Source organism: Vombatus ursinus, unplaced genomic scaffold (genome assembly GCF_900497805.2).
Source record: "Vombatus ursinus unplaced genomic scaffold, bare-nosed wombat genome assembly UNPS02014872.1, whole genome shotgun sequence".
Lineage (NCBI taxonomy): Eukaryota > Metazoa > Chordata > Mammalia > Diprotodontia > Vombatidae > Vombatus > Vombatus ursinus.
In genome coordinates, this window is record NW_020954650.1 from 1,248,161 (window position 1) to 1,320,249 (window position 72,089).

The window sequence follows — 72,089 nt, forward strand, 5'->3', positions numbered from 1 at the left end:
TAGTTTTCTAATTTTTAAAAATTGGTAATCTATGTATAGTATATATCAAATCAGTTCATTCCAATATGCAATTAACTGGAACACCACAATCTGAGTAAAAAGCTATTTCCTGCATTTAGTGTCATACAGATTTCCATCTCCCAAGCATCTTATCAGCCCCCTCCACCACAGAATCTTTCGTTTTTCCACTTGTTGATGCCTTTTGGGCATGGTTTGAGTGAGGAAGAACATAAGCAATTTGGGTTTCTGGAAAGCTCCACTGTTGCATTTTCTAATTTAAATAGCAATCTCTCCATCAAAGGTACAAGGATATTTTATTAAAATGTGTTGATAAGATTTTAAAGTCAGAAATGATTAGAACTCTGACCTAATCATTATCAATCCCATTGATACTGCTGTAATAACATTTTCCTGAATGGGCTCCTTTGGTGCTAATGTGAATACCATAGATACTTCTAGGGAATTTCTGCTGTAGTTTAGTGCTATTAACAGGGCCATTATTTAAATGTGGTTCATGACCTTACACGTGAGATTTTTTAAAAGTGATTTATTATATACTACCAAACAGAAGAGCGTTAAAAAATTTTTTTTAACTCTACATCAGGATAGTCTGTGATTATCCTTCAGTAACATATCTCTAGTATGAATCAATTTTATCCTCAAGATAAAGAAGCCGTGCTGTCACCTTTTGCACCTTCCCAGAAACAAATCTCCAATAATAGCCTTTTATTAGGGCAATCTGATGAACATGGATATAAGGCCATGATCCTATTTTGTTTGGTAAAAAGATAAACTGGGAATTTAAAGGAACACAAAATAAGAGACAAATTCTTCAATATGAAATTCTAAAACAGGGAAGAGAATAGAATTAGTAACTTCACTGTCAGAGAGAAACATTTTGATTACTTAAACACTTCCTCCTTAAATACTCCCTGGCTCATGCGGGCCAAAGAAAAGGTAGGGTTGAAAATTGTCTTGCCACACATTGGGTAGTTAGAAGGCATGGTTCTATTCCCAGTTCTACCATTAACTAGAAATGTCACTTTGGGCATAATTTGCTGCTTCCTTCAATGTTTCAATGGACTGGTGAACATTTCTATGCAAGTACTCTTTCTAATTAACTATTCAGATCACAACCCACCCATACCTTCTCATCATATGAAATTTTTAGGCACATCTTTGCACAATCATCTGAATGTTCTTGGAAGTTCTGTTAGATCTTTTACCATTTCGTGAATGCCCAGGGTAGCACAGTGGCTGTTGAATATTATATGCTTTCTGTATAGTGACCCATTTCCTTTTTTGTTTATACATTTCCTGTGTGGTGTAACTGATGTATTTCTTGTCTGCAAATCATTATTGGTAAAGTGATAATGGTATTGGTAATGTATTTCTACCCAAAACTCCCTTCTCCCTGGCCCTTTTATCATATTTAAAATTTTAATTTCTTTAAGATTTTGATATTCCACAAATTGTAACCATATAATGGTGAGAAAATATAGAATTACAAAGATGAATTTTTGTGTCAGGAAGTATCTAATCTATTCTCTTATTTAATTCTAAGTCCAAATCATTGTCAATTAGTATGGTCTGACCAACATGAATATATATATGTGTGTGTGTGTGTGTGTGTGTATCTGTGTGTATGCAGATACACAATATGTATGTATATATATTTGTACGTGTGTGTGTATAGCAACAACAGATGTATTGATACATTAGTTAGTGGTTTGGCCATCCAAATGAATTTCATAGTCTAGGCAACAATTATTTTTTAATCTGCTAGTCTTGATCAATTTTTTTTTGATTGATTGTAGGTGTCAATGAGGAGGTCTTATTATATTTTGTGTGATGCAATAAGTACATCTACAGAAAATAGAAGCATAAAGAAGACCTTATTATCTGGAGAGGTTAGGTGAGCAGTAGGACAGAGCACTGCATGTAGAATCAGGAAGGTCGCGGTTCAAAATTTGTTTTAGGCACTTTACTAGTTGAGTGACCCTGGACCAAGTCACTTAACTTTTCTCAGCCTCAATTTCCTCATCTGTAAAATGGAGATAATAGTAGTATTTGCCTTTCAGTATTGTTCTGAAGATAAAAGCAGACAAGATTTGCAAAATATTCTATATATTTTATAGCACTATATAAATGCTAACTATTATTATTACCTTAGAAACAAACTCCTTGTTAGTCATTTTTGATCTTCCATTTCCAGTATGAAAGTCATTCTCCTTGGTAAAGGAAATATAAGTAAAGTGAATATTGAGCATCTCTGCCTTCTCCTCATTGTTAATTATCATCATTTCATCCATTCCAAGCAAAGATTCTGTCTTTTCTTTGATTCTTCTTTTTCTTCCAGTATAACCAAAAGCAAACAAAAATATTCCTTTGTCTTTAGCTTCCATCACCATCCTGAGCTCCTTCTGAGCTTTAGCATTCCTGACACTTTGTATAAGACTATTCTACCTTCTTATATCCAGCCTCTGCTATCTGGCCTTACTTCCATCTTTTGTATACTTACTTCTAAAATCTGAGTAATTTAGAGTAAACCATGGATATTGTAATTTCAGGGATCATGGAGAATATGTTGACAATGATGTTTATAATATAGTAGCAAAATAATTTATCAAAGTAATGGAAATGACAAGTGAGGATGAGCTTACATTTCTAAAAACAGGTGGAGGCCTCGATAATATCTTTGTAGAATGGATTAGAGGCCTCACTGGGTTAGGTTTAACTAGCATTTTTTAATATGAAACTGAGTTATTTGTTTGTAAACCAACTTGGCAACTGGATCTTAAACAACAAGTATTGCCCAGTGGTTTAATTCTTAGATTTTATACAATCCATAAGGATTATGCAATTTCGGGAGCTGGATTCAGGTAGACATCACTATGTTTCTGAAACCAAGAGAGATACTCTGTTCAATCTTTAGGTAAACTCTTCTGCAGAATTCCCTGTCAGATAGAGTTGGTGAGTTTCATAATTTTCATATATGAACTATGATCTATAATCATTTGATCAGACAAATCCCCTTTTAATTCCTTATTGGAATAATTTCTTTTGGAATCTTCAGTTTCATTTTAGAGCATCATCCATCCTTATTAAGTTGATTTCTCCCTTAGTATTTTGGTCCCTGGGATCCTACTTATATTTTCTCTGAACTTTTTAGAATCTGCTTTCCCCAAATCTAGGAAACCATTGAGACCATGCCTAGATTTTGTTTTGTTTTGTTTTGTTTTGTTTTTAGGCAATTGGGGTTAAGTGACTTGCCCAGGGTCACACAGCTAGTAAGTGTCAAGTGTTTGGTCTGAGGCCAGATTTGAACTCAGGTCCTCCTGAATTCAGGGCCGGTGCTTCATCCACTGTGCCACCTAGCTGCCCCTATGCCTAGATTTTTTCTCCTTCTAGAGAGGAGTTGTCATATCTCCACAATTTCCATCATTTTTCTTAGCAACTAGTTTCTCCTGCTCTTGAGAATCAGATACAGAATACCATTTCCCCTTGTTGGTTCCTCCAACTTTCAAAAGAAATATTAACATTAAGTCAAGAAGTTGTTATTGGCTGTGCTTTCGATAGAGATTAAGCTCCAGCAGATGTCTTTAATTTGAAGATCTCCTTCTTCCACCTCTGGCCCTGCCATTACCATTATATATATCAAGTCTCTCTGTCAGGATTGTGATGCTCCCCACAATTCTCATTTATTTTTTTCCTGTCCAAATGGTCTATAATTTAATGACAAAGTCATTTTTGCTTGTCCCTTTGTTAGCCTTCAATCAAATATGCTTTGTTATGCCTCCTCTCTTAATAGTTTCTCAATTTTCTTACATGACTATATTTTCTCAGTATACAGTGCTATCTCCTTCCTGTTCTTACCTGTCTTGTTTCTTTTGAATAATGTATATCAATTTAGAACTATGTTCTATTAATGGGTTTCATTCCACTATGTATTGATGATATTTTGAACTCAAATTTGCCTCCTTGCATTAGAATGCCTAACTCTTTTCTATTGTCTAAAATTTGAACATTTGCATATAGATATTTGAGGCTATAAGTTTCACTACTGGTTTCTTTCTTGGATTTCATTGCTTTAGAACTTCTGTGTCTCAAATGTCATCCTTCCTCTTTTGTAGCTACTGTCAATGGCATCTAATTTGGTTTACATTCATAGACAATATTCTCCCTTTGTCATTTTTTTAGTTCAAAGTCTTTTTAAAAATTAGATTTGGTATGCCATGACACACCAAGAAAATACATCTTAATCAGACTTTGTTAAGTAGACTTCATCTTTGGCCAGGAAGCTGTCATCCTTCTATACTAAGTCAATATCTAGAAATCCAAATTTTGTCCTCAGATACTGACTTTCTAGGTAGCTATTCATTTTCCAGATTAATTATTTTTCTTCTGTATCCCTTGCCTTTAATGGACAACAGGGAGAAGAAAAGTACAAAATGTGACCTTTGGTCTCCAGTTTCTTGCCCCAAAACTTCAGATTTATTAGAAATAAATATGATAGTGGCATTTGTTTCCATGTGAATCAGCAAAAACAGGTAATTATTGTCCATTTTGATAGGGCTTATGAAATTTTCTGTTATGTCAATTTGTGCATTAAGGAATACAAGACACCTCTCTATTATAGGTTAATATATCAATAGATTGATAAATCAGTACCTCTGAGAAGAGAAATACCAATCCCTATCACTCTTTTCTTTTCTTCTTACTCTTCCTGCATGATAATCTCTTAAAAGATGACTTTTATGACTCCAAGTTTATATTTTTGTGAGGCTAAGCTGCTTCTTCCTGGGAAGCAACTGGTGGAACAGTGGCTGGATAGAGCTATGGGCCTGGAATTAGGAAGCTCAAATCTGAGTTCAAATCTGGCCTCAAACACTTACTAGCTTTGTGACCCATGGCAAGTCACTTCAACTGTTTGCTCAGTTTCTTCAATGTAAAATGAGAACAATAATAGTACCTACCTCTCCATGATTTAAAAAGCACTTAGCACAATGTCTGGCACATGGTAGAAACTATATAAATGCTTATTACTTTTCCTCTCTCCTTCCTCCTTAGATCATCCAATTCCTTCTTCAGAAAAAAACTCAAATATTTTTTGCAAAGACTTTATTGTATAGCTGTTTTTCTTTTCTCCTCTGTACAATACTTGCCAACATAATGACAAAAGTAGTTTCCCCTCTGCCACCTCAGACAACATTTTTGCTCAAGATTGGAACTTCACTTCTACTAGGAATATTTCCTTTTTCCTAACAACCTGGAGTGTGGAGAATCATTCTTTAAGTCCTTTTACTTTCTTCTACCACAGAAACACAGATAAAAATCACTTGGCTAAGGCAGAAATATAAACACTGCCTACTGCAGTACAAATCACTGTATAATTCCCCTTATTCTCCATAATGGTTGAGATTTTTAACCTTTTTAAAAAATTACTTGTGGGTATTTTAACACTAATGGCAAACACTCAATTGAAACTTTTATGGCCAAGTATCACATTTTAATAATTTGACAACCACACTCAATTTGCTTTCCTTAGTGTTAAGAACTCAAGATGTCTCTCCTTAGCCTTGTACCAACCACCAGTTTAACCAGATTACCCTACCCACCCATCTAATCTCACTTTGCTTTACCCTCTAATTATTACATTTACTTATTTTTACTTTACCTTGTTTTGCTAATTGCCTTATCTTCCTAGATTCTTAACCTTCAGTTTCTTCTCTTTCATCTGGTTTAAACCTCTCAATTCTCTTTAATCCTTTAATATTCTCATTAATTGTCCTTGATCCACTTCTTGTTTCAACCAGAAAACAGAATACAGAATACAGACCAATATCTGGTCCTAGAGATTGTTCTTTAAATTGTTCTTAATTTCTTCTAAATTTCAACAAATTCTTCTTCCTCAAATTCAATATCCAGTGAAACTCACCTGTCCAAACCCATCTAGGGCACCTATACAGTCTTCCTTTTCCTCATTCTGCTCAACTTTAACAAAATCTTGGTATCTTCCTAGATTAACATATGAATGAGAGACATTTTGCTTGAAAAGAAACTTAAAATCCCTGTTTTAACACTCTAGAAATGTTTTTTTTAATAACTTTTCATAATTTTTCACAATTAACCAACAGAAAACCTGATGGAATCTTGTGTCCTCTATACTTTCACATCAATTATGTGACTGTGAAGATGTCATAAGTTATAGAAAGTAATCTTGCCTGATCCCATCATGTATTTTTATCAAGGATACCTTCTAGTTACGTGTAGGTTGTTTTCATCAAAAAAACTTCAAAGAAATTAAATAAAAAGAAACTACATATGTCAGTAGTTAATGATCCGTGTGTGTGTGTGTGTGTGTGTGTGTGTGTGTGTGTGTGTGTTGTGCTAGACTTGGAGTCAAGAAGACCTGGGATCTAAATCCTTTGTCAGACATTTACTAGCTATCTGACTAGGTAAACTACTCCTCTGGGCCTTAAAGGATTGGTCTTGAGGACCACTAAGGTCTCTCTCAAGCTCTCTAGTTCTATAGTCCAATTACTTCACGATTTTATTTCCTAATCAGTTTTCCTCTTTGAGTTATCTTGATATCCCTTAATACTTTCAGTGTCACCTTGAGCATACATTCCTTTTTACTATTTACAGATGGTATGAAAACTGGAAAATTCTTTGTATATTTCATGTCCTTTCCCAAGACTATACCTTAGTCATTGCTGTAGTAAAAGTTGACTGCTCAGGACTGAAAGCCATTTTGTCTTTCTTTTTTATGGTTTGTATTCATGACTTAGAAGCCGCTGTAGTGGTTGATGAACCTCTCTTTCTCTATACTTAGGCTCTTTTTCAGTGAGTGGACTGTTTTTCTCTAGTACTGTTTTCAAAAGGTTTTTAGGTTATTAGAACCTTCAGAAGCATACGATTCACTAATATTGCCTTCAACAATTTAGAGTCATTTCCCTTTATGGTGTGGTGACAGAGGGGGCCTTTTTCTGAAATATAAAAGACATATTGGCATGAAGTTTCTGAGTAGTCTACAAGCCTCTGGCTCCTTTCCTTTCTTAACTTTGAGAATATAAGTTATGACATTCTTGCTCTCAAAAAACTAATAATTTATTAGGAGAGATAAAAAGCACACAACTATAAACAATTTGCTACCAATTAGAGATTTCACACATGATAATACATATCATTGTCATTATGCTGTTGTCCTCATCCCAGGCTTTTCTGTGTTCTTTAAAAAAATTAGCCTTAAATGGAATACAGCAAGATTTCATAGCAAACAATTGTTCTGAACTCAATCAATATCTAGGGCTTAATAAGGATTGAAATGTGAGCGATGAAAGTGGTCATACTTCTACAGTCTATGTGCACCTTATTAATGGAGAGCAGGCACTTCCAGAGCAATGCATTATAATAAGCATTAAGAAACAATGAGATAGATGTTGTACTCCAACACCTGGTGTGTCAATATGGTTCAGTTAGATAATTAACTCTGCTCTTCTAAATACAATCCAGGAAGAAAAATAATATGCAAATAGTTGTTCTCACTGCTCTCACAAAATGATAATTTTCTTCCTGACTGGCTTCTAGAGGCACTTAAGTGTGTGTAAGATGATGTCCCAACCCAGGTGTTTCCACTTTTTATCCTTCTCTTCCCATTTCCCCTTCATGCTATTCATGACCTTCAGTTAGCCAATTAAAATGAAAACCTATAATAACCAATCAGCAAAAATAATAATAAACTTTAAAATGCCTGGCAATTATTATGGGAATATTACTCTCTAATGTCTCATTCTTGATGCAATAAAGAAAGTTCTCTAGCATTAGCAAAGTTGCAGAGAATGCAAGAAGAAGACAAGAAATATAAAGGAAAATGACCTAGAGCAAGATGATTGCATTAGTCCACATAACAGAATAATAGACACTTAAAACTAGATGGGATCTTAGAGATCATGTAAAGGGGCAACATTGTGTAATCAAAGAAGACTGGGTTTAAGTCATGTTAACTTTATTCACATCTGGCATGATTTTTGCCGAGTTATGAGGGAAAAATCACATGCTTACAAAACTCAATTTCCCCATCTCTAGAATGAATATAATAATAGTTGCATTATCTATGTGACAGAGTTATGTCAAAATCATTTTTCTAAGATTAAAGTGTTAAATTATATGTAAGATTAAAAAAAATTATTGTCTAATTCCATCATATGGTAGACAAAGAAACAATCACAGAGAGGCTAAAATAATTTGCCTATGTTCAAATAATGCTTCAGGGGATAAGTTAAGAATGGAATTAAGGTGCTGTCACTAGCTCCCTTTGTGTGACATTCATATACAAATATCCAGGAAAGCTGATAATCAGGAAATATCATTTACTAAGCGCTGAAAGTGTATAAAAGCCTCCATAATGTCCTATGGCAGTCCTTTGTCTTGGCACAGAGGTGACTGTGGATTCACAAATAGTTTGCCAAAAGAGTTTAGGTTCTTGAAATTTTAACTGTTGTGGAAAGGTTTCAATTGTGCACTATTTTCTGAGGAGCAGGCTAATTAAGTAGAGGAGGATCATCACCAATAACTGGCCACTTGGAATTAATTCTTTGACTATGGAAATTAATGAAACAAAAGGTTTTCAGTCCTTGGTAGACTCCTTCTAGCCACACTGTGATAATGTCAGGGTGGATTAAAAAGGGGAAGAAGATACTAAAAAAATGACCCCAGTTTTATGCCATCTATAAACATTAAATTGACTATTGATACTTTCATTGTCATATTCTGGTCCATTGATTAAGTGGACATACTACTGGAAGGATAGAATTGTATTAATCTTGACCTTAGTGCAGATGAAATTAGGCAATGGAAGGCTGGCTCAAAAGCATTCTTTGGAGAGGCATTGGTAGACTTGATTTTATCCTTCATCCAAAGGAAACAAGGAACTTAATTTCATAGGATACTTGGCCATCTCATTCCACAATGCTAATAATAAACATTTGCAACAACAACAAAAAAAGTCTACCAAGAAAAGAATCACTTTTGAACTTATGTGCTAGCATATTTTGCAGAGGATGAGGGGGTAGGAAAAAAACAACTCAATAAGATTGTCCAAATTAAATTAATGGATTTGTACAAAGGTAAGAATAGTGGAGTATGAGGAGAATATGCTGGAAAACATAACTCAAAAGTAAGAAATGAGAAAGTTTAAAAGATTATACAGAATCATCATGCCTACATTTAATGAATGCATGCCTTGAAAAGATTGTCAGAAGGCACTGGACAAAGTGCCAAATATGGCCATAAAAAAGAAGAAAAACACACTAAATGCTAATGGATGGGAAATGACACATTACCTCCTTTGCCTGCATGCAGACAAATTTCTTAGAGAAAACACCAAATCAATACTAAAATAGAAGAAGGAATTAAAATGTGAAGATATGACATGATATTAAGGCAGCTTCAAGTTAGTCTATACATATTTGTAATGGGTTTTCTTTTTCTTATCCTCTCAATGAATGGGAGAAGAAGAGAATTTGGAACAAAAACCAAAATAAAATTAAAAAAATAAATTAGCTATTGATAAATGAAAATGGGGATATAGATTTAAAAGCAGGAAGGAAAAACAATTTTATAGGAAGCTTGTGAAGAAACCTAACTGAACCAAAAAGATTATTCTGAATATTTAAAAATGAAGATATAGGATAACAGAGAGAAAAATAATTCATGAATATTTCTATAGATAACTTTTTTCCCCATTAATGATAATATAGTGACTTGAACATCATACACTGTGGTGCTTTGTGAGAAAGAAGTGAATAGCAGTTAGACCAGAAAAACTGCACATGATGTAGGTTTGTGCTGTGAGTAACATGATTTTGAAGGCACTGAGTGATGGATTTTAAAGACAACAGAAACAGAAAAAGCTAACAACTGTTTGCTATTATTACTGAATAAATATGTATGGTCTTTGGACTGGATAAAAATGGCTAATAGGGAACTGATACTCATGAAAACTAAAATGATAATCAGAGATTATAAAGTTGTACTTGATAGTTCTGTAAGAACTAATAAACAATATTGCTGATCCAATGACAGTGATCTTAAGAGCCAAGACAAAAACAATGAAAATGTCCCAGTTTGAAAAAGTGACAAATAAACATGGAAGAGGATGGAGCCTAAAAATTCTAGGCCAATGAGCTTGTCTTTGAATCTCTGAAAAATATTAAAGCAATGGCTAATGAACAACAAGAAATAGAAATGATGACCATAAAGAGCCAGAATGATGTTATCAAGAGTAGAACATCCCAGCACTGGTATATTGGAATATGTTTAATAAGTGACTCTTCATATGCTTTTAAATTTAATCTACATTATTAAAATTTTCTCCATCACTTTTAAGTCTAGACAATTAGCAAAACAATAAATCATCCCCCAATTTGTAGAATTTGCTGATTTCTGAGTTATAAATTTTCACACTGAAAATTTAACAATTGATTCCAGTAAAAGCTAGCTCCTATATACCTTTGTGCCAAAATAGCCTTATTTTCTTTTGTGACCAGACTACTTAACTAGTAGATGAGGAGAATGCTATAGATACTGTTTAACTAGATTTTATGAAAGCATTTGATAGTATCTCAAGGAATCCTTGTGAGAAAAATGGAGTTGTGGGATAGATAATATTGTAGTTCAGTGACATTGAAACTGGTGGAATGCCAGACAGAAAAAGAAATTGTTAATAAATCTATGTCACCTTGGAAGGAGTCTGTTTGATATTGTTTTTCAAGATTTGGATAAAGTCATAGATGGTGTGCTTATCAGATTTGAAGATGATACTGCTAGGGTTAGCTAATAAACTAGATGACAGATTTGGTTTTCAAAACAAACCAGAGTACTTGTCCAAGTTGAATAAGATAAAATTCAACACTGATACATATAAAATCTTACACTTGGAATAAGAAAAAAAGACTTCAGAAGTGCAATATAAAGAATTTGTGACTAATCAGCAGTTCATATGAAAGAGACATGATTTTTTTTTGACTGTGAAGTCAATAGTGTCTATACTCATAAGTGTCAAATGGAAATCAAAAAGATAATGTAATCCTAGGCTTGATTTAGAGAAGTATGAATTCTAGGAATAAGAAGCTGATGGCCTCTTTATACCTTGACCAGTTTAGTACATATATGAAGTGATACGTTCTGTGCTGGGTGCAAAGCTTTAGCAAGGAAAAGGGGAGGCTAGAGAGAATCCAGGGAAAGACAATCAGACTAGTTAGTGATCCTCGGTTGAAGAAACTAGAGATATGTAGTCTGGAGAAGGAGAAGACTTAGAGGGAGCATGAGAACTCTATTTCCGCATTTGAATGATTATCACGAGAAAGAGTGACTGATTGCAAAGAGCAGAATGAAGAGCAAAAAGAGGCAAATTTAGGCTTGATAGAGAAGTTCATGAACTAAGATGGAATATCCTGCCTCAGTAGGTTGGGAGGTGATCCCCCTCTTTGGAGGTCTTGAAGGAAAGCTTGCATTATCCTTTTGGTGTTATGTTGTAGAAGGGATTCTTTTTAAGCTATGAATTAGATTAGCTAGACAAGAAGGAGGATTAGCTACTCCCAGAATTGAATAGGAGGAGGTGAACAAGCTGGATGACCTTTGGAAAATTGTGTGTTGTTAGTAAACTCAAGATTTTCCCTGAAATAAAGGTCCATCTAAAAATTTTTTTTTAAATCAACAATTTATGACTTTAAGTCTTAGAATACTATGATCTCTAATGATTTAATGTTTTAGGACACCCAAAGGGCAATGAAGAGAGAGTTGGTAGACTTACAACATATTGCCAACAAATAATTGCTCACTAGAAGCAGCATTAAAGAAATTAGTCAGAGCCCCCCTCCCCCAAAGATGGGCATACATAAGTAACATATAAGCTTTTGGAGAGTAAAGACTGTTTCATTGTTGTCATATAGCCAACACACAGCAGTGCATAAACATAATTAATATTCGTTGATTGATTTATCAATTGATTATAGTTCACTAAAATCCCCAGGTCTTTTTATATAAAAGGTTTTTCATGCCTATCCAGTCTAATATTTTTAAAGTTAATTTCTGAAAATCAGTTACAGGGCTTTTGTATTTTTCTCTGTTAAATTTCATATACTAATACTTTCCCAATCAGTCTCTAGGCTATGTAGTTGTTTGTTTGTTTTTTTTGGCCCTGTCATCTAGCTTAAGAGCTTTTCTTCCCAGATTTCTGTCATCTACAAATGTGATAAATATCACATATATATCCAAACCCAAATCCAAATATTTTACAAACATGACATATATTTGATCTGACATATATTACATAGCATATATCTTACTCTAACTCCAAAATAAACCGAAATGCAGTTGTTGACCAGAACAGGGCCAAGACATTCCACTAGAGACCTCTTTTCAAATTGACAGTGACTGAATGATCTTTGGGTTGTCATTCAACCAATTGCAATTTCACTTAACTGTACTATCATTTAATCCACATCTGTCCAAATTGTCCACAAGGACAGTATGAAATATTCTAACAATTGCTTTGCTAAAATTGAGAGGAACTTTGGTAATAACATTCTGCAATCTATCATTTCAGTCAAGACATAGGATTTCATTGAGTTGCTTGAGATATGGAGGATTTCTATGATTTGTCCATGTTCACATAACTAATAAATATCAGAGTCTGGCTTTGAATCTAACATCTTCCTAGCATCAAGGTTAGCACCAATGAACTATTATCCCATTGCCCTTCATCAATGTAGTAATGTCAGGCAACTTGCAAAAAAATTAAGGTAAAATAAGGTGAGTCTGGCATGATCTGTTCTTGATGAAGCAATACTAACTCTTACTGATCACTGCTTCCCTTTGTAAGAAGTTCACAAACCATTGCTTTAATACTACATTCTAAACTTTTTCCAGAAACTAAACTCAAAGTCACAGGCTTATAATTTTCAAATTTAGTTCTCTTACATTTTTTGAAAATCAGAATATTTTCCTTTTTACAATTCTTTCTTATGCTTCATAGTATTAATTCACATTTGCAAAGTACTTTGCTCTCCTTAAACATGTACAATAGGGCTTTCACACACACACACACACACACACACACATACATCAACTAAGATGAAGACTCCCATGTAGGTGATGTCAGTGATCTACTTTTGGGAGAAGACATTCTGCATTTTTCTGCCATGTGAGTGGGAGGATCCTACTGCCCAGTCAGAAGTGGCTGAATCTTTACATCTACCTGAACAAGACATACTCACTCTCTCTTTCTGGTAGCAGTCCAGGGGTGAAGGTCTTATTCATTCTTCGAGTGTTACCATGCAGCAATTAGAGAAGGGTTAGCTAATAAACTAGATGACAGATTTGGTTTTCAAAACAAACCAGAGTACTTGTCCAAGTTGAATAAGATAAAATTCAACACTGATACATATAAAATCTTACACTTGGAATAAGAAAAAAAGACTTCAGAAGTGCAATATAAAGAATTTGTGACTAATCAGCAGTTCATATGAAAGAGACATGATTTTTTTTTGACTGTGAAGTCAATAGTGTCTATACTCATAAGTGTCAAATGGAAATCAAAAAGATAATGTAATCCTAGGCTTGATTTAGAGAAGTATGAATTGTTAGTGAGACCAGGTGGCCCCAAGAAATAGACTTGGGATTTTGGTCTCTTTGTTTGTTTGTTTGGTTTTTTTTTCAGCCTTAAGTACAGGGGTAAACCGTATAGCCATAAACTCTAGAACTAGATCCATGGGTTCAATGGAGCCCAGTATTCTAGGCCAGAGTTTGAAACCAGCTCAGCAGGGAATCACTAAGGGGGCTGAACCCTGGAATGAAAGCCCAAGATGAGTTTTGTACTTAGAATTTGGTGGAACTAATGTTATATTGGAACTGAGCTAAATTGTGAACCTAACCTCATCTCATCCCCTGAGACTGAGGAATTCTGGCCCCCAAATGTGCGGAGGAAACAATTGTATGCCTATTCATGCTATACATTTGAAGTAAATATATCTTTGTAAAATATAATTTATTAAAGCGTTAAATATGTGGAAACCCTAGAATTGTGGGAACAAAACTTGAGGCTTGGGCCAATGTAAGAGATAAGAGACGATTCCAAATTTTTAAGGGTACAGGAAAGCTCTGAAGACATTGAGAAATATAACACATCTGTCCATACAGCAGTGGGAGACAGAATAATCACTGTTATACATGTAAGGTTTCTTGTGAAATTATTATTGTCATTATTTTGCAGATGAGGAAACTGAGGTTCTGAAGCACTAAGTGATTTATCTATAATAACACAGGTTGGTTGTTGTTCTTTGTTCTTGAAAAGGACCAAAATAACATTAGTATATTGGAGTCAAGGTACAAGGTACACACCTATAGCTGATCAGACCAATACAAGCTTGGAAGGCACTACAAAAGGTTGGGCACAAATAGTCCATATGAACACATGGAAGGGAAATGTCTCTAAATCTGCATTTCTCACATTTCTTTTAAGCTTCTGCAGTTCTGCTTCACTCACAGAGCACAGCACCTTCTTTGATGTGGGCACACCATGCTGGGCTGTCCTTTACGGTATCTCTTATGTTATGCAATCAATTACAAAATTCTTCAGAGAGACCTTGAGAATTTTCTTGTATTATTTCTTCTGACCACAGTGTGAGCATTGTGTCAGTTCTCTATAAAATAGTCTTTTAGGCAAACATACATTTGGTATTCAAACTGTGTGGCCAGCCCATCAGAGTTGTGCTCTCTGCAATAGAGTTTGAATGCTTGGCAGTTTAACTTAAGAAAGGACATCAGTGTCCAGTACCTTATCTTGCCAGGTGATTTTCAGAATCTTCCTAAGATGATTCAAATGACAGCAATTCAGTTTCATGGCATGGGTCTGATAATACTGTCCAGGTTTCTCAGACATGCAGCAATGAGGTCAGCACAACAGCTCTGTAGACCTTCAGTTTGGTAGGCAGTCTAATACCTCTTTTCTCTCCTTTGGAGCCTCCCAAACAATAAACTAGATCTGCCAATGTGTGTGTCAACCTCATCATCTATGTGGATATCCCTGGAAAGAATACTGTGAAGTAAGTGAACTTATTCACAGTATTCAAAATTTCTCCACTTGTTATAACCAATGATTTCATGTATGGGTGATGTTGTGCTAGCTGGTGAAGAACCTGGGCTTTCTTGAGTGTTGTTAGGGCAAAATTAGCACAAGCAGAGGAGAATTGATCCACACTTTGTTGCATTGCAGTCTCAGAGGCTGCATTGAGTGCACAATCATTTGTGAACAACTCTCCCTCCACTTTAGTCTTAGTTGGTAGCCTTTTCAAGTTAGATAATTTACCATCACTGCAGTAGCTGACCTTGATTCCATTTTCATCTTCATTAAATGTGCCTGACAACATTGATGAAAACATCATGCTAAAAAGCATAGGAGCAAACACACAGCCTTGCTTTGTTCCATTGGTGACTGGGAAAGTGCAAGAGCATCATCCATTATCCAGAACCCAGGCAAGCACATTGTCATGAAATTGACATTTAATACTAATGAGGGCAGCTAGATGGTGCAGTGGAAAGAGCGCCAGCCCTGGAGTCAGGGGGACCTGAGTTCAAATCCGACCTCAGACACATGATACTCACTAGCTGTGTGACCCTGGGCAAGCCACTTAACCCCAGTTGCCTGGTCAAAAATAAATAAATAAAAACAAACAAACAAACAAACAAAACAAAAAGAACCAAAAGACATTTAATATTAATGAACTCTTCTGGAGAAATTAATTTTGACATAATTTTCCAAGGTCAGATCAACTAATATTGTGTACAGATCTCTGTTCTGCTCCTGCCATTTCTTCTGGGGTTGTTGGGCAGCATACACCATATTGACCATTTCTCGGCCCTTTCTGAAGCCACCCTGGTTCTCAGGTAGATGACCATCTTCCAGGGGAAAGATCAGCCTATTAACAATGATTCTGGGAAGAATCTTGCCAGCTATGACTAAGAGAGAGCCGCCCCCTACTTCGACCCTGTGGTTGTGACAGCACAATCCATTTCCTTTTCCTTTATAGAGGACAATGGAGACATTCTTTAACTCCTGAAGAATAACCTCCTCTTGCCATATAAACCAGAAAAGTTCAGTCAGCTTTTGGATGAACAGTGGACTCCCTGCTTTGTAAACCTCAGCTGGAATAGAATCAGTACCAAGTGTTTTGCCGCATGAGAAGAGCCTAATGATATTCAAAACCTCTTCTTCAGTTGGAATTTTGGCTAGAGAAGGATGGACTTCAACCTGAGGCATATGGTCAGTGATTTTAGCATCAGTTGATGATGGTCTGTTGAGAACACTATGGAGGTGTTTAGCCTATTTCTCCAGGATCATGATCTCTAATCAATATGGCTCCATCAACAATGAGTAATTGAGAAGAACCATAGGTCTTTGGCCCATAAACAGCCTCCAGGCCATCTTAAAGCACTTTGATTTGTGGCTATCAGAATAAAACTGGATTTCATCTGCCTTCTTACTGAATCAAGAATCCTGCATCTCTCTAAGCTTCACCTGTACTGTACTTTTGTTGGAGTCAAATGCTGCTTTCTTAGAGATGGACAAACTATCCTTCAGTTAAACCCTATGGAGATATCATTTCTTGTTTAGCAGCTTCTGAATTTCCCCATTATTTTCATCAAACTAGTCTTGAGTTTGTAAATGTTCTGGCCCAGATGAGCAAATGCAGTATTGCACACTAAATCTTTGAAAGCTTCCCCCTACTTTTCTGTTCCACTGTTGCCAGCCACATATTGACTTATCTTTCCTTCCAAGTTAACAATGAACTGTTCCCTCTTGAAGTACTCTAATCTGTTGACTTTAAGTCTTCTGGTAGTCATTTTCCCTCGGGGCCATGACTTTGTTTTTTTCATTTCACTTTTATTTGCATTCTAATGTCTAGGCAAGTGCCTAGGTCAAGAAGGATGGAAGAGAGGTGGTCTAGGATTGTGGTTCTAGCCCTCCAGCTTAGAACATGGCCTTAGTTCTGTCTCTTTGACCCACTAGATCCAAGACTCACTACATTAGCAAAGACCAGGGCCCCAGAGTTATTTCTCTAATCTATGAGAGATGATCATGGATTCAGCCCCATTGAAAGAACTGTACCTTATTTTCTTCCCCATTGGAATTGTTCTTCATAGAATTTCATTCATGAGAACTTTTCATCTCCCTTGATGTTACTTCCCTTCTAGAATTTAAAGTCATGATATCATACCTATCATTTTAAAGATTCACTGGGGTCACCTACCTCCAAGAGTTTTTTTTTTTTTTTTAATATTCATAGGACCTGCCAGAGTTTGTGATATAATGGCAAGACTTTTCATAGTCATAATCAAGGATCACCTTCAAATCATGATGAACCATCATAATTGGACTTTTAAAAGTTCCTAAAATAAATAGGTTACAGGGATATTTAGAAGTTATATAAGCGGAAAATAAAGAGATTATTGTACATGTGTTTGCTGAGATTAAGAGCAATTTAAAAAGGACCAAATAGAAAAATTTTAGAAATGAGTCAGTGTAGACTACACTAGACTGGTAGCTGATTGTAACAGGCAGAGAGTATCTTTATCTTGGTCAAATTAATGTAACCTTAGTTTGGTTGACAAGAAATATAACTGACACTCTGAAAGTTGACATGATCCTGTCAGTAGGTGACAAAAAATGGAGCAAATGACTGAGTGACATGAAAAAAACAGATTGATGATTTTAGAAGAAACATATCTTTCAGAAATTTGTTCAATATAGTCAAGAATGTATTAATCATATCATAGTTTTTATGTTACATATAGAATTTGCTGTTAGATATTGCAAATTCATTTCATTTCTTAATATTTTAATTGATTTAGTAATAAGTATCTTAGATTAAAAAATAAAGCATAATAATAATTTATTTATCTTTTTTTTGTATCTGTTTTATATCAATCCTCAAATAACTACGGGGGAGCCCTGGTCAAGAGCATGGTGGAGCTGGCCCTATCACTGCAAATCAGGGTTTGATTTATTATTTTGCTGATAGTCTAAGCTTAAGAAAGTGCTAATAATGCACATTATTATATCCATATTTTTTTTCTTCTTTAGAGGCTAGTTGTTAAACATTTACCAACAGACCCCTATATTGCTTTGTAAACATTCCTTGATATCAGCAGAAGTGTAGTAGAAAACTTAGGAAATAAAGTTATTATGAGACTATAGGCCTAGTGACTATAGGCTACTGCTGTTGATAATGGCCTTTAAATAGTACTTCAAGGCTTAAAAATGTTTTACATCCGTTACCTAATTTTGATCCTTACAACACTCTTGCTCCTGATAGCAGGGACACCCAGGGGATTGAGGCAATAGTTTTCAATATGTTCATACAAGATGATAAGAATGACTATCATTTGGGGTTAGACTTTTGCCAGGGAGGATTCCTTGCAACAATCCCCAGTTTTTTTACCCCTCCTTCAAAGTTTCTCATATTTGCTTAAAGTTAACTTGGGGTTATTTGCTTTGTTTGGCCCTAGCCAATATGGGAGTTAGTTGCAAAGGTGAATGACATGGGTTGTGTTCTCCACAGCCTCAGTAGAAGGTATTGACCATACCAGGGGAACACTGTTGGGTCACACACAATGAGATGGGGAAGAGATAAGTTGAATTCAGTCACCTTAACTCAGCTGGTGGAGAAGAGCAAGTTGCATGGATTTCACATCTATCTGAGCTTTTATCTTCCAATAATATGGGACGATATGCCTCACAAAGAACCCTGCTGGAATACATTGACTAGACTAGAAGCATATTAGGATGAGACCCAGGAGGTCACATTCTAAAAGAATTACAACATTTGCCATAGAGATTGTGGTGGCAATAGTGGGAAGTAAATGATAGCTACAGATGACCTAGTTGCTATGGAGGACATGATATATGCTGGAAGAAGTTTTCTCTAGACAAGAAGTAGGGACTTCTAAGCCAGGGCTGAACAATGATTTGAACTCATAGTAGCAAACTGAAGGACCAAATCTAAGAACAATGGGATTCAGAGCAAAAATGAAAAAAAAAGCAAACCTTGATGATTATGTGGACTATGAAGGTCCAGGAAAAGGATGGGTTGATTTTCTAGTAATTTGAAGTTCTTCCCCCTCTTGGAGGTAGGACTAGCCCAATGGAAATGTTATACATAAATTGGCTATATAGGTCATTGAGCAAATCAGCTTTCACCATAACCATGCATTATTTGACTCTTTAGCTTCTACAATGTCATTTTACCTACATAGGTAAGCCTCAGTCCTAGGGTTGTGATATTTTTGGAATGATCCTCCAGGATGGTGGGGCTTAGCAAGGGGATAAGTATTCTTGACTATCTATGGGACTTGACTAATGAGTTCTTAATTATTTGAAATATAATAATATAATAAACAGCAAAATTAATAAACAAAATAATTGGTAAAAATAACATGCACCACATTTTTGTTGTATAATCAACTGGTTTTATTGTCCATGTCTTGTTATTTTGGTGCATGTGAGGGAATTGAGGACAACTGTACAGGAGTTAGACATCCAAATTCAAATATTCCTAGGTTTTGCTGGGGTGGGAGAAAGAATCATGAAGCTATTGAGAAGTCTTCCAATTGATCTTAAGTCCATGTAAATACAGCCTTTTGGTATTAGTTTAATGGATGAATATTTACAAAATTAACAATATTTATAAAAACATAAACTGTCTAGATAAACAGAAGGAGAAATAAAACACTTACATAGCATTATTTTAGAAAAATAAATTTAAAAGGCCATCCATGAGCTTCTTAAGAAAAAATCTCCAGGACTAGATGTATTTATAAGTAAACTCTACCAAACATTTCATGAATAATTAATCCCAGTACTATATAAACTATTTGAAAAAAATAAGTCAAGGAGTCCTACCAAATTCCTTTTATGAAGCAAATATGATTTTGATATCTAAACTACAAAGAACAAAAACAGAGAAAGAAAACTATAGACCAATTTCCTTAATGAATATTGATGAAAAAAATTAAATAAAATACCATCAAGGAGATTACAGCAATATATCACAAAGATCTACATTGTGACCAAATCAATAACAAAACAACAAAAAATCACACGCTTATATGAATAGAGGTAGAAAAAACTTCTGACAAAACACAACACCCATTCCTGTTAAAAACACTAGAAATCATACGAATAAATGGACCTTTTCTTAAGGTAATAAATAGTGTCTATCTAAAACCAAGAGTAAGCATTATTTGTAATGGGGATAAGCTTGAACCCTTTCCAATAAAGTCAGAGGTAAAGCATTGGTGTCAATTATTAACACTATTATGCAATGTTGTACTAGAAATGCTAGCTATAGAAATAAGATAAGAAAATGAAATTGAAAGAACAAAAACTGGCAGCAACAACAACAAGAAAATGCAGATTATATGATGGTATACTTAGAGAACCCTAGAGAATAAACTAAAAGTCTAGTTGAAACAATTAACTTTATCATGGGTGCGTGATTAAAATAAATGCACAAAATCATTAGTATTTCCATATACAACCAGCAAAACCAATTAACAATAGATAGAAGGAGAAATTTCATTTAAAGTGATTGTAGACAATATAAAATACTTGGGAGTCTACTCACCAAAACAAACCCAGAGATTATATGGACATAATCACAAAACATTTTTTTTCACACAAATAAACAGATTTAAACAATTGGAGAAATATTAATTATTCATGGTAGGCTGAATCAATGTGAAAAATGACAATTTTGCCTAAGTTAATTTACTTATTTAGTGCCACACCAATCAAATTACCAAAAAATCATTTTATAGAAATAGAAAAGTAATATCAAAATTCATCTGGAAGAGCTAAATCTCAAGAATATCAAGGTAATTGATGAAAAAATATGAACAAAATTGACTTAGATTCACATTTCAAACTATATTACACAGTGGTAATAAAATAATCCAGTACTGGTTAATAGAGTGGTGGATCAGTGGAATAGATTAGGTATGCAAGACACGATAGTAAATGATGGTAAATATGTAGTTTGATAAACCTAAACATCCATACTTTCAATTTAAGAACTCAACATTTGACAAAAATTGCTAGGCAAACTAGAAAGCAGTTTGGCACAAACTATGTATAGAACAACATCTCACACCATATACCAAGATAATATCAAAATGGATAAATGATTTAGGCATAAAGGGTGATATCATAAATAAAGTAGGGGAGCATAGAAAAATGTGTCTGTCACATCTGTGGATAAGGGAAGAGTTTATGTTCAAATAAGAGATAGAGAGGATCATGGGAAGTAAAATAGATAATTTTGATTACATGAAATTAAAGAAAAAAACTTTTGCACAAACAAAATTAATGCAGCCAAAAATTACAAGGAAAACAGGAAATTAAGGGGAGAATTTTGCAGGTCTAACTTCCCAAATATATAAGGAACACAGACAAATTTATAAGAAGAGCTGTTCCCCAGTTGATAAGTGGTCAGAGGATATGAACAATTTTTAGAAGAAAATATCAAAGCTATCAAGGGTTTCAAGAAAAAATACTCTAAATCAGTATTGATTAGAGAAATGCAAATTATAAAATCTCTGAGGTACTACCTCATATGTATCAGATTGGCTAACATGACAGAAAAGGAAAATGAAAAATTCTAGAAGGGATGTGGAAAAATTGGCATGCTGATACACTGTTGGTAGAATTGTGAACTAATTCAACTATTCTAGTGAACAATTTGGAACTACACTGATAAGGCATTCAATGTCTGAACAAGTTGTCACATTTAATTGTGATGGAATACTATTTTGCCATAATGATGAAAACGATGGTTTCAGAAAAGCCTGGTAAGACTTATATGAACTACACAAAGTGAAGGGAGGAAGAGAATTTGGAACACAAAATTTAAAAAAAAATGTTAAAATGTTAAAAAAATTATGCCATTAGGAAATATTTAATGTAATAAATTAAAATATATTAAAATGTATATCATTAAATACAAAGAACAGATAAAAAATTCTGGAGACATATTATGTGAATCAGTATAGAGTAAAGTAAAAAGCAGCATGAGGACATTTTATACAATTACTACAACATTGTTAAGGAAAAGATTTGAGAACTCAGATCAATGCAATTAGCAATAAAAACTACAAAAAACTGTTGATGAATACTTCTCACCTTATAGCAGAGAAACAATAGACTAGAGGTATAAAATGAGACATTTTCAGAGACAACCAATGTACGAATTTTTTTGTTTCACTATACTTATTTATAGAAGGGAGGACTTTGCAGGGTAGTCATCAATAATGTGAAAAAAAAAAGAAGAAAAGAGTGTCAGTGAAATAAAAGTAAGCAAATCAAAAGTCAGAAGCACAGGCCTAAGAGGTCATTGTTGGTAGTATCATTATACACATTATATGCTAAAGGAAATCAAGCTGAATATAATTGATATCCATGTAGAATTCTCTTCATATTTTTTAATATGAAAACATTCACATTTGCTGATATTTTCAAGTTCATAATAAAAAAAGAAAATTAAGTTAAAGACAGTAATAAAAAATGACCTGGAGTGTATAACTTTTGGGATTCAAAGCATTTCCACTTCATTAGCACCTCAGCCTTATCACAATTCCTCATCATTTCATTCTTGGACACTTTCAAACTCAAATCCTTATTTCCTATTGGAGACTTCCATCTAAAAGTCCCATCAGCACGTCAACTGCAACATGTCTAAAACCGAATTCATTGTTTCCCCTCCATACATATTTGCTTAACTTCTCCATTTCTGTTAAAGCCTTCATCAACTTACTGTATTTTAGGTTCATAATCTTGTAATCTTCAACTTGTTCTATTCCCTTACCTCATCCAGTCAATTTCCAAGTCCTGTTTCCATTTCTATAATAACTCTGTCTTCTGTTTACTCCTCTTTACTTCTACTGCAACAACTCTGATTCAGGCTTTAATTTCATCCAAACTTTGTAATTGATTTCAAAAACTTCTTTCTATCTCCATTCTATCCCTTGTCCTTCCTACTGCTATCTGAACAATCACCATAATCTACTTTTATATTTCTATGCTATTCAACAACCCTTTATTAAGTCTCATAGCTCACGGATAAATGCCTGAATCTAACATTCAAAAGTCTTTCACAATTTTGTCCCCACCTACATACTTCATCTTGTCTTATTTGATTCCCCTTTGTGTGCCATATATTCTGTCAAACTGGACCACTCTCTGTCCCTCAATCTTGTACTGCTCCTTCCTATAGTGTTGTCTTAGCTCACTCCTAATTCTTAGAATGGACAGCGTGTGTTCTTCAAGGATCAGCTGTGTTAAGATCAAAGATGCTCATTATCAGGAGAATGGCTACCAGATGGTGAATGTTTTTGGAGACATAAATTCATAAAGATCATTTAATAAGACAAAGAGGAGTTACAGCCTGATAAAACTGTAGCCCTTTTTATAAGTCCGTTCCAGAAGTCTATGCATTCTTGCCTCCTCTGGGGGAGATGTTTAACCAGAAATTGCATTATAAATGTTTCCATGTGCTTTTCTTTTAAAATATCAGGAGAAAATCTGGGAAATACAAAGGAAATGAAAAGCTCTTAGTGTAACTTTGAAAACAGAATAAATTAATAAGTTTTATGCAACATTAGTTTACTCATTTGAGAGGATGCATAATGAGACAGTTGTATTATTCCTTGACCTTTAGAGAATTGCATTTGTCAACTTCTCCCTCTAAGATATTGTGACTCAGGAAATGCCTTTTTTCCCATGAATGTTATAAAGATGCTTTTTTAGTTTCCACTACTGAATGTAACTTCTGACACAACTACTCATTACATCATATAAGATGTGAACTTGCCTTTTATTTAGTTGTTCTTGCCATTGTGATAAAGTATAGATTTAGAGGAATTTTAAAAATGTAAAATAGAATAAAATAATCAACAAATAAAAATTAAGCATACAATCCCAACTGAAAGTTTTTTTTTTTAAATCAAGCTTGAGATGGTAAAACCAAGATCAAAAGGAAAGAACTGGATTTTTTTTTGTTTATTTTTTGTTTGTTTACTTTTTTTTTTGTTCTTGTTTTTAAATTTAGCTCTGCCAGAGACAAATTGTGCCCTCTTGGATTAATTATAATTTTTTAACCCTTAATTCTTACAACTGTAGGATGATAATCATGCTTACTAACTCCTAACAGATAAAGTCATCTATCTGCTCTAAAAATTAACATATGAGCACAAGGTTAGGGCCAATGGAATTTAATCTGGGTCCAAAGGAAATTTGGAAAAGTGACACTTTTAGAAGACCCTTGCTTTTGGATGCAACCACCATGTGTTTGCACACCCTCTTGCTCATAAAGAAAAGGGAGAATCAGGCTCATCTATTTTAAGATGTCTGAATAAAAATCTAAACATTGTGTTTGTTATCAAAGTTTCCATGGGGCTTTCATTCAGTTTGTTACATTGGTACTCTGTGTGCTGCTGCTTCCCATGTATACATATTTTTAAATTGGTCCTTTGTATCAACCACTTGCTTGAACTCACTTTTAATAAACAAGAGAATAAACAATTCACATAGAAATAAAAGCAGCAGACACATTGTCACCTGGAGATCATGATTTGCCATTTGGAATAAAATGTTTAACAGTGAATAATTTCATTGGTTTATGTATAATCTCATACCACGAAATGGATGTTCATGTTTTCTGAAATAGGTCTCCTAAGGCAGCCACTGAGAGAACTAAAAAAAATTTTATTAGTCAAGCTACACAAAGTTAAAGTGACGATTCAGTGGCAAAACCTCACAAAAACACTTTGAGGCTTAAATCATCCATATTGGTTGTTTTTATCTTAGACTCATTCAAGTCCCCTTTTTTTGGTTTGGCCATATGTAAATATTCTAGCCAGTGATGTAACAATTTGATTTCTTTGGCATCTCAGCCAATATTTTTTATTGCTTTCTCCAGAATTGGAATCTGACCGTTCTTGCATACAATACTGACAGTGGAAATAACTTATTTTTCTTGTATTATAATTTCTAAAGATATAGGTTGTAGTAATGGGCAGCTAAATGGCACAGTGGTTAGAGTGTTGGGACTGAAGTCAGGAAGATGAGCCTTCCTGAGTTCAAATCTGGCCTCAGACACTTACTAACTGTTTGACCCTGGGCAGGTCACTTAACCCTGTTTGCCTCAGTTCTTTATCTATAAAGTAACCTGGAGAAGGAAAAGAAAATGTAGGCTGTAGTAATGACCAATTGGGTGGCACAGTGGATAGAATGTTGGGCCTGAAATCAGGAAGATCAGTCTTCTTGATTTCACATCTGGCCTCAGACACTTAATAGCTGTGTGACTCTTACTACCTGTGTGACACTCACTGACGAGCAATGATTGCTTGCAGCTATGATTATCCATGCCAAAAAGATGTATATTATGATTAAAATGGCTTAATCTTGATCTCTCCTGGGTATTCAAAGGTATAACAGCCTGTCATTATTGTGTAAAGGTAGCTTCTGTTAGAAAAATCTTAATTACACCTGTCTTGGCACTTAAGGGCAGTTGGGTAGCACAGTTCATAGAGCATCCAGCTTAGAATCTGGAAGACTCATCTTCATGAGTTCAAATCTGGCCTCAAACCCTACTACCTATGTGACCCTCGACAAGTCATTTAACCGTATTTACCCCAGTTCCTCATCTATATAATGATCCGGAGAAGGAAATGGCAAACCACTCCAGTATCTTTGCAAAGAAAGCCCCAAATGGGGCCTCCAAGAGTCAGACATGACTGAAAAACAAAAAATTCCTGGCCACCTAGAACTATTTGAAATAGCCTAAATCCTCCTGTGTTCTGAATAACGTTTTATACAAAGTAATCTCAATTTTATTGCCTAGTTTTAATTCCGAATGAAAAATTTTCTAAAAATTTATACTAAAATTTACCTTAGTTTTTTTTTTTAATTCTACCCCAGCTTTTTCTCCGTAAGCAGTAAGATGTTGTTATTTTGTTGAGTCAGGGTAATATTTTATTGATGGGTCAAATCACAAGAGAACTTAAGTGAATAAATGGAAAAATTCAGATCTGCATTGGTCACAAGCATTAATCTCATTGTTTAATATACAGGCTAATCAGATGATATAAGAATGAGAGTGACTGTTCTAACCAAATGCACACAGTGGGGTCAGTATTTTCAGGAGCCTTGGGTAACAAATATGAACTTCACTGAATCATAACACTTGCATATTTTTGTCCTGTCCTATGTGGGCAGTGCATTGATTTACAAACGAAATCTGTCTTAGATTAGCCCAATATGTGACATTGCAAGAAGGCAAGTTCAATAATGGTCATTTGTACATTTGATCAGTAAACCACACATCTGGCCCCACATATGATTTTTCTATTGAATCAGGTTTTTTTTTTCCTTTTGGTTGTTTAATACTTTGGAAAGGATTTAAAACAATGTGACCTATCACGTGCCATGCATGGAAACATGAGGATACAATTCATTATACCAATAAGAGGAAAACTCAACCTCTGAGATGTATGCCATCAGCTTTGCTGTTCAGAGAAATAATCAAATATTTAAAAAACAGACAAACCCAATTTATGGACTTGCACTATATAATCAAAGGTTATCAATATTGGAATGATCGAAAGGTTGATTTTATGTTTTCCAAATATGGCCATAACAAACTTCCACATTATTTGAGATGGAACATCTGACACCAACCTCATTGAACAGATGGTGTTAATAGTTCATTTTGCTGCACTTAATAATAACAACTCTGCTGAAGTGTAGCTCCATGAACACTTTACACCAACCTATTCCACTGGGTTTCAACTAACAGAAACAGGCTGCCTATTTAAGACAGACGAGGCCAGAGCTGTAACAATGATGTACTAAAAGAAGAATGAACATGACATCTTACCTTGAACTTTCATTTTTTAATGGGTAGAGGAATTCACAGTTCAGCTGATTTCTTATTCAAGTTGCAATACAGTTGTGAGAAGTTCTTTAATTTATTGATGTAATTCAGTGTATCCTTTATTGCAGATTTTTTATGTGCTTCCAGGTGGCATCAGGCTAATCTGAAATTCTTCCATGATTTAGGTGACCATTATCTCTAAGGCCATTACAGCAGGAAGGCTGGGTAGATTTTGTAGCATTTCCATGCCAGTATCTCGTACATTATTTTCCAGGCAAGCCAGAGTGGACCCACTATATTTTTGAAAATTTCCAACTTATTATTACATGGTGGTTTTGATAAAATAGGCCATACCAGTGAACCCACTTAGCTGGGTAAATCCTTGGTTTACCTTGTCAGTTGCTCAAAAGATTTTGGAAATCTTGTTGTTCCTTCCCTAGTGAAGTCTCAAAGTTACTATGTGATTCACCAGAGGTTAAATGCCATGATCAATGCAGACCAAGTTTAGAAACAATGAATTCAGGTAGAGGGGAGTGAGAAAGAACTGGCACCATTATTGAACATAGGTCTGAGATAGTATCTGGAAGTAACAGAGCTCTCTAGGTCTTACAGTCCTAGTGGTCAGAAGGAAGAAGGAAAACTATATTTTGATATTTTCTAGATAATTAATGATTCATTTCAAACTTTAATAAATCAAGCATATCTACTTAACTCTACCTCTACCTCCATAATTAGCCTCTCTGTGAATTGTTGTTCATCCCTCATTTTCAAAGAGGACCAGTGACATCACAGCGGGATGTCTTGACTTGGGGTATGAATTGGATTTTAGTGAGGGAGAGTTGCACAAAATTGTCAGTCTCACTCTTTCTTCCAGAGTCATTGAAGTCCAATGGCAAGACAAAAGTCAGGATGACTGGAGTTGGCCCGGGATGCAGTGGCTTCTTGAATATCTGAGCACTCCACAGTGCCTGCTTCAGTTGCCTACATGGCTGTTGGAACAAATTGTACTCATCCATCTATTCTGCTGGGGGAAGTCTTCATATGCTTGGGGTAGACACTACTCTAATTTACCAGCTACGTTTAAGGCCCATTGGTTACCCTCAATCTGGTTTAGCTAATTTGCTGGGATGGTTTTACCAGGGTGTGTTCACTGCAAATCCTACAGCTTCTGAAGCCACAGGTGAGAGCTGGGGAACAGGTGGACACAAAAGGTGAATGAGTAGCCTTGAAAACGGCTTGGCAAACCCTCATACCAGAGGTGCAGTATCTCCCTGAACACCTTATCTGCTCCTCAGTCTGTGTATAAAGACATCAAATCCAGTCTTATCATTGTCCATATCATCTGTCAGTGCCACTGCCTTGAACCTTAGCCCCCAATCCTATTTCTGTTGCTTTTGCCTTCTAAAGATTAGATAAAGATAGTGCACATTAAGGCATTGACAAATGCCTCCAGGGGTGTGCTAGGAAACACTTAACCACAAGTTTTCAGGGTGGGGTAGGGGGGGTGGTTGTACATGCCATATACTTTTAAAGTTTGATTTGCATTATCTCTCTTTTGAGGCAATGGGAGTTAAGTGATTTGCCCATGGTAATACAGCTAGTAAGTATTTGAGATTGTGTCATATTTGAAGTCAGGTCTTCTCACTCCAGGGCCAGTGCTCTAGCCACTGTATCACCTAGCTGCCCCTTTAATCTGCATTAGTTACATTTTCTCCATTGTTTTCCTAAGTATAGATAATTGATAAAACAGTAAATCAAGCCCTGATTCATAGTGTTTGCTAATTCCTAAGGTATAGTGTTTATACTGAAAATTTAGCCTCCAGTTCTCATAAGCCAATACAAAACAACTCCAAAATACCATTGGGTAGATCTCTTTTAACTGATCATTAAAAAAAATAAACTAATATTGGTTATAAAACTGAGAAGTTTTTTTCCAAAGATCTTTTGAAAACACAATCCAGAACCAAGGAGTAAAATGTTATTTTCTATTTTGTTGTTCAGCAGTCTACTTTGCACTCACAATCACATTTTTAGCTTAATATCATAATACAGTCCTTGTATTTATACAGTAAATTTTCCAGAAGTACCGAAGAACTCTACAGATGTAATCTCATTAATCTTCATAACACTTTTAGGAGGTAGATGACAGCTGTGATACACAGTTTATAGTTTAGGAAAATGAAGGGAATATTCTGAGGAATGTCCCTTGGGCTACAATGGATATTTCTATGCTGTTAAGGTTAAATTATCTTTTTGGAGTATACCTATGTTGGGTGTGGTCTCTACATCTCTGACACAGTTTCCCCTAATTGTCAATATAGAACACTGGAATTTTCAGTAGTGTTTTCTTTAAACTAGTTAAGGAAAAACTAGCACTGATTTCAGGCACAGAGAAGAGTCAAACTTTGGCAATCCACAAATGCCCACTTATATGTCATAATTAGAACTTTAAATATTCCAGAATTCAAAATATTTTGGGAGCTAAAAAAATCAAACTTTTGAATCAACTATATCATTTCAAAGGGAAGCTTATTAAGATTTTTAAAAGAATAAATGTATTTCATTTAACTGATTATCCATAAAACATTTACATATAAACAAAAATACTTAAAAATAATTATATTTAAAAATACATACCTGTTATTTTCAGTTTGTGTATGACACACTTTGATAGATCTAGGCTCTTATTGAAAAAGTTATTCCCTTCAGTGATGCAGATTGCCAAAACACACGTTTATTTTATTTGTACCACTCATAGGTTGCAGCCTGTTAGGACTAGTAATGGTTTACATGTTAAAGGTGGCATAAAAGTCATCATGAAGGATATACATTTATGAACAAAAAAAGTTATGCTAGTCATATAGCATGAGTAGGGCATGGACACTTTGAGGACTGTACTTGTATCCCAAAATTGTAAAAAAAAATCTGATGGAACTCTCTAATACATTGAGTGAATCCTCCTCAGAAGATTTATAGAAAAGCATTTTCCCAGGATACTTTTCATCCTGGAAAAATATGGATAAGTGGCAATCTGCACTGTGAAGTGAGGACTGACATTAATGAGGTTATAGTTTCACTGAACAAAGTATTATTTATTTATGGCAACTTAGAAAAAAAATTACTGTGTGTCATTCTTGGGATTCAGCATATCACCAAAGTCTTTGACTATACTAGTTATATATTAGAACATTGTTACTGAACCATTGGTACATGCTCCCCTTGCAATGTTTTGGAAAAATTCTGAAGCTGCATTCTAACTCTGTCTGACAGAACATAAGCATACCAAATAATAAGTTGATTCCTTAAAGTACAAATTGTGTTTTTGCCAATAATTTATATGCTGAAAATGTAGTACCTTGGAAATAGAGTGTATTTCATGATTCCTAAATTGGAGTTTTCCTTCTTTATTTTTCAGTGGCAGAAAAGAGAGTTGAATTCAAATGAATAAATTAAAAGCCTAAGGTTCATCCATCTTTGCCTTCAGAATTCCATTACTCAGTTACTGAACACATTTCTGGTATGTAAGATAATCAAGTTTGCCTACAACTGGTGCAAGTATGACGATGACACATTTCTTTACATGTGCAACTGACTTGCTTCTGTAATGATTTGAAAGGCTTAGAGGAAGACTGTGCTAACCTTCATATTTCCATTTGTCAATAATTTGCCAATAACTCAGCATGCATCGGCTTAATGAGTTTCCTTTTCAAAGAAGTTTGATGGAGAACTAAATCACCAGATGGCTGGTTAAGTAATAGCTGTCTGTGTGATTAAAGTCCAAAATAAGGAACAAAACAAAGGGGAGGATTGTATGCTCTGAGCAGGCAAGCAGATGTGGGACAATCAAGAATCCTTTTTCCATTGTGAATGTTCAGGTCAGATTCCGGAAGCTACGGTGGAGGCAAATTACATTTAAAAAATCAGTACAACCATATAATAGAACCATTTATAACATTGTTAGAAATTATCAAAATGGTGGTTTCTACCTCTTGACCTACACAAGTTTCCTGCTAATGAAGAATATTTTCTACCATTTTAGCTTCTTACAAATTCATTTAGGATGGTGAGGTTTAAAGTTACATTTATCAATTAATAAGAACAATGCTGACTTATTTATAATATTCAGTCACCTGTTATTTTATATCTGATACAAATATAAGGGAAGCATTCTTATGATTTGGCAATAAATATATATTTAAGGAGCACAAATGTACTGCAGGAGACACAAGAAATGATGGAGTGCTTACTGAACACTGTAGGAACATTGCCTGTTTTTGAAGTCTGACAAAGAAAAAAAACTAAACAAATACAGAAAAGATAGTAGAATTGGCATAACCACAGTAAACTTAAAACTTTAGTGGTAAGGAAGCATGGTATGTCTGAAAATTGATAATCTATAAAATATTTATAATATGATTTCATTACATGACTTTTCCCCTAGCACATTTAAAGAGCAGAATAAAATCTTGGAGATAGAGTAGACTTCAGACATATAAAGTCCAAACTCTAAGTCCAATTCCTTTGTCCCAATCTTCACATCACATAGTCATCTAGCCTATCCTTAAAGAATACCTTCTGTGACAGAAAAGCTCAGTACCCTATGAAGTAGCATGTTAAATTTCTGAATAGCTCTAATTATTAGAATGGTTTTCTTTATTTTGATCTAAAACCTATTTCTTATGACTTCCATTCTAGTCCTACTTGTGCTTTCTGAGGTTTAGGAGACCCAAATATTCTTATAGATGAAAACTTGAAACACTTGGCAAAGGTTATCACAGCTATTCTTTCTCCAAACATTCATTGCCAATGAATTCAATCAAAGTGGTTCTAGATAGTGGACATCATTGAATGCCAAGGAAAGGAATTTGAATATACTCTGTAGGCAAAAGGGAGTCACTTAAGTTTTTAAACAGAGAAGTGAGATGATATGTTTATGTGTTCTGGCATCATCATAAAGAAGAGATTAGAAGAAAAAGACCAGAGGCAAGAAGGCCTGTTAGGAGACTTTGGCTATTGTTTAGGTGGGTGGTGAGAAATGTATGAATGAAGGTGACAGCAGTAGAGATGGAGGATGGAATAGATGTGAAAGACTCTTTGGAATGGAATGACAGAACAGGGTAAGTGATCATATATGAAAGATGTTGCTGCTTAGTTGTTTTAAGTTGTATCTGACTCTTTGTGACCCGATTTGGGGTTTTCTTGCCAAAGACACTAGAGTTTGCCATTTCCTTCTCCAACTCATTTTACAGATGAGGAAACTGAGGCAAACAGGGTTCAATGACTTGCTGAGGGTCACACAGCTAATAAGTGTCTGAGGCCAGGTTTAAACTCAATGAAGATGAGTCTTCTTGACTCCATGCCTGGCACTCTATTCATGTACCACCTAGCTGCCCTAGCATATGCTATGCCTAGCATATCTGTATGCAAGATAGATCAATTAATTAACCAATGAGTAAATATTAAATGCCTACATATACTTACTTGGTGTTAGAGATACAAATACAAAAAAAGAAAGCAGTTGCTACATGCATTCTACTGGGATTGACAATAAGCATATAATAGTGCACTTTATAAAGTGAATAAATAAAAATGCAGACCAAATAGTTAAATTGTAAGCAGTTTGCAAAGTTTGCATAGTTGAGGAAACCTGAAAGTTTTCATGTAGGAGACTATGCTTAAAGTACAAAAGATGAAAAAGAAAAAAAGAGAGATAATAGAGAAAGAAGTGTCAAAGACCACTGCAAGGTTACAAAAAAGAGAGACTATGTGAATAATGTTGCCACAAACAGAACCACTGAGGCCCAAATAGAAACAGATTTAATGCAAAAATATAAACTTAGTTTTGAATATGCTGATTTAGACCTATGGGGTATAGGTATCCAGAGAACAATCAGAAATGTGGATGTGTAGTTCAGAGACTAAGTCAGGGCTAGAAATATAGATTTACAAAACATAATCATGGTGGTGGTAGTTGAAGTCATAGTAATGAATGAGATTACTGAGGGAGAATGTTAAGAAAGAAGAGAAAAGTGACAAGAATGAATCCTTGGAAAATATATAGATTAAGGCATGGAATGAGGAAAATGGGTAAGTGAAGGATCAGTTAGAGAGAAGAGGACCAAGAAAATGTGGTCACATTGAGGTCAGGGGAGGTAAATTTAGAAGAGAGGAGAGTTTTTGCTAAAAGATAATGAATTCTGTTTTGGCTATACTGAATCTGAGATACCTACATAAGATCCAATTCAAGATCAATTCAAAAGGCAATGTGGGACTGGATCTCAAAAGAGCTCCTGAATAGAATTTATAGATCTGTGAATCACTTGAAAATTGAATGCATGGGACCTGATGGACTTGATTACCAGGTATGTATGTATGTATGTATGTATGCACGCACATATGTATGTTCTGTGTGCATATACACATGTCATTGTGTGTGTGTGTGTGTGTGTGTGCATGTGTATGTCTGGAACAGAGCATGGGGTGGGGGGAGTCACCCAAGGTTAATGGCCATGATCTAATAAAAATCTAGCAAGAGAAATTGAGGAGTGGTCAGAGAGGTAGGAGGAGAACAAGGAAATAGCTTCCCAAAATTTAAAAAGGAGGTAGTATTCAAGAGAAGATTGATCAACACCATCAAACACTGCATTGAGGCTATATGAAAGGCTATTGCATTTGACAATTAAGCAATCATTAGTAACTTTGGCTAGGAAAGAAGATGTAGTGTGAGATGGGACAACCAATGAAGTCCCTAGGGCTGAGAATGGAAAGTAGGAATGGTACATGGGCATGAAGACTGCCCCAAAAGCTTTGGAATAGGTCTGTGGCAAAGTTAGAAACCTGGAGGTTAGTGGATGTGTCTGGAAGGGAAGTAAACATATGGTACAGTAAATAGGTGGGGTAAAGAAATATAGGAAAAGAGAAAAGAACATTTTTGTTCATAGGTAGAGTAGACAACAGAGCTAAATGGAGAAAGGGGGAAAGAGAGAAATAAATGGAGGAGTGGAGAAAGAGAAAGACAAAGAGAGGAGAAAGAGTAGGGAGAGTTAAAAAAACTTTAGTTAAATTTTAGTTTCTTTAGTTTGATGTCTAAAATAGTATGCTTTATGATTAAGTATTCAATAAAAGTTTACCTTAAAAAATGTAAAATTCAGGGCAGCTAGATGGTGCAGTAGGTAGAGCCCCAGCACTGGAGTCAGGAGGATCTAAGTTCAAATCTGGCCTCAGACCAGACACTTGACACTTACTAGCTGTGTGACCCTGGTCAAGTCACCTAACCCCAATTGCCTCACCAAAAAAAAAAAAGTAAAATTCCCTGATTGCAAAAGGAATTTGCATGCCTATGTTAAGAAATTGATCTTTCATCTTAAAAGAGAATTCAAAAAAGATTCCTTTCAAGTAGAAATCTCCTCCCCCTTCCATCTATTTAAAATAGTATTTGATTGGGAGATGGAGCCAAGATGTCAGAGTAAAAGCAGTGATTTGTTTAAGCTCTCCCCCAAACCCCTACAAACACCTGCAAAAATGACTCTAAATAAATTCTAGAGCAGCAGAACCCACAAAAAGACAGAGTGAAACAAATCTCCAGCCCAAGACAACCTGAAAGGTCTACAATAAAATTCTGTTGCACCAGGCTGGGAGAAGAGCGCAGTTCAGTAAGGGCTGTGCAGACAAAGACAGGCCCCAGCAAACCTGGAGCAGTTCAAGGGACTGAATCATGGGGCAGCTGTGGTGTTTTCCAGACTTCTCAACCTACAAACACAACTTAGAAGGTCAGTGAGAAAGGTCTGTTGGACCTGGGTGAGAGAGGAATGTGGTCGGGTCTCAGCCTTGGCCCAGCCCTGAGGTGGTGGCTGCTTTTGGGGTTCTCAGCCCACAGATGGCAGGGATATAAAGCAGCTGATCAGAGAGGGATTTCAGGGATCTCTTTTTTTGTGCTGAGGCAGGATTCTCTTGCTTTACCCCTGCTTGGTTCTAGGTCACAGTCCTGGGTGGTGGTCCTAGGGTGAGGAGGAGTGCTGGTGTGGTGGAGTTTGAGGCAGTAGTGGAGAGGAAATTCTCCTCACAGTTCCAAGGCAGAAAAAAGTGCTTGTGGTCACTCATAGACCAGAGCACAGGCCAGGAAAGTAGTAACCACCTCTCCTTTGATGATACCAACTTAGAAGAACTGAAAATTTACAGGTCCCTAGAAGTACCTCTGAAAACAGCTGCACAAATCCCCAAAGCTTTGGATAGTACACCCTCCACATTGGAAGCAAAGAGTTTAAAAGTCAAATAATTGACTGGGAACATGAGCGAACAGAGGCAAAAAACTCAGACTACAGAATTTTTGGTGACAAAGAAAATCAAAACATACAGCCAGAAAAAAACAAAGTCAAAGCTCCTGCAACCAAAGACTCCAAGAGAAATATGAATTGGTGTCAGGCCATGGAAGAGCTCAAAAAGGATTTTGAAAAACAAGGAAGAGAAATGAGAGTGATGCAACAAAATCATGAAAAAATGAGTCAACAGCTTGCTAAAGGAGACCCAACAAAGAAAATACTGAAGAAAGTAACACCTTAAAAAATAGACTAACCCAAATGGCAGAAGAGGTCCAAAAAGCAAATGAGGAGCAGAATGCCTTAAAAAGCGGAATTGGCCAAACGGAAAAGGAAGTTGAAAAGCTCACTGAAGAAAATACTTCCTTAAAAATTAGAATGGAGCAAATGGAAGCTAATGACTCTTTGAGAAATCAAGAAATTATAAAACAAAACCAAAAGAATGAAAAAAATAGAAGACAATGCAAAATATCTCAGTGGAAAAACAACTGACCTGGAAAATAGATCCAGGAGAGATCATTTAAAAATTATTGGACTACCTGACAGCCATGGTAAAAAAAAAAAAAAAAAGAGCCTAGACACCATCTTTCAAGAAATTATCAAGGAAAACTGCCGTGATATTTTAGAACCAAAGGGTAAAATAGAAATGGAAAGAACCCAGTGATCACCTCCTGAAAGAGAGTACAAAAGGAAAACTGCTAGGAATATTATAGCCAAATTCCAGAGTTCCCAGGCCAAGGAGAAAATATTGCAAGTAGCCAGAAAAAACAAAAAACAAACCAAAAACAATCCAAGTATTGTGGAAACACAATCAGGATAGCACAAGATTTAGCAGCTTCTACATTAAGGGATCAGAGGGCTTGGAATATGATATTCTGGAGGTCAAAGGGATTAAAACCAAGAATCACCTACCCAGCAAACTGAGTATAATCTTTCAGGCAAAAAAATAGAAATTCAATGAAATAGAGGATTTTCAAGCATTCTTGATGAAAAGACCAGAGCTGAATAGAAAATATGACTTTCAAATACAAGACTCAAGAGAAGTATGAAAAGTTAATCAGGAAAGAGAAATCATAAAGGACTTACTAAAGTTAACCATTTACATTTCTCCATGGAAAGATGATATTTGTAATTCATGAGACCTTTCTCAGTATTAGGGTAGTTGGAGGGTATATATGTATTTATATGTAGACAGAAGGCACAGGGTGAGTTGAGTATGAAGGGATGATATGTAAAAAATAAAATTAAGGGGTGAGAGAAAATTGTACTGGGAGGAAAAGAAAGGGAGCAGTAGAATGGGGGTAAATTATCTCACATAAAAGAGACAAGAAAAAGTTTTTACACTGGAGGGGAAGAGCGAGGAGGTGAAAGGGAATGGATAAATCTTACTCTCATCAGATTTGGATTAAGGAGGGAATAACATACACACTCAATTGGGTGTGGAAATCTGTCTTACCCTATAGGAAAATAGGGGGAAAGGGGATAAGAGAGGGGGGATGGTAGAAGGGAGGGCAGATTGGGAGGAGTAATCAGAAGCAAACATTTTTGAGGTGGCATAAGGTCAAAGCAGAGAATAGAATAAATGGGAGAGCAGGATAGGATGGAGGGAATTATAGTTAGTCTTTCACAACATGACTCTTATGGAAGTGTTTTGCATGACTGCACATACATAACCTACATGACATTGCTTTCCTTCTCAATGAGGGTGAGTTGGGAGGGTGGAAGGGAGGGAATTTGGAACTCAAAGTTTTAAAAATGAACTTTAAAAAGTGTTTTTACACACAATTGGGAAATAAGACATATAGGAAATAGGGCATAGAAATCTATCTTGCCCTACAGCAAAACAGAAGGGGAAGGGGATAAAAGAAGGGAGGGATGATAGAAAGGTGAGCAGATTGGAGGAAAGGATATTCAAAGTCCATGACTGGGGTGGGGGGAGGTGAGAGATGGGGAGTAAAATGAAACTCAAAATCTTGTGGAAGAGAATGTTGAAAACTAAAAATAAATAAATTATTTTTTAAAATAGTATTTGATTTACAAAATATTGATTTCCACATATTTTCTCAGGACAATAGTGACTTTAAACACATCTCTTAATATCTATATTTTTAGTGAGAGGTGTCAGATTATGAAAAGAATGAGAGTGTATTTAGTTTGCATGTTTCATATAATGCACTTAATTTAAAAAAGTTTTTATGTAGAAAATAGATTTGAAGGAGGGAAAATAATTATTTGCCTCATGGGGAGATAGCTGATTCAATATGATGAAAGAAATTTTAGGAAGAAATCAGGCATTTCAGAAAATCAACATGGCAAGAATCATATAAGACGGATTAATAATAGCCATAATTATAGTGCTCTATAATTGCTTTATAATGCTTTGTAAGAGCTTAAAGTACTTCCTTTAATCTCATTTATCCTCAAAATTTCCCTTTGAGGTAGGTTGTATTCAGTTTTGCAGTTGAGAAAAAAGGGAGGAAAGGAAAGCTAAGTAACTTAACTAATATAATCATTAGTCCACAGAAGAGCTGACTTGGGACTAAAATTAGTTCTTTAGACTTCTGATGTTAGAAGACAGACTGAAAGGGGCTGCCTGGGAGTAAGGAAGTGAAAGCAGTGTCTAGACCACTTCTCTGTACTGTGGGAGATGTAAAGATCTCTCTGGCAAGGTCTTTACTGTCAAAAAATTTATAATCTTGTGGGAGATACCTCTACAGGCTTGTGATCTCATCAATCAACTCTCTCTCTCTCTCTCTCTCTCTCTCTCTCTCTCTCTCTCTCTCTTGCTCTCTCTCCCTCTCTGCCTCTCTCCAAGGCTCCAGATTTCAAGATATCTACACCTTATTATGCTGTGCCTTTTGTCCATGTCCCTCATATGTCCTCTAAAAGGAGTTCGGACAACATACTGAATCCCTTCCTCTATGACATCTCATAGATGTCAGTAAGGTTCCAAGTTATCCATCAATTATCCCAAAGAGATAGGAGGGCATCATATTTGAATATTTGGATCTGGATTTCTGGAGACAATGAAGCACATAAATAAAGCTTCTACATGAATGTAGTATGCATTGGAATACAAGGTAGAAATAGAGTGTAACAGATCAAAAGTCACAGTGTGAGGTATACTGAAAGGTAAATTATTCAGAGCTAATAAGAATTGGAATTGTCAGTGAACTTAAACCAAGAGGAAATATAAAATTGCCAAAGACATATATTATATATACTTATGCGCGCATACACACACACACACGCAAACACACATTCACAAACACAGTGACACTTCATTGTGATTATTAATTTTGTGGAATTTATTACATGTTTATAAAAGGAGGTGGGAAAGTCTGTGGTAAGTAAATTCAGGAGAGTTTAAATCTATCCAATTCAAAAGACTTAACTAGTTTGAAAAGTTAAAAAAGAAAGTAATTTTAGTTTTATATATTTTGATAAATTTCAGTAACTATTTTAACATTTACTTCATGTGATACTTTTCTTCATTTGTTCATAGGGCAGATATAAAGATAAATGGAATTTCAGTATTCATATGTCAATAACCTATGATTTCAATGCTGTGGGATCTCCTTTCACCAGTCAAATCTTAAGGGTCTGAGTGAATTACTCATCTATGGTTTTATAGTCAGTAAGTGTCAGAGACTAGGTTTTAACTTCAGTTTTCCTGATACTTAGTGTCACGCAGGCACTCTATCCACTTTGACATTGCCTCTCAGTAGGCAATTTTGGGGCTAAAGGGATGACAGAATTTTCAAGTCATGCACTTCCAATAGTAAAATGAAGTCTAAAGGGAACTTTTGAATCTTTTTTTGTTTAGGTTTTTTGTTTGTTTGTTTTTGAGTGTCTCTCTTGGAATCTTTTCATATCTCCAACTTCATGTGAGTTCCCTTCCCAGTTCACTGTGTTCTGTCTTGTTTGCTCAAATTCAATAACTCTAAAATGAAAGTCAGTATCTCCATTCCACCTCCCTACCCCCATTCTTCATACTTTCTCTTCCTCCATAGTTCCTTAATTCTATTGAGAGCACTATTGTTGTCCCAGCTTCCCAGGTCTATAACCTTGGAGCTCTTAATTTTTCTCCTTCAAATTACTGTCCCTTCAATTTCTATTCGGTTGCTAAATTCCATAAAGTCTTTTTTCAATCTCTTATATTTGTCTTCTTACTCCATTTCCATAGCCATAGTCTGGGTCAGCCCCACATCCTCTCTTCCCTCACCAATTGTAATTGCCTCTTAATTGATATTCCCATTGTCATTCTCTCTCCTTTCCAGAGATGTAATGTGGTACAATAGATTGAGAACTAAATTTGAAGTCAGGGGCTATGTGTTTAAATTCTATTTCATCATTTACTACTTATGTAAGCCTGAGAAGTTATCTAATACCTCTGGGCTCCAGATATCTCATCTGGAAAATGAAGAGGGGCTGGACTAAATAACTCTAATGGCCCTTTGAGCTCTAAATCTACTGTACAATAATCTCTCTTCAATCAACTCTGTAAGCAGCTACCAAAATACTCTATGGCACAGGTCTGGTCAGATCACTTGTTCAAAAATCTTCAGTGGGATTCTATAGGCTCTAAGACAAAATACAAATTCCTCAATCTGACATTTAATGTCCTCTGCAATCTGGCTCTAGCCTACTTTTTAAAAAAAATGTTTTTTTTCAATTAGCAAAATTCTATTTTGTATCCTCCCACCCTTTTACTTCAATTGGAAAAAAAAGTCTTTGTAACAAATATTCCTTGTTAATGATAAGCAGATTTACACATTGACCATGGGCAATACATATGTGTCTATATTTATATATACATATGTGCGTGTGTGTCTTCTTCACTTTGAATCTATATAATCTTTTGTAAAAGTTGGGTAGCATGCTTCATCATTTGTTCTATGGAATTGTGATTGGTTATTGTATTGATCATAATTCCTAAGTCATTCAAAATTGTTTATCTTATTGATATTGTTGATAATGTGAAAATTGTTATCCTGATTTTACTCACTTCACTCTGGAGAAATTCAAACAAGTCTTTCCAGGTTTCTCTGAAACCACCCTTTTCATAATTTCTTACAGGATAATAGTATTTCTTTACATTAATATACCATATTTTCCTCAATCATTTCCTTATTTATTGCTCCCCTTAGTTTCCAGTTAGTTATTAAAAAAAGAATTGTTATCAATATTTTTGTACATATGACTCAATTTCCTCTTTCTTTGGTTTCTTTAGGTATAAGCTTCCTCATGGTATTATCTAGCTTACCTTTCCATCCTTATTTTGTGTAACTACTTATTTTATTAATTACTACTCTTCCTGTAGTCTATATTCCAGCCAAACTAGACTAATAGCTGTCTACTGAATTCATTATTTCATCCTCAACCTCTAGGCATTCCTCAATAAACCCTCAATGTATAGAATATACTCCCTTCCTCAATAAAATTCAGAATACTTACCTTCCTTCAAATCTCAGCTTGTGTCACCTCCTCCAGAAAGCCTTCCTTGATCATCCCAGTTGTTAAGTGGTGTTTCCCTTCTCAAAAAATACTTGCATGTGATATAAACTATTGCCCCTTCCTAGACTATAAGCTCCATAGTTGCTTAATAAATATTTGCTTAATTGAACCAGATTTTGCTGACATGTCTTTAAATTTGATACTTTTCTTCCTTCTGAAGTTCAAGATAGTTGTGCCTTTTGATCCAAAAGGAAAAAAAATACTCAGTAGTGCTAAGAAGTAAAACAGATTTATGCATAAAGGAATTTGTACTTTTTTTGTCAGTTGTCTAATACAGTGCCTGGTGACATGGGAGATATGACAGCTTTGCATTTTATTTCTGCAAGATAACTTATCTGTGAAGGGTGATTATGATGTTTCTTTTGTGGTGCTTATGAGTTGCTAACATCTTTTGAAAGATGGAAAAAATAATAATCACCCTTCACTGGAAATAGTATACTCGTTCTATGAGAAACTTTTCCCATAAAAGCCCACATTCTTGAGTTTGAATTAATGAGTACATCAGATTCAGCAGCAATCAATCAACTTGATTTCAAGTCTAATAGGTATCAAGATGAATGCCAAACCTGACCTATCAGGGCATAAATGATCATTTGACACTGTAGAAATGCAGGAAAAAAGTCACAATACTAAAAGTTAGGAGGCCTATTTTGTTGTCCTGTCTCTCCTATTAACTTGCAGGGTGACCATAAGCAATTTATTTAAACTTGTGTATAAAATGAGAGGTCAGATCAACTCAGATATAGAGAAAGCTTTGAGGTTTGCAAAATGTTTTATATGCATTATTTCATTTGTTTCACCTAATAATCTGGCTAGCTAAGTGTTATTTTTATGTTCCATTTCACAGATTGGAAATTTGAGGCTCATAGAAGTTAAATGACTTTTTTTTCAGGTTAATGATGTGGAATTCAAACACATTTCTTTTGGACTACAAATCCAGTGTTCTGTTACCAGAAAAATAAAAAAAATATGGAAAGAAAAATATCAGATGAATTCACTATCATATCTGCATAACTATTGTAGTTTATGCTAACTTGTGAAATGTCTGTGTTTAAACTATAATGACAAAACATATTATTTTCTTTAAGATTAATAATGGGAGGTAGAGCCAAGATGGCAGAATAAAGGCAGGGACTCGCCAGAGCTCTCCCCAAACCCTTCCAAATACTTATAAATAACAACTCTAAACAAATTCTGGAGTGGCAGAACACACAAAAAGATTGAGTGAAACAGTTTTCCAGCCCATGACAACTTAGCCCAGGACAGGCCTTGAGGCAACTGAATCAGTGGCAACAGTGGTGGTTTGAAGACCTCTTAGCTTAGAGATGCCAAAGACAACTTACAAGATCAGCAGGAAAGGTCTGTCAAATGTAGGTAAGAGTAGAGGAGAATCCAGAGCAGAAAACGCTAGAGGAGATGCCACAAATCATGAGCAGATTCTGGGAGCTACTAAATCTGCAGGGGGAGCAGCTGCTTCCAGAGTTCTCAGCTATCACAGGGTAAGGGGGTCAAACAACTGGTTAGAAGGAAATTACAGGGTTCTCTCTGCTAGCACTGGGGACAGTTGTCTGATCTAGATTGCAGTCCTGGGTGGCAGTCTCAGGGTGAGGAGGAGCACTAGCACACCAGAGCTTGCAGGCTCAGTGGAGTGGGGACCCTCCTCACAGTTCCAGGGCAGAAAATAATGCTTATGGTTAGTTACAGATCAGAGCACAGGCCAGGAGAGTAGCAAACACCTCTCCTTTGATCATATCAACTTAGAAGAACTGAAAACTTACAGGTCCCTAGACATGTCTCTGACAACAGCTGCACAAAACCCCGAAGCTAGGGACAGTATGCCCTCCACCCTGAAAGCAGAATTCTACTTTAACAAAGAGTTAAAAGTCAAGTAATAAGCTGGGAAAATGAGCAAAAAACAGAAAAAAATATTGACCATAGAAAGTTACTGTGGTGACAAGGAAGATCAAAACACACACTCAGAAGAAGAAAATGAAGTCAAAGCTCCTGCATTCAAAGCTTCCAAGTAAAAAAAGAGGAATTGTACCAAGATAAAGTCAAAATGTGTACAGAATTTAGATATAAAGACAGATACTATAAGCAAACTAGAAGAGCAAGGAATAGTTTACCTTTTAGAACTATGGAGAAGGGAAGAATTTATGACCAAACAAGAGATAGAGAATATTATGAAATGCAAAATGGATAATTTTGATTACATTAAATTGAAAAGTTTTTGTACAAAAAAAGCCAAGATTAGGAGGGAAGCAGAAAACTTGGAAATAATTTTTATAACCAGTGTCTATGATAAGTGCCTCATTTCTAAAATATATAAAAATCATTCCCCAATTGATAAATGGCCAAAGGATATGAACAGGCAGTTTTCAGAGGAAGAAACTAAAGGTATCTATAGTCATATGAAAAAATGCTCTAAATCACTATTGATTAAAGAAATTCAAATCATCACACCTATCAGATTGGCTAACAGGGCAAAACAGGACAATGATAAATGTTGGAGAAGATACAGGAAAATTGGACCACTAATGCATTGTTGGTTTAGTTGTGAAATGATCCAACCATTTTGGAGAGCAATTTGGAACTATATCCAAAGGTCTGTAAAATTGTGCATACCCTTTGACCCAGCAATACCACTTCTAGGTCTGTATCCCAAAGTGATCATAAAAATGGGAAAAGGACCCACATGTACAAAAATATTTATAGTAGTTCTTTTTGTGGTGGCAAAGAATTGGAAATTGAGGGGATGTCCATCAACTGGGAAATGGCTGAATGTAATGGAATGAATGTAATGGAATACTATTGTGCTATAAGAAAAGATGAGCAGGCATGCTTCAGAAAAACCTGGAAAGACTTACATGAACTGATGCAGAGTGAAATGAACAGAACCAGGAGAACATTATACACAGCAACTGCCACATTGTGTGGTGATTAACTTTGATAGACTTGGTAGAGAAACATCCTGCAACATCTATCTGAAATAAGCTGAAGAAAGAAAAAGGGAGGAAAGGCCCGGGTGAGCAGGCAACCTCCAGTGGCCAGACTACCCAATCCTACCCCTAGAGTTACAGTGTTGCTGATTCCAGCCCAACACCAAGTAAGTTGCCATAACCCTACAGCCTCCAACTGCCAGCATCGGAGGCCCCAGCATTCAAAGCCAATGACCAGGCCCCAGGCTCCCAACACAATAAGCTTGGGTCAGTGTGCCCTGCTCCTCAGCAGGAGAGCTCAATCTCTTTAAAGTTCAGGAAATAAGCAAATGCCATGAGCAAAAAAAAAATGTACGATAGAAAAAGTAGAATTGGCCAAATGCAAAAAGAGGTACAAAAGCTCACTGAAGAAAATAATTTCTTAAAAAATAGAACTGAGCAAATTTAAGTTAATGACTTTATGAAAAATCAAGAAACAATAAAACAAAACTGAAAGAATAAAAAAAATAGAAAACTATGAAATATCTCATAGGAAAACCAACTAACCTGGAAAAATAGATCCAAGAAAGCTATGATTAAAAAAAAGAGTCTAGAAATCATCTTTCAAGAAATTATCAAGGAAAACTGCCTTAATATTCTAGAATCAGAAGGTAAAATAGAAGTTGAAACAATCCACTAATCACCTCCTGAAATAGAGCCCCACATAAAAACTTCAAGGAGTATTATAGCCAAATTCTAGAGCTCCCAGGTCAAGGTGAAAATATTGCAAGTAACCAGAAAGAAAGAATTCAAGTTTCATGGAACCACAGTCAGGATAACACAAGAACTAACAGCTTCTATATTAAAGGATTAGAGGGCTTGTTATATGATAACCTAGAAGGCAAAGGAGCTAGGATTACAACCAAGAATCACGTACCCAGCAAAACTGAGTATAATAATTCAGGAGGAAAATGGACATTCAATAAAAGAGAGGACTTTCAAGTATTGTTGATGAAAAGATGAGAGTTGAATAGAAAATTTGACTTTCAAATACAAAACTCAAGAGAAGCATAAAAAGGTAAACAGTAAAGGGAAATCATAAGGGATATAATAAGGTTAAACTCTTTATATTCCTAGATGGGAAGATGTTTCTTGTAACTCATAAGAACTTTCTCATTATTAGGAGAGTTAGAAGGAGTATATACCTAGACAGAGGGCACAGGTGTGTGTTGAATAAGAAGGGATGATATCTAAAAAATAAAATTAATGGTGAGAAAGGAATGTTTTGGGAGGAAGTGAAAGGGAGAGGTAGAATAGGGTAAGTTATCTCGCTTAAAAGAGACAATAAAAAGTTTTTACAGTGTGTGGGAAGAGCGAACAAGTGAGAGGTAGTGAGTGAACCTTACTCTCATCAGAACTGGCTGAAAGAGGGAATAACATACACACTTAATTGGGTGTAGAAATCTATCTTACACTAACAGAAAGTAGGAAGGAAGGGATTAGAAAAGGGGGGTGTAGAAGGAAGGGTAGATTTGGGGAGGGGTAGTCAGAAGCAAAACATTTTTGAGGAAGGACAGGATGAAAGAAGAGAGAATAGAATAAGTGGTGGTGGTGGGAAATAGGATACAAGGAAATACAGTTAGCAATATTAACTATGAAAAAAATTGTGCAGAAAGTTTCTTTGATAAAAGCCTCATTTCTCAGACATATGGAGAACTGAGTCAAATTTATAGAAGAGCCTTTCCCCAATTGATAAATGATCAAATATATGAACAGTTTTCAGATGAAGTAATCATAGTTATCTATAGCCATATGAAAAAACACTCTAATTCACTGATGATTGGAGCAATGCAAATTAAAACAATTCTGAGGTACTACCTGGTACCTACTAGATTGGACAGAAAAAGAAAATGACAAATGGTGGAGGGGGTGTGGGAAAAATGAGACATTAATGCATTGTTGAGTTCACAACACTGTTGTGAACTGATTCAACCATTGTATAGAGCAATTTGGAACAATGTCCAAAGGGCTATAAAACATGCATTTGATTTGACCTAGCAGTGCCACCATCTGTATTATATCCCAAAAGAGATAAAAAACAAAACAGAAAAGGACTGAGATGTATAAAAATATGTATAGCAGCTCTTTTCTGGCAGCAAAGAACTGGAAATTGAGGGGATGACCATCAATTGGGGAATGGCTGAACAAATTGTGCTATGTGATTATGATGGAATGTTATTGTGCTAAAAGAAATGATGAGCAAGATATACTTAGCTATTCTCAGCAATAAAATGATCCAAGACAACTCTGAAGGACTTAGGATGGAAAATGATATCCATCCCCAGACAAAGAATTGATGGTGTTTGAACACTGATTGAAGCATACTTTTTTAAACTTTGTTTTCTTGAATTTTTTTGTCTGTGTTTTCTTTAAAAACATGACTATTACGGAAGTGTTTTGCATAACTACACATGTATAACCTATATTGAATTGCTTGCCTTCTAAATGTGGGATGGAGGTAAGGTAGGAAGGGAGAGAATTTAGAACTCAAAGTTTTAAAAATGAATGTTAAAAATTGTTTTTACTTGTAATTAGGGAAAATAAAATACTAAATAAAACAATAAAGAAAAAAAAGAATTAATAATGATTTTTTGGCACACGTCATTTTTATTCCTCATCTTTATAGATATTTTTAACAATACAACCCATGAATATTTTGTTTAATGCAAATATAATTTGTTTATATTTGGAAGGATCAACAGGATTTATATCTTTCAATAATAATTATCAAGTCTGACATTTGGTAACATAAAAATTATTTCAATTTCATCATCTATAAAATGGAAATATTTACCCTACTTATCTCAGTGTTGTTGAGAGGGTCAAAAGAAATGACGTATGTGAGGCGCCTTAAATATGTAAACATTTGTACTTACATCAGTAACTATTATAGTAAGTTCATTTTTGTCATTCTTTTTGATGAGGTTCAGGCAGAAATGCCTCTAGAAGAATTCAATATCCTAGAATACCTTTTATAGTTAATATTCTGAGGATTCTTGTACAGTTTGATAAAATGTCTGCTTTTTATAATTAAATGAGAATATTGTGAGGTATGGTTATCTTTTTGTTTATTTACTGAAAACACCTTTGAGACGGCTTCAATAGCAAACAGTAGGGAAAGGATGACATATATTATTCTGTTATTTTCTGGTTTTAATTTCTTCTGCTACAAATCTATACCTTGAAAGGTTTCATTTCATGGAGATTAGATATTAATGAATAAGTTCAGAAATATATATTTAATACATTGTTTTTTAAGTGTTTATATATCAATGTTATATCTAAGTGCTTATGGAAAACAGTACTTCTGTCTTTAATGATGTTGAATTTCTTATTATACTTGAGGTTTTATATGTATTATAGGAATTTAGGTAAAAAGTTTCATACATAATTCTAATCACCTGATTGTGTCTCTAAATAGCATCTGACTGATATTAAATATATTGTGAACTGTTGCAATATGTTGCTATTTGTACTACTTCATTACAGAATTTATATTGATTGGTAAGGTGACAATGATTTGAACCCAAATCATTATCATAAACCTTTTCATATCTGTAAGAAATGTTCACAATTCAGCAATTTGTCCAGTTCTTTTTTGTCAACATATTGTTGGTTGAGTTTAGGTGGATGTCTCCGACAGGGTGCTTTTTGATTCAGCTCTTGAATCTTAGCTGTATTATAGCCTCCATCCAAAGATAAACCACTTCTGTTTATAATTGACAAATTCAGTACCATATACCTAATGCCACCCTTTACTATTATTTTGTGAATTAAGGTTCATTTGTTCAAAAAAAATCTTTCTATAAGTGTTAATCTATTGATTTTCTGCTCTAAGTATATCTACTAATGTTGTTTTTCTTTTTTCATAAGGCAGTGTTAATTTTTCTTTAATTTCCAATTAGCCTTATGTTTTTGTAGAATTGTATAAATTTTGTGCTCATCTTCTAGATCTGTTGTCACCTATTTTACCATGCGAAATGCATAAGAATGGTATTACATCAGTGTTAATTACTATAAAGGCATTCTATAGAAAATCTATCCATCCTATATGCAAGCTCTAAATGGAAAAGTTTTCCATGTGGAAATCAAATACGCTGGCATTATGCTAGTTCTTCATACAACCTTATTTCAACCACTGATATGCATTTTATCCAGTCCTGAGCTTTCCAATTTTTCACACAGTTGATCATTATTACAATATTGCTGTTATTGTATACAATGTTCTCCTGGCTCTCCTCACTTAACTTTGCATCAGTTCATATAAGTTTTTTTCAAGGTTTTCTGAAACCGTCCATTATGTCACTTACAGTACTATAGTATTACATCTCAATCATATGCCACATGTTATTTGGCCATTTCCCAATTGGTGAGCATCTGCTCTATGTCCAATACTTTGCCACCACAAAAAGAGCTGCTAAAATATTGTTGAACATATAGATCTCTTTCCCCTTTCCTTGATCTCTTTGGTATATGGGTATGTACAATTTTTATAGCCTTTTTGGAATAGTTCCAAATTATTTTCCAGAATAGTTGGACTAGATCACAACTTCATCAACAACTCATTAGTGTACCTGTTTTCCCTCATTCCTTCCAGCATTTGTTATTTCTGATAGGTGTGAGCAGATACCTCAGAGTTGTTTTAATTTTATTTCTTTAATGATTAATGATTTAGAGCATTTATCATCTGACTAGAGATAGCTTTAATTTCTTCTTCTTAAAACTGGCTTTTCATATCCCTTCACCATTTATCATTTGGGGAATGGCTGTTATTTTAATAAATTTTACTTGGATCTCTATATATTTTAGAAATAAAGCCTTTATCAGAAAAAAAACTTGTAAATCCCTGTACCCAAGTTTCTTGATTTATTTAATTTTTTTAATAGTTGCAATCAATTTATAAAAGAGATGATTGATTAGGCACACGCAATGGTTACTTCAACTTCTACACCTGGTTCAATGCTGATAGAAGTGATCTGTTTAACGATTTCAGAAACACTGTGCAAATCAATAAAGAGTTTGTGGATTATCATCTGGAACCGATCTCAATTCTTTGAACCTTCACCACAAGGAGTTTTTCTAGTTGTGATTCGAAGTGTCTTGGCGGGCATTCGAACAGCTGCTTCCACTTTCAAGTTATTTTCTTTGGCTCCTCTAATTAGGTCAGCACATACTTTTTCGAGGGATTTCACATTGCAGCTGGTGAGGGTGATCCGGGTCCGGAGAATGGCCACTTCGGGTTCTGCAAGGGTCTTGCCGGTGTCTTTGAATGGCCATGGCAGTGGAGCAGCTTCCTAACCGACTTATTCCTCTGCGAAAGCTAACAGCAGCAATGAGTCAGGAGGAGGAGTATCGGGGACTGCCGACTCCATGAGGCTGCAGAAGCAATACCTTCACCAAAGAGAGCTGTTCTTTTTCTAATTTTGGATGAATTGGTATTATGCGGGTAAAAACTTTTTAATATCATATAACCAAAATTATCCATTATACTTTCTGTCATCGTCTTAAACTCTTATTTGGTCATAAACTTTTTTTTTTATCAACGCATGTGACAGGTAATTTTTTTCTATGTTCCCTTCCTCTATTTATGATATCACCCTTTATGTCTAAATTGTTTACTCATTTTGACTTTATTTTGATATATGGTGTGAGATGTTGGTCTATGTCTAGTTTATGCCAAACTGCTTTCCGGTTTTCACAGCAACTTTCGTCAAATATTGACTTCTTATCTTGGATCTTTGGGTTTATTAAAAATTTGATTACTGTACTCATTTATTACTCTGTATTATGCACCTAATGTATTTCACTGATCCACCATTGTATCTCTTAGGCAGTATCAGATTGCTTTTATGATTATATTATCATATAATATAGTTTAAAATGTGGTACTACAAAGCCTCCTTCCTTCATATTTTTTCACATCAATTCCCTTGATATTTAAGACCTTTTGGTCTCTCAGATGAATTTTTTAAAAAAAATTCCTAGCTCTAGAAAATATTATTTGGTAGTTTGATTAATTTGGCACTGAATAAGTAAATTAACAAGAAGAATTGTAATTTTTATTATATTGACTTGGCTGACCCACAAGTAATTAATATTTCTCCAGTTGTTTAGATCTGTCCTTATTTGTGTGAAAAGTATTTTGTAATTGTGTTTATATAGTTGCTGGATCTGTGTTGGCTGGTAGACTCCAAAGTATTTTATACTGTCTATAGTTATTTTAAATGAAATTTATCTTGCTATCTCTTACTGCTCTGTTTTGTTGGTAATACATAAAAATAGTAATGATTTATGTGGATTTATTTTATATCCTGCAACTTGGCTATAGTTGTGAATTGTTTCAACTTGTTTTTCATTTGATTCTCCAGAGTTCATAAAGTATACAATAATGTTGCCTGCAAAGAGTGAGAATTTTGTTTCCTTATTGCCTATTATTTTTCTTTTAATTTCATTTTCTTGTCATTGCTATAGCTAGCATTTCTAATCTAATATTGAGTGATAGTGATGATAATCAACATCTTCATCACACCCTTGATCTTATTTGGAAACTTTCTAGTTTGTCCCCATTACAAATAATGCCTGCTCTTGTTTTAGATAGACTATTTTTGTTTGTTTCCAATCATGTCTAATTCTTCGTGACCTCTTCTGGGTTTTCTTGGCAAAGACACTGGAGTGGTGTGCCATTTCCTTCTCTAGATCATTTTACAGATGAGAAAACTGAGGCAACAAGGTTAAATGACTTGCCTGCAGTGGGTCACACAGTTAATGAATATTTGAGGCCATATTTGAACTTTAAGTCTTCTAGATTCCAGGCATGGCACTCTACTCACTGCACCACATAGCTAGTCCTTTAGTAGGTAGATACTATCATTTTAAGAAAACTCCACTTATTCCTATGCTCTCTAATGTTAATAATAGGAATGGGTGTATAGTTTTTTTTTCTAATTCTGTATTTCTTCAGATAATCATATGATTTTTGTTGATTTTGTTATTGATATGGCCAATATGCTTATAAATTTCACAATATGAACCACCCTTGCATTTCTCTGTAAAACCCATCTGGTCATAGTGTATGATATTTCTGATATATTGTTATAATCTCTTTTTTAGTATTTTATTTTAAAATTTTGCTTCAATATTAATAAGGGAAAGTGGTCTGTTTTTGCTCACCCTAGTGAGCAAACCATATTTGTGTGGTAGAAGGAATTTGGAAGACTTCTTTACATATGTTTTCAAATAGTTTATATAGTATTGGAATTAATTGTTCTTTAAATGGTTGGTAGAATTAATTTGTAAATACATCTAGTCTTGGGAATTTTTTCTTAGGGAGTTCATTTGTGGCTTGTTCAATTTCCTTTTCTATGGTAAGGTTATTTAACTAATCTCTTTCCTCTTCTGTTAAGCTGCTTAGATTGTCAGATTTACCAGCTTGTAATTGGGCAAAATAATTCCTAATAAGTGCTTTAATTTCATTTTCATTGGTGGTGCAGTTATCCTTTTCATTTTTGATACTAGTTATTTGGTTTTCCTGTTTCTTTTTTTAATTAACCAATGGTTTATTCATTTTTTTCATAAAACCAGCTTATAGATTTATTTCTTATTTTAATTTTTAAAAATTGAATTTTATTAATTTCTCCTTTGATTTTCAGGATTTCCATTTTGCTGTTTAACTGTTTTATATTTGTTCTTTTGTTAGTTTTTGTTCTTTTATTTTTTTATATTTTATATTTTTTATGTTGTTCTTTTATATTTGTTTTTTTTCTAGTTTTTGCAATTTCATGCCCAAATCATTAATCTACTCTTCATCTCTTTTATTAATGTACACATTTACAGATATGTTTTCCCCTAAGTACTGGTTTGACTGCATCCCCTTGAAAATTGTCTCATTGTTCTCATTCTCTTTAATGAAATTATTGATTGCTTCTATGATTCATTCTTTGACTCACTCACTTCATGATTAAATTATTTTGTTTCTGATTAATTTTAATCTATTCCTCCAAGACCCTTTATTAAATGTAATTTTTATTGTGTTATAGTCCCAACAGTGTGCATTCAGTATTTCTGATTTTTTGCATTTTTGTGAGTTTTTTATGCCCTAAAACTTGGTCAATTTTTGTGAAGTTTCCATGTACTACTGAGAAAAATTGTACTCCTTTCTATTCCCATTCAGTTTTCTCTAAAGGTCTATTGGGTCAAACTTTTCTAAAATTCTATTAATCTCTTTTATTACTTTCTTATTTAATGGTTAGATATAACTAGTTCTGAAAGGGGAATGTTGAGGTCTCTCACTAGTATAATTTTACTATCTTTTTTTCTGTAATTAATTTTAAATTTCCTTTAATAATTTGGATTCTATGCCATGGGTGTATGTATGTTTAGTATTCATATTACTTTCTTTTCTATGGTACCACATTTTAGCAAAATGTAGTTTTCCTGAATATCTCTTTTAATTAGATTTCTTTTGGTTTTTGCTTTCTCTGAAGTCATATTTTTTACTCCTCCCCTCTCCCCTTTTTTACCTCAGCTGAAGCATAAAAGAATCTGCTCCAGTCCTTTATTTTTTTTTTACTTTGTGTGTGTATGTGTGTTTCTGTTTCAAGTGAGTTCCTTATAAGCAAAATATTGCTGTATTTTTTTTAACCATTCTGCTATCTACTTCCTTTCTGTGGGTGATTTCCTCCCATTCATATTCACAGTTGTTATTACGAAGTTTGTATTTCCCTCCCTCCTATGTTCTTATGTTTAACCTTTCTCTATTTTTATCCTGTTTCTTTTTAAAAGTCTGTTTTGCTTCTGATAACTGCATTCATTAATCTACTCTGCCTTTTATCCCCCCTACCTTGCTCTCAGCCCCTTCCCCTCTCACTTCTCTGTTGGGTATGATAGATTTCATGAGTGTATGTATGTCTGTGTGCTTTGTGTGTGTGTGTGTGTGTGTGTGTGTGTGTGTGTGTGTATGCATATTCTTTACTCTGTGAACCAATTCCAATGAGATTGAGCTTCAGGTTTTGCCTGCCACTCCACTCCTATACTTTCTCTTGTTCTACCCTCCCTCCAATTCCACTTTATTCCTTCTCTTCTTTCCTTCCTGTTTCCTTGTTGAGAGAAATGTAGTTCTCTCCCCAAATGTGTGTAAAAATATTTATATCTATATCTCATTTATATCTAATTATCTATTGACTTATCTATCTATTCTTCCTTCTTTTGATTAGTTCAAATGAGAGCATAAAGTTCGTGTGTCAGCTGCTCCTCTTATTTCTTGCTCTTTTTTTAATAGACTTCAACTTTTGTAGCTTGATTATGTGAAATATTTTTTCCTAACCTTCATTTTCCTTTTGTACCAAGTGTATTCTTCTTCTCTTCCCTTTCCATTTTCTTTTAAGAACACCAAGACATACTCCCAGGTGTTCTATCTAGACAGATTCCCTCTAATGACTCTGATGATGATGGAATTCAGAAGGATCACACATATCATGTCTCAGTATTAGAATGTAAGTAATTTTCCCTTATTTAACCCTTAATAATTTTTCATTTGTATTTTCCTTTATATGTTTTTCTTAACTACTGTGCTTATACTTTGAAATTTCTGTCCAAGTGTGGTCTTTTTTTCTTGAATATGTGGAAGTTATTTATTTAATTTCATTTATTTCATATCCTACCCATCAGGTCATAATCAGCCTTTCTAGGCAAGTTAATCTTGACTGTAAGCCTCTATCTTTTACCATCTAGAATGTCATATTCTGGGTTCTCCACTCCTTTATAGTGGGAGCTGTTAAAATGTGTGTAATACTGATTGAGGCTCAACAGTACTTGAATGCCTTATTTTTGGCTGCTTGCAGTATTTTTTTCTTTAACCCTGGATTTTAGCCACGCTATTCCTTGGAGTTTTTATTTAGGGGTTTCTTTTAGGAGGTGACTGGCAGCTTCTATTTCCACTTTGCCCTCTGGTTATAAGATTTCTGGACAGAGTCCTTTAAGATTTCTTGAAATATTATGTGTAGGCTCCTGTTTTAGGTCTCAGCTTTTGAGTAGTCCAATGTCTCTTTTTTTTTCCTCCTTGATATGTTTTTCAGGTCATTAGTTTTTGCTTTAATTCATCTAACATTTTCTTCAATTATTTTCAGTCTTTTAACTTTGTTTTTAAAATATCTTGTTGTTTCATGAAATCATTAGTTTCTATTTGATTCATTCTAATTTTCAGGGAGCTTGTTGCTTGAGCAAAGTGGTGTAATTTTTATGCCAAGATCTTAATTCCTTTTCCAATTCTCTCTTCCATTGTTCTCATTTATTGTATAGTTTTTTTCTTCAAGTGCTCTCATTTCATTTATATATTTTTGTGGGGTTTTTTCTGCCCTTTGAATAGTACTTTATTTCCCAGTTACATATTGAGAAAATTTTTAGCATTCATTTTACAAGATTTTGAGTTCCAAATTTTTCTCCCTTCCTTTCCTCCCTTCCCTCCCTTCCCTTCTTCTGAGAATGGTAGGCAGTTTGATATAGTTTATACATGTGCTAGCATGTAAAAATATTTCCATGTTAGCCATAGTTATGAAAGAAGTGACAAATTTAAAAAATGAGGAAGAATAAAGTAATGTAAATATATATGTAAATAGAGTAAATATGTTTTCATTTACATTCAGAATCCATCAGTTCTTTATCTGGATATGGATAGCATTTTCCATCATGAGTCCTTTGTACTTGTCTTGGATCATTTTGTTGCTGAGAAGAGCTGAGTCATTCATAGTTGATCATCACACAGTGTTGCTGATATTGTATACAATGTTTCCCTGGTTCTGCTCTTTTCACTTTGCATAAGTTCGTACAAGTCTTTCCAGGTTTTCCTGAAATCTACCTGTTCGTCATTTCCTGTTGCACAATACTATTCCATTACATTCATATGCCACAGCTTGTTCAGTCATTCCACAATTGATGGGCATCCCATCGATTTCCAATATTTTGCCACTATGAATAGGGCTGCTATAAATATTTTTGCGCATGTAGATGCTTTACTCTTTTTTATGATCTCTTTGGGATATAAACCTAGTAGTGGTACTGCTGGATCAAAGGGTATGTACAGTTTGGGTGCCCTTTGTGCATGGTTCCAAATTGTTCTTCAGAATGGTTGGATCAGTTCTTAACTCCACCAACAGTGCATTAGTGTTCCAATTTTCTCACATCCTCTCCAACATTTTTCATTTTCCTTTTTTGTCATATTAGCCAATCTGATTGGTGTGAGGTAGTACCTCAAAGTTCTTTTAATTTGTGTTTCTCTAATCAAAAGTGATTTAGAGCACTTCTTCATATGACTATAGATAGCTTTGATTTATTCATCTGAAAACTTCCTGTTCATATCCTTTGACCATTTATCAATTACAGAATGTCTTATATTCTTATAAATTTGACTAAGTTTTCTATTTAGTTGAGCAATGAGGCCTTTATCAGAGACATTTGCTGAAAGATTGTTTCCCAGCTTTCTGCTTTCCTTCTTATCTTGGTTTCCTTGTTTTCGTTTGTATAAAAGCCTTTTAATTTAATATAATCAAAATTATCTATTTTATATTTTGTAATGCTGGCTATCTCTTGTTTATCATGAATTCTTCCCCTCCCCATATATCTGACAGGTAGACTACTCTTTGCTCTTCCAATTTGATTTTGTCTTCATGTCTAAATCATGCCAACAGTCTGTCATATCCTAATAATTTATTTGCCTCCTTAGTTTCTTTCTTGTTTATTTTTTGGTTGGATTTATCAAGTTCTGAGAGGGGACAGTTGAAGTCCACCGCTAGTATAGTTTTGCTAACTAATTCTTCCTGTAACTCACTTAACTTCTCATTTAAGAATTTGGATGCTATACTACTTGGTGCACATAATTTAGTATTGATATTGCTTCGTTGTCTATGGTACCTTTTGGTGAGATGTAGTTTAATTCTTTATCTCTTTTAATTAAGTGTATTTTTGTTTTTACTTTGACTTAAATCAGGGTTGCTACCCCTGCTTTTTTTTTTTTACTTCAGCTGAAACATATTAGATTCTGCTCTAGCCCCTTAATTTTTCTCTGTGTGTCTCTCTACTTCAAGTATGTTTCTTGTAAACAATATATTGTAGGAGTTTGGTTTTGATCCACTCTGCTATCTGCTTCCATTTTATGGGAGAGCCCATCCCATTTACATTGCATTACAATTTATTACTATCTATATATTTCCCTTCATCCTATTCTTCCTCCTTCTTGTCCTCTCTCTCCTTTCACCCTTTCCCTCCTCATTAATGTTTTGCTTTTGTCTACCACTTCCCATGATCGGTACTCCTTTCTGTCAGTACTAACCCTACCCCCCACCTTGACTTGATCTGCTCCCCTCCTACTTCCCTGTTGGGTATTATAGATTTCTATATTCAACTAAATTTGTATATTATTTCCTCTTTGAGCCAATACTGATGAGATTAAGATTTAAATGATGCTCATCATCCACCCTCTCATCTTTCCCTCCACTGTAATAGGTCTTTTGCATCTCTTCATTTAAAAAATATTTATTTAGTTTTACTTTTCAACACTCACTTTTAAAAGATTTTAAGTTATATGTTTTCCCTCTCCCTCCCTTCACTCTTTCCCCAAGACAGCATGCAATCTGATATAGACCATGCATGTACAATAATATTTAACATATTTCCACATGTAAAGAGGAATCAGAAACAAAGGGAAAAACCAAGAGAAAGAAAACAACAACAACAAAATCCAAGAGAGAAAATAGTATCCATTAATCTGCATTCAGACTCCATAGTTCTTTCTCTGGATGTCGATAGCATTTTCCATCTTTAGTCTTTTGGAATTGTCTTAGATCATCTCATTGCTGAGAAGAGCTAAGTCTATCAGAGTTGATCATCACACAATGTTACTGTTACTATGTCCAATGTTCTCCTGGTTCTGCTCACTTCACTCAGTATCAGTTTGTGTAAGTCTTTCCAGATTTTTCTGAAGTCCACCTGCTCCTCATTTCTTATAGAACAATAGTATTCCATTACATTCATATATCATGACTTGTTCAGCCATTCCCCAACTGATAGGCATTCCCTCAATTTCTAATTCTTTGCTACCACAAAAAGAGTTATACATGTGAGTCCTTTTCCTATTTTTATGCTCTCTTTGGGATACAGACCTAGAAGTGGTATTGCTGAATCAAAGGGTATACACAGTTCTATAGCCCTTTGGGCATAGTCCAAATTGTTCTTTGAAATGATTGGATCACTTCACAACTCCAATAATTTTGCACCTCTCCATGTGAAATAATTTACACCATTCTGCTTCCCCCTTCCTTCTACACCCATTGTATTCCTCTTTCTCATCCCCTAATTTTTTATATCATTCCCTCAAATTCAACTTATATCCATATAATCTATGTATATTCCTTGTAGCTGTACAATTAGTGATGCAGTATTTAAGAATCACAAGTATCATCTTCTCAAGAGGGATGTAAATAGTTTAGCTCTATTGAATCCCTTATGCTTTCTTTTCCCTTTGTGCCTGTTCGTATTTCTCTTGGGTCGTGATACTGCGGGCCAAATTTTTGGTTTAGTTCTTGTCTTCTCCTTATGGAATCTTGAAGTCCTTCTATTTCATTGAATGACTATTTTTTACCTTGATGTATTATGCTTAATTTCGTCAGGTAAGCAATTCTTGGTTGTCGTCTTAACTCCTTTGTCTTCCAAAATATCATGTTCCATGAACTCTGATCCTTAACGTTGCAGCTGCCAAGTCCTGGGTGATCCTGATTGTGACTCCTCAATGTTTGAATTGTTTCTTTCTGGTCACTTGTAGTATTTTTTTCCTTGACCTGATAGCTCTGAAATTTGTCTACGATGTTCCTTGGAGTTTTTATTTTGGGATCTCTTTCCTGAGGTGATTGGTGGATTCTTTCAATGCCTATTCTGCCCTCTGCTTCCAGGACATAAGGGCAGTTTTCCTTGATAATTTCTTTTTTTTTTTCCAGTCAAAGACAAGGTTTCTTAAAGATCCACCATATTGGCCAGACTCTTATGGAATCTGAACACCTGTGAGTTAGTGGCCAGGTTGTGAAAATCTCAGCAGTGGCTAGATTATAAAAATCAGAGCCTCCTTGATAATTTCTTGAAAGATGCTGTCCAGGTCCTCCTTTTGATTATATGGCTTTCAGGTAGTCCGGCAATTGTGATTTCTCTCCTGGATCTATTTTCCAGGTCAGTTGTTTTTCCCATGAGGTATTTTACATTTTCTTCCTTTTTTTCATTCTTTTAATTTTTTTTTGATTGATTCTCATAGAGTCATTAGCTTCCACTTGTCCTATTGTAACTTTTAAAGTGTTGTTTTCTTCAACTAGCTATAGCACTTTCTTTTCCATTTGGCCAAATGTACTCTTTCAGTAGTTGTTTTCTCCTGTGGGTTTTTGTATTTCCTTTTCCATTTGGCTAATTTTACTTTTCAAGCAGTTTTCCAAGCTGTTGATTCTTTTTTCATAATTCCCTTCCATCATTCTCATTTCTTTTCCCATTTTTTCTTCTATCTGTCTTATGTGATTCTAAAGTTCCTTTTTGAGTCCTTCCACAAGTTCTTTCTGGGCTTGAGACTATTTCCCATTTTTCTTTGGGGTTTTGCCCACAGATGTTTTGACATTGTTGTCTTATTTTGAGTTTATGTCTTGTTGTTCCCTGTCACCTTCCCTGTCTATGGTCAGATTCTTTTTTGTTGTTGTTTTTTGCTCATCTTTTTTGGGGGGAATGGGGCTTTTTCCTTTTTTTTTTAATTTGAGCTCTGCACCTGGGATAGAATGACCACTGCCTCAGGCTTCTTGTGCCAGTTACAGGCTCTGGATGTTTACTTGGTGCTACACTGATGTTGCCCTGAGACTCACAGGGGACCATCTTGTCTGGTGCTGTGCTGAGGAGGTGGAATGGGGGTTGGCTGGTACTTCTGGAGGCCCTAGGAGTCTGACAGCTTATCTGATGTTGAGCTTGGGTCCCAGTGGTATTGTCTGCATCTGCTGAGGCTTGGTGGGATGTTTTTGTGTTCCCCTGGGGCTACACTGAAGCACGTGGAGGTCTGGGTGCTGGAGGATGCCTGTTTTCCTTGGACTGTGCTGAAGCACCTGGAGTCTGGCAACTAGAAGATGCCTATTTACCTGGTTATACTAAAGTACATGGTGGTTCTTGGAGCTGGAGTGGGCTGGTTCCCCTGGCTGTGCTAAGGCCTATGGGGGGTACTGATTTTAGTGTTTACCTGCTCCTCCACACTGGGGCTCAGGATTTCTCAATGGTTTGCTGAAGTGGGGCTTGTTGCTGATTTGCTGGGGTGCTTTCAGTCCTAGAAGGTGCTCTCCTTTTACTGAAGTGACACAGATTTTTCTTGCCAATCTTCCAAGTTTCTTGGGTTAAAAGATTGTTTCACCCTGTCTTTTTGTTGGTTCTGCTGTTCCAGGATTTATTTTGGGGTGCTATTTTATGGTTGTTTGGATGTGAATATGAGAGAATTACAGTCATTTACTGCTTATTCCACCATCTTGGCTCCTGGAAATACTCTTACTTCATCTTTTCCATGAATTCTGGTTGTATCTGTGCCTAAGCTGTGTTTTTCTTTGCAGCTTTGCTTGCAGATGTTTTACTGAATCATTCTTAGAATTAGGATATAATGGTCAATTGGTGGGTCAGTCAGTAGATGGTTGTCCGTCATTCTCAAAGAGGACCAAAATGACATCATTATGTTATAGTCAAGTTATAAGTGTGTCTGACTGTGGCTGATCAAAACAATAGAAGCTTGGAAGGCTTTACTGTAGGTTGGGCACAAATGGTCCATATGCATATTTGGAGTGGAGATGTTTCTAAATGTTCTCTTCTCACCTTTCTTTTGAGCTCCTGCAAGTGTGCTTCACTCAGAGTATAGCACTTTCTATGATGTGGGCACACCATGCTGATGGTCCTTTGCTAACATTTTCCATGTCATGAAATCAATTCCATAGTTCTTCAGAGTATCTTTGAATCACTTTTTTTTTTGGTAAGGCAATTGGGGTTAAGTGACTTGCCCAAGGTCATACAGCTAGTACGTGTCAAGTGGTTGGTCTGAGGCTGGATTTGAACTCAGGTCCTCCTGACTTCAGGGCCGGTGCTATATCCACTGTGCCACCTAGCTGCCGCCTTTGTATCACTTCTTCTGACCACCATATGAATGTCTGCCTTCCATGAGCTCTCTATAAAACAATCTTTTAGGCAAATGTCTGACATTTGAAAAACATAACCAGCCCATCAGTATTGTGCTCTCTGCAGTAGAGTTTGAATGCTTGGCAGCCTAGTTCAAAAAACTAGTGTCTGATACCTTATCTTGACAGATCATCTTCAGAATCTTCTTAAGACAATATGAATGGAAGCGTTTCAATTTCCTGGCATGGTACAGGTACACTGTCCAGGTTTCATAGGCATACAATAATGAGGTCAGCCCAACAGCTCGGTAGACCTTTAGTTTGGTAGGCAATCTAATACCGCTTCTTTCCTGCACTTTCCTTCAGAGCCTCCCAAACACCAAGCTAGCTCTGGCAGTGAATTTGTCAACCTCATTATAAATGTGTACATCCCAGGAAAGTATACTGCCAAGGTAAGTGAACTTAACCACAGCATTCACAACTAATTGTTCCATGTATGTATGGTGTAGTGCTGACTGGTGGAGCATCTCTGTTTTCTTGGTGTTAATTGTTACATCAAAATTAGCACAAATAGCAGAGAATCAATCCATACTTTGCTGCCTCACAGCTTCAGAGGTCGCATTGAGTGCACAATCACCTGTAGACAGAAAATCATGCACCAATACTCCCTCTACTTTGGTCTTGGCTTGTAGCCTTTTCAAGTTGAAGAATTATCCATTGGAGTTGACCTTGATGCTGTGTTGGTCCTCATTGAAGGCATTTGACAACATAGTCATGCTAAATGTCATGCTAAAAAGCATGGGAGCAAACACACAGCCTTGTTTCACTCTATTGGCTACTGGGAAAGTCCACAAGAGCATTGCCATTGTCCAGAACCCAGGCAAGCATTCTGTCATGAAACTGACATTTAATACTGATGAGCTTCTCTGGGCAACCAAATTTTGACATAATTTTCCATAAGCCCTCACAACTGCCAGTATCAAAGACCTAGGTCGATATACAAATATATACAGACCTCTTTTTTGCTTAGAGTAAAATGATAGTGAGGCATATATATAGAATGCATGTGTAGCAAAGGCAGACCCCAAACCCTAAAACTCTAGGACCCAGTAGTTCTTCCTCTTTGTAGGGTTCTTTTATAACTCTCCTTGGTGGCAGGATCTCTCCCGAATTAATTGTTCAGCTGAATTAATTGCTCAGTAGAGAAAACAACTTCATAATTTGATTATCTTTTCTATTATCATGAGTGATGCTTCTTTAAGCTTCTTCCTCCTTTCCTCCATCTTTGTCTGAAGTGTACACCTCTGATTCCTATTGAATGCAATTCCTACTGATCTAGTAGAAATTTGAAGGAGAGTTCTTCCTCGAAGCTACAAGGATGTGAGCAATGTTTCTTCCTTTACTGTACCCTAATCCATAGGTGTCTCCTCTATTAAAAAAAAGTTTCTGGTCTATATATCTTTCACTCTCAAAATACTAGATGGACTTTCTCTCATTTCACTGCATGAACAATGGGGGAAAGATGGAAGACAGAAATTCCCTGCTTTCCTCCTGTAGAAAGTCTTCCTCTATAATATCTACATACCTTTAACACCTTGATCTCCTCATGGTTTAGCTATTCAAATCTCCCCAGAAGTATAGCTAATTTGTTTGCTCAATCATAGTTAATGTATCTATCTTGAGTTATGCTGTTTAGTGGATAATGCAATTGACTTGGAGTCAGGAAAACTTGAGTTTACATACTGCTTTAGGCACCAACTAGCTGTGTGATTCTAGGTAAGTCACCCAGTTTCTCAGTCTCAGTTTCCTTATCTGAAAATAGGGATAATAATAGCACTTACATTATAGGTCTATTGGGAGGATCAAATGACATTGTATACATAAAGGACTTTGAAACCTTAGAACACTTTGTATGTGCTATTATTAATAATAATAATTGCTGTTATTATCATCAAGTCAATCAGAGAAGTGTTCACAGTTCATAAAAAATCAGAGGTAGACACATCTTAATAGTTGTTTAGTTATTTCAGTTGTGTCCAACTCTTCATGACCCCCTTTGTGTCATGACCCCATTTTACAGATGAAGGAAAGACTAGGGCAAATAGGATTTGCCCAGGGTCACGTAGCTAATAAGTTTCTGAGGCTGGATTTGAACTCAAGAAGATAAGTCTTTCTGACTCTAGGCCAGATACTCTATCCACTGAACCACCTAGCTACCTACATCTTTATAGTTAGATACTTTATTAACACCTGGTGATTGCATTCTGGGCCTTCTATGACTATATCAGTTGGGGTGGGGGGGTACAGTTCTTTATGTTTAAATGTGGTAAGCTCTTTTCTACAAATTTTGTAGCAGTGATTGCTATTTACTTCATGCTTTCCAAAATTTTTAGTCTCTTTGTATTTTTGCTGTCTTTACTTTCACCATTTCTGAACCACTGTTTCTTTAACAGTATTTTGCCTATAAAGAGTCTATTTGTAATAAACTTGCTTGATTTAAGGTAGAAACTTAATACAAAATTTATAATCTCCATTCATCAACATACAATCTTTCTCCAAAGATTTGATGAAAAGAAATTACATTTAATTCATTCTGGAAACATTGTAGACTCTGTTCTTAATTTAACCAATAGCTGAAAAGTAATCATCTTTCATTCTCCATCCCCTACCTGCCTCTCTCTTTATTTTAAATGTTAAAAGTGTCAGTCACATTTTATTTCAGTTTGCTTATTCTTAAAGTACTTTTTTCTCTTATAGTAAAACATGAGGGAGTGTGGTCTAATGTTGTTACCTGCAGTGAAAAAATTCATGAGAAAATATTCTGCATAACATAATCCACTTGAACTCTCCAAACATTTCCCTTCTAAACAACTTTAAAATGACACGTCAAATCAAATTCCGGAGCAGCAGATCCAACAAAAGGTCAGAGGGAGACATTTTTCCAGTCTAAGACAAATTAGGAGCTTGGCAGGAGAGGTCTGGGACACCAGAGTGGGGACTAACCCTGAGTACACTGAGGCAGCTGTGACAGTGGTAGCATCAGCCCAGAGACAGTGTAGGGGTTGGACAAGTTATTAGAAAGATATTACAGGGGACCTTTTACTGACTTTGGATGTAGGGTCTGGAACTATTTGCTAACTCTAGTGCTCATATGCAGTTCTAGATCACAGTTTGAAGGTGAAGAGCACTGAAGCTTTTGGCTACAGGAAAACTAGGTACCTAGTCGTAGTCCCAGGGCTGAGAGGAGGACTATCACTTGAAACTGCAGAGGAACAAGGGCCCTTACTGGTTAAGACCAGAGCATAGAACAACAGAGCAGGGACCATACCTCTCCCTTGATCACACTACCTTGGAAGTACTGAAAATGAGCAGATCCCTAGAACTAGCACTGAAAACAGCAGAACAAAAAGAGTAAAGCTTAGGAGAGTGGATTCCCAGCCTCAGGTGAGCAGAGCCTGACTTTAACATAAAGCTCAAAGTCAAGAGATAGTCTGGGAAAATGAACACAAATGAAAACAAACAAAAATTTTATGAAAAAAGCTACTTCAGTGGCAAGAAAGACCAAGACACAAATTCAGAGGATGACAACAATGTGAAAACAACTATAACTAAAGCCTCAAAGAAAAAAATGTTAATTGGACCAAGCCCAACAACAATTCCTGGAAGAATTAAAGAGATGAGTGGTAGAGGAAAAACTGGGGAAAAATGAAAGTGACACTATAAAATTATAAAGATAACAATTTAGTATAAAAAGTACAAACATCCCTGAAGAAAATAACACATTAAAAAATTGGCCAAATGGTAAAAGAGGAACAAAAATTCACTGAAAAAAATTCCTTAAAACTTTGTCCAAAAGGAAATAGAGATACATATGTGCACTAAATAAAATAATTCCTTAGAAATTGGAATTGGGCAAGTCGAAGCTAATGGCTACATGAGACATCAAAGAACAATAAAACAAAATCAAAAGAATGACAAATTAGAAGAAAATGTGAAATATCTCATCAGAAAAACAATTGATCTGGAAAATAGAACAGGGATAGAGAATTTAACAACAATTGACCTACCTGAAAGTCATGATAAAAAATCCTAGATACTACATTTCAAGAAGTCATAAAGGAAAACTGCTCTGATATTTTAGAACCAGACAGTAAAATGAAATAGCAAGAATCCACTAATCATCTCCTGAAAGAGATCTCAAAATAAAAAATTCCAAGAATATTGTAGAGCTTTATATTATTCCAATACATTATTATGTTATTGTAATATTATTCCAATAATATTCCAGAGCTTTAAGGTCAAGGAGACAATACTGCAACCAGCCAGAAAGAGCCATAGTTAGGATCACATAAAGTTTAGAAGTTTCACTATTAGAATGGAGGGCTTGGAACATGATATTCCAGAAGGCAAAGGAACTAGGATCACAACCTAGAATAACTTACCACCAAAACTCAATATAGTCCTTTAGGGGAAAAACAGATATTTAATGAAATAAAGGACTTTAAAATATTCCTGATGAAAAGACCAGAGCTGAATAGAAAATTTGACATTCAAACACATGACTCAAGAGAAGTATAAAAAGGTAAACATGAAAGAGAAACAATAAAAGACTCAATAAGGTTAAACTGTTTGCATTCCTATAAAAGAAGATTAATAAATGTAACTCCTAAGAACTTTATCATTATTAGGGAAGTTAGAAGGACTTTACATTGATAGAGAACATGGGTGTGAATGGATTATGTTGGGATGGTGTCAAAAAACATGGGGGATGAGAAAGAGACATGCATTGAAAGAAGGGAGAATGGAAAAGAAGAATGGGGAAAATCATCTTATAAAAAAGTGGCATGCAAGGGAGAGCTTTTATATTAGAAGGGAAAATGAGGGGGTGGTAAACAATGCTTGAACCTCAGTCTTATTGGAATTGCTTCAAGGAGGGAAGAATATACACACACATACATTCAATTGTATATAGAAATCTGTCTTACCCAACGGGGAAATAGAAGGGGGATGGGATAAAATAAAACGGGAGTGTGTAGTAAAAGTGAAGGCAGATTAAAGGAGACAATAGTCAAAAGCAGAAAAGAAGAAAGATGAAGAGGAAGAGGAGAAGGGAGGATGGAGGGAAATATATAGAAATCATAACTATGCATGGGATGAGCTTAACCATAAAGTGGAAGCAGATAGCAGAATGAATTAGAAACCAGAATGCAACAATATGTTGTTTATGAGAGAAATGCATGAAACTGACTAAACTAAGGGGCAGAAGCAGAATCTATTAGTTTCAGCTGAAGTAAAAAAAAAGGCAGGGGTAAGCAATCATGACTTCAGACAAAGGAAAATTATAAAATAGACCTAATTAAAAGAAATAATCAGGGAAACTACATTTTGATTATAGGTATGATGGATAATGATGTAATATCAAACGTTTTACAGCAATTTCTCAGATAAAGGCCTCATTTCTTAAATATGTAGGGAACCAAGTCATATTCATTAAAATATAAGAGCCCTAGTTGATAGATGGTCAAGGAATATGAACAGGAAGTTTCCAGAAGAAGAAATCAAATCTATTTGTAGTCATAAAATACTCTAAATCACTATTGAATAGAGAAGTGCAAATTAAAATAAATCTGACATATCACTTCAATCCTATCAAAGATGACAAATGCTGGAGGTGATGTTGGAAAATAGGTAAACTAATGAACTGTTGGTGGAGTTATGAACTGGTCCAACCATTCTGGAGAACAATTTGGGACTATGCCCAAAGGTCTATAAAACTGTGTATACCATTTGACACAGCAATACCACTACTAGATCTGTGTCTCAAAGAGATCAAAGAAAAAGGGAAAGGACCTATATGTACAAAAATATTTATAGCAGCTTTTTTTTGGGGGGTGGCAAAGAATTGGAAATCAAAGAGATGCCCATCAATTGGGGAATAGCTGAACAAGTTGTACTATACACTGTGATGGAACACTGGTGTGTTACATGAAATTAAGAGAGGGGTGGTTTCAGGAACAACAACTTAAAAAAGATCTATATGAAATGATTCAAAGTGAAACGAAAAGAATTGGGGGATAATTTTGCACTATTGTAATAGTGCAATATTGTAATGTGAAAGCCTTTGATAGTCTGATTCATACAATGATAAAAGACAATTCAAAAGGACTCGTGATGAAAATTGCTATCCACCTCCAGAGAGAGAGCTGATGAACTCTGAGTGCAAATTGAAGTATAGTTTTCAAACTTTCTCTATTTTTCTTGCCTTTTTGTGCAATATGGCTACTATGAAAATATGTTTTGCATGATTTCCCGTGTATAATTGATATCACATTTGGTTGTCTTCTCAGTGGTTGAGGAAGGAATTGGGGGAAGGAGAGATTTTGGAATTCAAAAATTTCTAATGTTAAAAATAAATAATAAAATTTTCAAAATAATATTTTCTACTTTGAGGAAGATGCCAAAAGTGGTGATGAAACAGAAAATTTCCCTTAGAAATACATATATCTTGCCTAAGAACCATGAAATATTCTTGGAATTATTTTTAAAACTTCAAAATATCCTAGATTTTTCAGTTAAACTTTTGCTGTTAAACAGATATATAGCTTTGTGAGTAGTCAGAACTTTTGTCTACGAAACAGGAATCCAAAGACCTGATTATTTTTTCTTTTTACTCTGTTTTAAATATTTTATTGATATCTTTTATTTTTAAGAACATCATCACTTCACAAAGACACATTCCCCTCCCCCTCCCTATGGAGACCTCCGTTACAGCAAAGCCTTGTAAAACACTTGAACTCCTCAGTCACAAATTACAACACATGCCTTATTCTGTATCTATAGTTTACCACATCTCTGCTAAGAGAACAATGCTGCTTTGTCAGTTTACTGAAGTCAAAATTTGTTAAAGTTTCTGAACTACTCTGACTTGTGGTGTTTTTTAAATGTCTTTCTTTTTACAATACTGTAGTCATTGTGTAAATTTCCTTGTATCAGGTCATACAACCTTCCTAAATGTCTCTGACTTATTCATATTATTTCTTATGGCACAATCATATCCCATTATATTTGTATATCACAATTTGCTCAGTCATTTCTCAGTTGATTGGTATCTGCTCTTTATAAGACAATCATAGCTCAATGTCATGGACTCCCCACCCCAAACTTTCATTTGTAACTAAGCAAAATAGTTAAGTAAAAGTGGTTGTATGCAGCAAATGCATCTTATAATATATACAATATTCAGCACTCAAAGTCCCCTACCTCTCTAGTGGGGTGTAGCAAAAGCATATAAATCATCTTTCCATCAGGATTTTATTCAGAGTTCAGGTACCCTTTAGTGTTATTTTCATTTAAATTGATGTCATTTTTCTATATTGTTTTCTGGGTTCTGCTTTCTTCACTACATATCAATTCATATTTCTTTCAAATCCTTCATTCATAATTTATATTAGCAGTAATATCAATAGAAATATCATTGGCATAAGTACATAGCCTCTATGATTGACCGTTTTGAGGAACAATATTCATGTAACCTACACCAGAGCACTGATGTTAGAAAAGGGCTCCATGTACCAAGAAATTTTATATAAATGACATCATTTAGATGCTTAATTTTAATTATTCAATTTATGTTTATTTAATAAGTGTGTATTAAATGCATACTATGTACCAGTCATTGTTGTTGACACAGAAGATACAAAGATCAAAAAATGAAATGGTCCCTGCCTTAAAAATCTTATATTCTACAGTACAAAGCCATTACATTGTCATTCACAAATACATTAATAAAATCACTCTCATTTCCTTATAGTCATACCTTATGTGTATATGTGTTTGTGTGAGTGTATAATCCTAAACATTTATTGAGTATCTACTATAGGTAGGGACACAAAAAAAAATACAGAATAATTCCAAAATTTTTCTTCACCCCACAGCACCCCTCAGCTGAAGACTTTGCATCTTTGCTGAAAAAACTGAGACAACAAATGGGATCTCCTGTTTTTCCTGTTCTCTTCATTTCAAAACATCTTACATCATCTCCAGTTCTCTGCTCTTTGACATCATCTCTGACAAAGGGGTGGTTCTTTTTCTTTTCAGATCCAAATGCTCTTTAGGTGTACTTTGCCTCCTTCTGTCTCTACTAGCAGACTGAATCCACAATCATTTCCTTTTGCTCTTGAATCTTATATATTTTTTCTATTACCTAGTACCTTTCCTATCACTTACAAACACACCAGTCTTACTATCTTAAAAAAAAACAAACTCCTTCATAAAATCTTACGGTTCTCTCAATCTTCTACCTCTCATTACTTGCTCAGCCAAACTCCCTGAAAAAGCTGTCTACACTCAAAACTTACACTTTGCCTCTTACTCTCTCCTCAATGCTGACCTTCACTCTAAAACCACCAATTTCCTTTTGGACATTTCAAACTGGATTTCCTGGCAACATCTTAAAACCAAGACATCCACAACTGAATTCATTATCTTTCCCTCTGCCTTCTGGACTTCACCGCTTTTGTCAAAGTCCCATCATCCTTCTCATTTGCCAAGTTCATGACCTTAACATCATCCTGAATTCCTTACTTCCCCTCACCCCACCTGTCCCATCAATTGCCAGACCCTGCCATTTCTACCATCACTATATCTTCTGCATCCAACCCCTTCTCTCCATAATGCTACTGCCGTAGTTCAGGCCCTCATCATCTCTCACCCACAGTATTGCAATAGTCCTCAAATTGGTCTCCTGGTCTCAAGTTTCTCACTACTCTTGTCCATCCTATACATTGCTGTCAATATAATTTTCCTTAAGTACAGATCTGACCATGTTATTATTCTCTCCCATCCCACGTCAACTTCAGTGCCTTTCTATTAAACCTGAGCCCAACTGATATTTCCAGCCTCATTGGACAGTATTCCCCCTCACATAGTCATATCCGTGTCTCTGCTCATCACACTCAAACACTCCATTTCTTTTTCTGTGCCTTTGTATAGGCTATTCCCTAAGTGTGGAATGTGTTCTCTCCTTATCTCTATCTTATTCAGTCCTCCTCTTTCCTTACATATAGCTCTTATGCATGAAAACTTTTCTAACCTCTCAGTTGCTAGTGCCTTCCCTCTCAAACTACCTTGTACCTAACTATTATGTATAAATTCACTCCATTTTGTACATGCTGCCCTGCCTGATTTTAACTACATGGAATAAGATGCTCCTTCCAGGATAGACTTGCCACTTCTAAATTCATCATCATGTTGCTAACTTAAGCCTTGATTGATACCACCTCCCTTACCTTCCTTTCCCTTCTGATTGAAAGGTTAAGGGAAGAGTACCAAACTCCTTCCAATACCTTCCTTTATAGAAGGCACAAATTGGACTTGGCTTACTTGACTTTGCATCTACTGCTCTGCCTGGTTTCAGTTCCACAAAGAAGATACCCCACACCTTTTCCTGCAACCTTTCCTCCCTTTAGATTATAAGCTCCTTAAGGGCAGGTACTATCTTTTGATTAATTTTGTCCCCAGCACTTAGCACAGTTCTTAGGTGTTTAATAAATGTGTATAGGATTGGATATTTGTACACACACACACACACACACACACACACACACACACATATATACACACATATATATGTGTTGCCCATAATATAGACTCCTTTCAGGTAGGAATTGTTTCACTCTTTGTACTTATCTCCAGCATTTAGCACAGTACTTGAAAGGTTGTTGATTGATTGTTTGAGGCTAATGGGGGAGACAATACACAAAAGAGAGAAGTGCCAAGGGATGAGCACTTTGGTATGGAAAATTACAGGGATGGTTAATTGGTTCATAAGGGAGCAGATTGAGACCTCATCCATGAAAAAATGGCTGAGTTAATTTGATCATGGTTCATGGTTCCAGAACTAGAGAAGCAGGAGGAGGAGGATATTGCACCTCTGTGCGGCAATGTGATAGTCAGGGAGGAGATGTCATCAGAAGAGGGAACAGGGTCGAACAGTTCTTGGACTTTTCTGAAATAGTGGTCACAAAGAGACAGTCACCAATCAAGACCATAAGGCTAAGGGTAGAAATTTCTCTAAGACAGCAAGGAAGTTTATGAGAAAGATGGTGGGAGAGCAGGTAGTGAAAAAAAAAATCTGAGATCACTTTTGGCTCTAAATTTATTTTTAAAAATTTTTAAATTTTATTAATTTATTTTGATTTATCAACAATCACTTCCATATTCTTTTGAGTTTAAAATTTTTCACCCCCTTCCTCTCCACCACCTTCCCCAAGACAGTGCACAATCTGATATAGGCTATACATATACAATCCTATTAAACATATTTTCACATTAGTGATATTGTAAGTAAGAATTAGAACCAATAGCAGCAACCACCAGAAAGAGGAAACAAAACTCAACAGAAGAAAAAAAAATAGCAAATAGTATGCTTTCATCTGCATTCAAACTCCATAGTTCTTTCTTTGGATGTGGTTAGTATTTTCCATCATGAGGCCTTTGGAGATATATTAGATCCTTGTATTGCTAGGAAGGGTTAATTTTATCAATATTAGTCATTTAATTAGTAATTAAATATTAATATTTATCAATATTAGTCATCACACAACATGGCTGGTATTGTGTACAACATTCTCCTGTTTCTGTTCACTTCACTCAGCATCAGATCATACAAGTCTTTCCAGGTTTTTCTGAAGTCAGCCTGTTCTTATAGCACAATAGTTCAGCCATTCCCCAATCGATGGGCATCCTCTCAATTTCCAATTCTTTGCCACCACAAAAGGAGCTGCTATAAATATTTTTGTATATGTGGGTCTTTTTCCCATTTGTATGATCTCTTTGTGATACAGCCCTAGAAGTGCTATTGCTGGGTCAAAGGGTATGCACACTTTTATAGCCCTTTGGGCATAGTGTCATATCGCTCTCCAAAATGGTTGGATCATTTCACAACTCTACCAACAATGCATTAGTGTTCCAATTTTCCCACATCTTCTCCAACATTTATCATTTTCCTGTTTTGTCATCTTGGCCAATCTTATAGGTGTGTTGTGGTACCTCAGAGTTGTTTTTTGCATTTCTCTAATCAATAGTGATTTAGAACATTTTTTCATATGACTATAGATGGCTTTAATTTCATCATCTGAGAATTGTCTGTTCATATCCTCTGATCATTTATCAATTGGGAAATGACTTGTATTCTTATAAATTTGACTTAATTCTCTATGTATTTTAGAAATGAGGTCCTTATCAGAGCAACTGGTGGTAAAAATTCTTTCCCAATTTTCTACCTTCCTTCTAATCTTAGTCGCATTAGCTTTGTACAAAACTTTTCAAATTAATGTAATCAAAGTTATCCATTTTGCTTTCCATAATGTTCTCTATCTCCTGTTTGGTCATGAATTCTTCTGTTCTCCATAAATCTGATAGGTAAACTATTCCTTGCTCTCCCAGTTTGCTTACAGTATCAGCCTTTATATCTAAATATAGATTTTGACTTTATTTTGGTATATGGTGTGAAATTTTGATCAATTCCTAGTTTCTGCCATACTCTTTTCCAGTTTTCCCAGTAGTTTTTTTGGTCAAAGAGTGCGTTCTTATCTTAGAAGCTGGGGTCTTTGGGTTTATCAAATAATAGATTACTATAGTCATTGACTACTGTGTCTTGCATACTTAACCTATTCCACTGATTTCCACTCTATTTCTTAGTACCAAGCAGTTTTGATGATTGCTGCTTTATAATGCAATTTAAGATCTGGAATGGCTAGCCTACCTTCCCCTCATTTCTTTTCATCAGTTCCCTTGATATTCTGGACTTTTTGTTCTTCCAAATGAATCTTCTTCTTATTTTTTTCTAACTCTGGTAGTTTGATTGGTATGGCACTGAATAAGCAAATGAGCTTAGGTAGAACTGCCATTTTTTTATATTAGCTCACCCTACCCATGAGTAGCTGATGTTTTCCCAATTATTTAGATCTGACTTGATTTGTGTGAAAAGTGTTTTATAATTGTGTTCATATAGTTTCGGGGTTTGTTTCAGGAGGTAGACTCCTAAATATTTTACAATGTACACAGTAAGTTTAAATAGAATTTCTCTTTCTATTTCTTGCTAGTGGGCTTTGTTGGTAATATATAGAAATG